We start from the raw sequence: 60,948 nt of genomic DNA, 5'->3' as shown, positions 1-60,948 counted from the left end.
TTGGAGAAGATCTGCAAAGAAGAGTGGGACAAAATCCCTCCTTAGATGTGTGCAAATCTGGTGGCCAACTACAAGAAACGTCTGACCTCTGATTGCCAACAAGGGTTTTGCCACCAAGTACTAAGTCATGTTTTGCAGAGGGGTAAAATACTTATTTCCCTCATTAAAATGCAAATCAATTCATAACATTTTTGACATGCGTTTTTCTGTTTTTTTGTTGTTGTTATTCTGTCTCTCACTTTTCAAATAAACCTACCATTAAAATTATAGACTGATCATTTCTTTGTCAGTGGGCAAACGTACAAAATCAGCAGGGGATCAAATACTTTTTCCCCTCACTGTATTACTGCACTGCCGGAGCTAGAAGCACAAGCAATTTGCTACACCCGCAATAACATCTGCTAAACACGTGTATGTGACAAATAAAATTTTATTTTATTTTAAATCTATTGCTTTATGCTAATGCTAGCTAGGTAGGTTTTTACATTTTGGTAGGGGCGCGTCAGTTCTAGCTAGGTGGCTAGATATTGTGTGTGTGGTGTATTGATTCAAAGAAACCATCAGATGACATTTCAGAATATAATTCATTATAGGGCTAATAGATTGAAGTTAGTATCAATTGCAGATCTCCTCTTATGGGAGCCGGTAGCTAGCTAATTAATTATGTTCTCAGATCTACTTAGCTAGCTAGTTCTTACCGGTGGCTGGGTGTCTGCGTTTCAGAGCAAGTTCAACCATTATTTACCCCCGGGAATGCTGTGCCATGATGTTGTGTCCATAGATAAGCAATGTGTGTGTGTGTAGCTGTCAGTCGGTGTCCTACAGGTTCGATTGTATCACCGTCAGAATAAAATATGATATCAAGGTAAAAGGCTGTAACTGCAGCCAAGGGCAGGTTAAAACCAAGCTAAAAGGCAGTAAGTTCAGTTACTGCCATTTACCTTGATTTAATAATAATAATAATAATTAATAATAATAATAATATAATAATAATATGCCATTTAGCAGACGCTTTTATCCAAAGCAACTTAGTCATGCACAGTAACTTTCTGCAGTTACTGCTAATATGACCCCCATTTTCTCCAAAACACAATACAATAGAGGCAGGATACTTGTCCACATGATTAAGCATGTACTTCATGTAGCAAAAATGACATTAAATAATTTTCGACCAAATGAGCAGTTACTGCCTTTTTGCTTGGAGGGGCAGTGTGGCAGTCCTCATGAGAGCCAGTTTCATCATAGCGCTTGATGGTTTTTGCAACTGCACTTGAAGAAACTTTAGAAGTTGCCAAGAGTGTGCAAAGCTGTCATCAAGGCAAAGGGTGGCTATTTGAAGAATCTCAAATATAAAATATATTTTGATTTGTTTAACCCTTGAATGAGTAGGTGTTCTAAAACTTTTGACCGGTAGTGTATATATATAGTACCAGACAAAAGTTTGGACACACCTACTCATTCAAGGGTTTTTCTTTATTTTTAATATTTTTTACATTGTAGAATAATAGTGAAGACATCAAAACTATGAAATAACACACATGGAATCATGTAGTAAACAAAAGTGTGTTAACCAAATCCAAATATATTTGATATTTGAGATTCTTCAAAGTAGCCACCCTTTGCCTTGATGACAGCTTTGCACACTAATGTCCTCTCTTAATGACTTAGGAAAACAGCAAGATGACAACAATCTGTCTAAACTCATCGAGTTGACCCTTGGGAGATCCTTCACCTGTGATAGACAGACACCACTCTCCTCAATGGTACTCCCACCGGCTTTGGTCTTTGTCATGGTAGCAATGTAGGCTACGCTGTTACTCCCCGCATTTCCAGACGGCAGGTCGCAGGGAAGACGGTAGGGATCTAGACAGCCACAAGCCCGGTAAAATCACAAGTGCTAACCGCGCTAGCTTGATAGACCGCCAACAGTGGCAGCTAGGCCAGCTGCCACGCCAAGCAGCTCATCATCAGACCCTCGGCCGGAAGGGTCCCCGAACAGAGGGCAGCGGTCCCAGCATCTGATGCCAACAGCGCCGCAGGGATCCAAAATCAATAGGTAGCTAGCTAGTAACCAAACTTTTCCAATATAACACTTTTTCAGACACTTTCAGAACTTTCCAAAACAACAAACCGAGCGCTGCCTCATTCCACGTTCAACAGGAAGTGATGTGATTAATGGACTGCATCAAGTTTGTGAATGGTAAATAATGTATTGTCATTTTGGAGTCACTTTTATTGTAAATAAGAATATAATATGTTTCTAAACACTTCTACATGAATGTGGATGCTACCATGATTACAGATAATACTGAATGAATCATGAATGATGTTGAGTGAGAAAGTTAGACACACAAATATCATATCCCCCCCAAAATGCTAACCTCCCCTGTTATTGTAATGGTGAGAGTTTAGCATGTCTTGGGGGTATGATGTTTGTGCATCTAACTTTATCACTCATAATTATTCACAATTCATTCACCTCATGGAGTATAGAGACAAAATAATAAAAAATGCTTCACAGTCCCAATAATTACAGAGGGCACTGTACATGCCCTCATTGTAAATCTATTAAGCACTGAGCAGATAAGTCTTAAATCTATTAAATGAATATTTGAATATGTTTGCATCCTCTTGCATTCTTCAAAAATTAAGTAATGTCAACAACCCTCAGAGACAATGTCCATATAATGTTAAATGTATATATTTTGTCTGTTTTAGCATTTGGAGTCAAAAGCAAAAGAACATCAACAAATTCAGTACACTGCACACTGTCATTCATCTTTATTGATCATCTATTGTATACATTCTGTGTAAAAAAATATGAATGTCCAAGACTCATTGAACCCCTCTGGTTGTTGCTGTTGATCCCAGGACAGGGAAGGGCCCAGTTGCTTATGGGTACAGTGTTTATAAGGCTGTGAGGTCACAGTTCAGTGTGCAGTAGAAGCTTGGCTTTTTTCATGTTCTCGGCCACTATGGAGAGAGGGACAAGAAGCTTGGGTAAGAATCTGTTTACCAGGGAAGGGGTGAATTCCGTTTCATGTCAGGAAGAGAATTGGAATTCCAATTCAAGAACTGACTGAATTTAAATGGCCCAACCCTGCTTTACATTGTTCTGATAGTAGTGTAGATTGACCAAACAATTAATTATTTTACACTTTGAGCAACTACAGTAATAATTTGCTTAATTTTTGACTAATAAAAATTGTTCTTTAACTTTTCAGCTTTTCATTTGAGCAAGTAAAGTAAAACCTTTATGAAGTATTCATCCACCCCCTCAACCGCCCACCTTCTCTCCCGCTAAGAACTAGCCTTAAATATTCTCATTATTTTGCGGTTGCATCTCCCAACTCTCTCCTCTCAACTAGTTAGTGGATGAGGTGAAGGAAGAAGGAGTAGAACCAAGTAAGTGCAATCTGTGTTATTGGAAAACAGGTGTGTGTGTGTGTTAAGCAGGCAACAGAAGGATGTCTGACTCTCATAGGACCTCATTAGGGAAGAAGAGGGACACTCACAGTATGGGACGTCGCTCGGCTTGTAGGTGTACAGGTGGTTACTGTACTTCCCAGCAAGGTCTGCACGCACAGTCATGGATGGATCTGTGGGGAGGAGAGCTATTTTGGAGCACTTTGCCAAAGCTTCAAAACATAATACATCATTATGGGGGCATAACTAGATTGTAATGCTTTATTCATACTATTCCATTTCTAACACTATGGCGACATAAATTACATTGATCCCTTGATCAAGACCCACACATGTAAGTTATTTGGTGGTTCTTAGGCAAATGGCTACTGATTTAAAATAAAGTTATGTGAGGCACTGAATACAGTTGCATCAAAGATCTCACAGCAAGCATTGGACATTGTGAGTGATGTGTTGGGGATTCAGAATAAGTGGTGATTTATTTCCTAAGTGAGATGACATAGTAGAAGAGACCCACCAACAAACATGATTCTTGGAACGTAGTTGCCATCTGGTGCCAGATTCGTGTCTTCAGTCTCATGCTGAAAAATAAATCAAAATATACATTTCTAATCAACATCTATCATCTATTTAACATCTAAATTCTAATATTTACCTCCAAGTAAGGAAATAATGAAATGCATGATACAATGTATGATCTGTGATTGGGATATGGTTATAACCATATAATTTCATTGCTTCCAATGAGTTTATGTTGAAAAGCAATAAAATGTTATCAATTACCATCAAATTGAGCATAACAAAATCCTTTTGGGCCATTTTCTGAATGGTTTTATCAGCAGCAAACGCCGCCTTCAGAGCTGTGGAAGGAAGTGTGACAGAATGACAGTTAGTGAGAAGCTCACCTTTAACTTCAACACACTTTATCCTTATAAAGTGGAATTTGTCATACAAGCCTTTACAAATGATCATGTCTAGAGACATGTTGATACAAGACCAGAATTACTTGAACTGTAAGGCAACAAAGACCTTGGTTGGGGCTGTTTGGTTAGATGACGTATGTGTGAGTATGAAAGCACAGCAGTATTACCTTGACTATGAGGACAATCCTCCATGTGATGAATGACCATCAGAGGCTTCTTACTGTGGGAATATGAGGACACAGACAAAAAAAAGAACACATTCCACTGCAGAATAAGTAGTGGGTGGATATGTTTACAGAGAAGCACAACGTCCCAAGTCCCTGGTGTCGTTATGGAGATAAGAGAACACAGGCTGGGTGTGTCCCAAATGGCAACCTATTTCCTATTCTATTCCTATTTGATAGTGCACTACTTTTGACCAGGGCGCTATCTAGTGAATATGTTGCCCGTGCCATTTGGGATGCAACCATATAATAAATATGATGATTTCCGTTACAGTTTGATTAGTTTCATTGGACAGGTTCAATTAATGGGGCACAGTGATATGTGATTGTCTCACCTAGCTATCTTAAGATGAATGCACTGTAAGTCGCTCTGGATAAAAGTGTCTGATAATTGACTAAAATGTCAATTGTAAATGTGATATAATAATTGTGAGGATATGGCTGTAACGTAAGCAGATGGCTTTAATAAAAAATGTCACTCAGACGTTTGAAAGACTGCTCTAATTGTCAAACATATGCCACTAACCAAACAACACAATTGCAATTTGATGTCTTGTTGTGTATTTTGTCTAATCTTGTCTTACCTTTCTTTCATTGTCTTCAGGGCTTCCTCATAGGTCTGGACCCAGGTAATGTAATTTCCCCATCCTGAGACAAAATTGAGGATGGAAATCAGAATTAATGGATTTGGTGTTAATGTAATGGGGATGGAGAACTGTTTTAGTACACTCAGAAAAAAGGTGCTTTAGAACATGAAAGGGTTCTTCAGCTGTCCCCATAGGAGAACCCTTTTTTGTTCCAGGTAGAATCCTTTTGGTTCCAGGTAGAACCCTTTTGAGTTCTATGTAGAACCCTTTCCACAGAAGGTTCTATGTGGAACCCAAAAGGGTTCTACCTGGAACCAAAAAGGGTTATCCTATGGGGACAGCTGAAGAACCCTTTTTTTCTGGGAGTGTAGTAAACTTAAATAGACGTTAGGGGTGGGGCTAGGATACATTGATACATCAGCCTTACCTCTTGAGAGAGTTTGAGGGCTTTGCCTTGTTTTCTTCTGTAGGGAAACTTCCATACAGGTGACAAAGAGCAATGCGAAGAGAGACCAGCAATACATGGTGGTCATCAGTTCTGAGATAGAGAGAGGAGGAAGCAGTCAAGTCAAACTGTTCAAAAATATTTTTACATGGGACCCTATTCAAAACCCTGGCACCAAATCTCATGTGCACTGGCCAGTTTACATTCATGTTACCAATCTGTCACAATGAGACAACTTTTTCATGCTCGGGTGGTGGACATCATACTCAACTATGTTAATCTGCCTCTGAATTCTCTCACACACCCTTTGCGCTTAGAACTCAAACAACACAATTGCAATGTGATATGTCTTGTGTATTTTGTTCTGCATGCCAATGATCCTGATTTTGGGATCTGACAACTGAGCAATTAATGAAGGCGTTGCATGCTTTGTGTCAGAACAGGATTGGCCAGTTCCATTACAATTATATGTGCCTTAATGGCACAGTGAATTGGCACATAAAAATGTAATACCTGTATGTTTATTAATATGTATTTATCTAACCTTTATTTGACCAGGGAGTCATACTTCGACCAAGGTCTCTTTTACAGATGAGCCCTGAATTACATAAATTACAAAAAGTTAGCCATCCCTGAGACCGGGTGTGGTAACTCGTATGTCTAAAGTTTAGTAATGATGTTCGGTATGGTTGGACTTTTTGTAAAAGGGCTTTATAAATGAAAACATAGCAATGTATCAACCTATAACTTGAGTCTTGACCATATAAAAGTCAAGTGTCATAAAAAAGGAACCCCTTCCAAAAACACTTGCCTTGTGCCATTTAGGGGTAGGCCTATCTCAATACAATTGCCTAAATTAATAGTAGAGATATTTGTATTGGCCTACTGAAACAGGCCAATCCTGTTTGGTTATGTGTGTCCCATTTCCTCAAAGTACTCCTGTTCTCGATTATGACATTTTGTCTATTAGTATTTTAAAATTCTAAAATAAAACCCTGTACCAGTATACTGTTTTTTAGAGTTTGCACAGATCATATTCATGTATGCGTAACTTCAAACAACTGATTTGGTGTCAGTCTGTTTCTTCTTCTGCCAAATTGCCAAAGGCAAAATTAAGGTTTTAACATTATTGAATGTTGACAGAGATAGGCCTATACACCAACCAGGTTATTCAAATGTTGCATCAAGTGAACACAATAATATTACAAGTTTCAACTAAGAAATGTTGTTCAATAATATAGAAATCTTACCTATTGCACAGGCACAGAGGAGTGTCTAGAGGAGTGTCTGTAGCCTACGTCCAAGCTGACAGTAACTTGGTTTTGATTTGCAGGTCTTTTTGTAGACAACAGAACTCACCAAACAGGTATGGGGAGCCAGGCCTACCCCAATTGTTTTATTTATTTTGTACATATTTTTTATATTTTTTATTCTCTCTACTTGTCAGTGTTCCAAACGGGACATATATATTTTTTTTACCTAAACATTTAAACACCATCAGAATTCATAGCAAGCAGTGCACTGGGTTAGTCATATTTTATTAAATATAACAGAATAAATTAACTGGAATGACATTCACTCTCATGGGATGGGTTGCCAAAAAATCATTAACTGAAAGCCACATCCCCAGTAAGCCCTGAATATGACTGCATTGAGGCATATGTCACAGTGCTTCTATGGCTATACAGTGAGGGAAAAAAGTATTTGCTCCCCTGCTGATTTTGTATGTTTGCCCACTGATAAAGACATGATCAGTCTATAATTTTAATGGTAGGTTTATTTGAACAGTGAGAGACAGAATAACAACAACACAATCCAGAAAAACGCATGTCAAAAATGTTATAAATTGATTTGCATTTTAATGAGGGAAATAAGTATTTGACCCCTCTGCAAAACATGCCTTAGTACTTGGTAGCAAAACCCTTGTTGGCAATCACAGAGGTCAGACGTTTCTTGTAGTTGGCCACCAGGTTTGCACACATCTCAGGAGGGATTTTGTCCCACTCCTCTTTGCAGATCTTCTCCAAGTCATTAAGGTTTCGAGGCTGATGTTTGGCAACTCGAACCTTCAGCTCCCTCCACAGATTTTCTATGGGATTAAGGTCTGGAGACTGGCTAGGCCACTCCAGGACCTTAATGTGCTTCTTCTTGAGCCACTCCTTTGTTGCCTTGGCTATGTGTTTTGGGTCATTGTCATGCTGGAATACCCATCCACGACCCATTTTCAATGTCATGGCTGAGGGAAGATTTGACGGTACATGGCCCCGTCCATCGTCCCTTTGATGCGGTGAAGTTGTCCTGTCCCCTTAGCAGAAAAACACCCCAAAGCATAATGTTTCCACCTCCATGTTTGACGGTGGGGATGGTGTTCTTGGGGTCATAGGCAGCATTCCTCCTCCTCCAAACACGGTGAGTTGAGTTGATGCCAAAGAGCTCGATTTTGGTCTCATCTGACCACAACACTTTCACCCAGTTCTCCTCTGAATCATTCAGATGTTCATTGGCAAACTTCAGACGGGCCTGTATATGTGCTTTCTTGAGCAGGGGGACCTTGCGGGCGCTGCAGGATTTCAGTCCTTCATGGCGTAGTGTGTTACCAATTGTTTTCTTGGTGACTATGGTCCCAGCTGCCTTGAGATCATTGACAAGATCGTCCCGTGTAGTTCTGGGCTGATTCCTCACCGTTCTCATGGCCGAGGGAGATTGACAGTTCTTTTGTGTTTCTTCCATTTGCGAATAATCGCACCAACTGTTGTCACCTTCTCACCAAGCTGCTTGGCGATGGTCTTGTAGCCCATTCCAGCCTTGTGTAGGTCTACAATCTTGTCCCTGACATCCTTGGAGAGCTCTTTGGTCTTGGCCATGGTGGAGAGTTTGGAATCTGATTGATTGATTGCTTCTGTGGACTGGTGTCTTTTATACAGGTAACAAACTGAGATTAGGAGCACTCCCTTTAAGAGTGTGCTCCTAATCTCAGCTCGTTAGCTGTATAAAAGACACCTGGGAGCCAGAACTCTTTCTGATTGAGAGGGGGTCAAATACTTGTTTCCCTCAATAAAATGCAAATCAATTCATAACATTTTTGACATTCGTTTTTCTGGATTTTTGTGTTTTTATTCTGTCTTTCACTGTTCAAATAAACCTACCATTAAAATTATAGACTGATCATTTCTTTGTCAGTGGGCAAACATACAAAATCAACAGGGGATCAAATACTTTTTTCCCTCACTGTATACTGTACACCATGCCACTGCCTATTTCATTTGTTCATTTAGCAAACAAGACAGCTGATAATCCAGTGCCTTTGTCACAGTCAACACACCTATTTTTAAGCTTTAATTAGCTTTAAAATTCAACATTGCAAAATGTGTAGAATAGCATGAGATGAGCTATAAAACTGCAACTTTTCCTCTGGCACATGGCAAAATGTGTAGAATTGCAATAAATTAACTTTAAAACAGCAACATTTTCTCTCAGCCTCATGGCAAAATGTGTAGAATAGAATGAGAAGTTATAAAACTGCATATGTTTCTCTTTGCCCAATGGCAAAATGTGTAAAATTGGTGGATGTTAGCTGCTCCCCAGGAAGTTAGCTGCTCTTGAATTTGACTACCACCATCAATTTTTCTATGCTAGCTATGCTATCAGTTTATACTAACAGCAGTTAGCATTTAGCAGTCACTTCTTCTAAACCTGAAAAGGGACTACTTCTAAATGTTATGCAGCGAAAACAGCCAAATATATCCAAATCAGACTTTAGTAACCACATTGTGGGCCTGTTACAATACATGAATCATGACGGATTTGAGGAATATCCACTTTGTTATATCCAAGCCAGCGTCTTCCTACTGTCCCCCACGGTCTGCGTCCCATTAATCGCTTTACTGCATCTATGCTTTCTGCTCTTGTATCTTTGGATTGAGAACATGACAGTTTTAAAATGAAGAGAATGTTATGTTGTTCATGTTCTCAATTTAGAAACTAAATTCTCTCTAATTTGTACAACTTGTGGAACGTTTAAAAAAACAAAAACGTTTTGACTGCATTGATTGTTTTTGTTGCCATGGTCAGCAACAGGGGTGTATTCATTACCAAGGGATTTTAGGACATTATTTTTTATTTTTTATCCAGTCAGATAAACCTGCCGAACAGCCTAGAGACCGCACACATAAAGCACACCGTTGCCTCGTTTTGTATCACATTCCAATGATAAAACTGGGGGGGACAAAAATGCAATTTCAGAAAGTGGTGGGACATTGTCGTCGTTTGATATTTTTATACATGAGGCTTATTTGATCTAATAGAAGCTTCGTAATGGTTAGGTTGTTACGAGTGTACTGATATAAGTTTGATGCACATGACATCCCGGCAACTTTGAGAAAACACACTTTATATCGGAGTTGTCCCGCCCCCCACTGTTAGGACGGAGACACAAGCATCTCGCCATTATATCCAGTATCTCTGATTTAGCACAAGCGCATTTCAGATTAATGCTGCATTGTGGGATTGGATGCAATTGACATAGCGACAGGAGAGTTGATGGGAGAACGGTCTCATTTTTATCAATAACTTTGGGGGAATTTATCATTTGAACAGCTGCCATGGACGGTTCAGTGGCCAAAAAGACCCAAGACACTTTAGGGAAAGTGATAAAGAAACCACCTCTTACTGAAAAACTGCTCAGCAAACCTCCGTTTCGATACCTGCACGACATATTCAGTGAGGTGAGTGATTAGCTAGTTAACTAGGTAATGTTAGCTTGCTAAGCTAGTTCGTTAGTTAGCTAATATTGGCTACTAACTACAGAGAGAGCTGGCTAGTTAGAAGGGATTTTGAAGACTTTTATAGCTACGCTAACTACCATTTATCCCCTGTAAAAACCAGCCAACCAACGTTTCAGCATTGAGACTGAGTCATGATAATTAACTACCTGTCCTAGCTAGCTATCAAATCAGCGTCGTTTTTCGACGTTGCTAGGCACTCCTGTCTGCTTGGTTTAGCAAACAAAACCAAGTCGTGGCTCCGGAAAATGTGACTTCTCACTTTATCTATGTCACAAATATGAAATAATTACTCATGAAACGGTTGAAAACATTATCCTTCAACAAATTGAATGTCTTCCCCTGCACTAGTTAGCTAAAGTGTACTAGCTAGTTAGCAGGTACGGATACTTATTTTTTGTCACCGAAGTGTTGTGAGGGTGTCATCCCTGTTATGAAATGAGTCCTCCTAACCTCCTATTCGAAATTACGGTCAATGAGCTTATCCCTAAATGCAGCTGGATTGCTTGTTTGGAATTGGGCTGTCTTCCCTAACTAACTAGTTAGGATGGCAACATGAAGACATGGCACTGTGGAAGGGTGGTGCTTGCTTGTAATATGCTTACTTGTTATAGCCTAAATAACATAAAAAGCAGACCATTGATCATGATTCTAAATCCACTGTAATTTGTACTTGACATAACAAGTATCATGATGGCAGGGACATGGGACAGGCAGTTACATGCCCTCAAATGGTGCCTTCAGTAAGTATTTACACCCCTAGACTTTTCCCAAATGTTGCTGTGTTACAGCCTGAATTTCAAATGGATTACTTATTGTCACTGGTATACACACGATACCCTATAATCTCCAAGTGGAATTAATGTTTTTTGAAAAATGTCTTGAGTCAATAAGTATTCAACCCCTTTGTTATGGCAAGCCTAAATATGTTCAGGAGTAAAAATTTGCTTAATAAGTTGCATGGACTCACTCTGTGTGCAATAATAGTGTTTAACATGATTTTTGAATGACTACCTCATCCCTGTACCCCACACATACAATTATCTGTAAGGTCCCTCAGTCGAGCAGTGAATTTTTAACACAGATTCAAACACTAAGACTAGAGGTTTTCCAATGCCTCGCAAAGAAAGGGCACCTTTTGGTAGATGGGGAAAAAATAATAATCTGACATTGAATATCCCTTTATTAAATTATTTTACCTTGGTTTCTCCCCTCCTACAAATACAGGCGTCCTTCCTAACTCAGTTCCCGGAGAGGAAGGAAACCACTCAGGGAGATGAATTCACCTTTCAGCAGGACAATAACTTAAAACAGAAGGCCAAATCTACACTTGAGTTTCTTACCAAGAATACATTGAATGTTCTTGAGTGGCCGAGCTTCAGTTTTGACTTAAATCTACTTGAAAATCTTAAGGCAAGACCTGAAAATGGTTGTCCAGCAATGATCAACAACCAATTTGACAGAGCTTGAAGAATTTTGAAAAGAATAATGGGCGAATGTTGCACAATCCAGGTGTGGAAAGCTCTTAGAGACTTACCCAGAGACTCACAGCTTTAATCGCTGCCAAAGGTGCTTCTACAAAGTATAAACCTAGGGGTGTGAATACTTATGTAAATGACACATTTCTGTGTAACATTTTCAAAAAAATAAAAAAAGTCTAAAAACATGTTTTCACTTTGCCATTATGGGGTATTGTGTGTAGATGGATGAGAAAACAAATAATTTGAAATAATTTTGAATTTGGGCTGTAACACATCAACATGTGGAATAAGTCAAGGGGTATGAATAATTCCGGAGGCACTGTACGCACATTGAGTGTGATGCTGTGAAAATGGCTTCCTCGCTAGAGGGTTTGCCAGTGGCTGGGTCTGTGCCACAAGCTATACCAGGCTCAGCAAAGATTATCCAGGCAGAGCAGACTGACAGATCCACTTGCACAAGACTACATCATCTTCTGGACAGAACACACTCTGAGCTAGTCTGTCATATAGGTCATTCAGGTTGCGTTTGGCCAGTGCTGTTCCCACGAGCAGCAGAGCTGAGTACACTCTTAACCCCATTCAATTGGTAGTCTCTCTCTCCTCCTTCAGTTCAGTTTCTCACCTTTCAGTATATGCTCATGCATATTTGATAAGTGTGTTGGCATGGATGACACAATCGACCCTTCACTAAACCCCACCCCAGAATTTAGGGCACCAATCACAGTGCTCCAATGGATAGCAACTGTTGCTGACTCTGACATCACAAGCTCACCATTTAATCGCATTAAATATATTTTATCTATTTGATTTAGAATTTTATAACCCTTTTAGGTCTAATTATTTATTATAATAATGTTTTTTTCTATAGCCCATAGAAACGTGTTGAATAACACATTCATACGGTGCATTCGGAAAGAATTCAGACCCCTTAACCTTTTCCACATTTTGTTACGTTAGAGCCTTATTTTAAAATGGATTTTTAAATAATTGTCATCAATCTACACACAATACCCCATAATGACAAAGCAAAAACACGTTTTTAGAAATTTTAGCAAATTTATTAAAAATATAAAACTCACATTTTACATAACTATTCAGACCCTTTACTCAGTACTTTGTTGAAGCACCTTTGGCAGCGATTACAGCCTCGAGTCTTCTTGGGTATGATACTACAAACTTGTCACAACTGTATTTGGGGAGTTTCTCCCATTCTTCTCTGCAGATCCTCTCAAGCTCTGTCAGGTTGGATGGGGTGCGTCGCTGCACAGCTATTTTCAGGTCTCTCCAGAGATGTTCGATCGGGTTCGAGTCCGAGCGCTGTCTGGGCCACTCAAGGACATTCAGAGACTTGTCCCGAAGCCACTCCTGCGTTGTCTTGGCTGTGTGCTTAGGGTAGTTGTCCTGTTTGGAAGGTGAACCTTCAACCCAATCTGAGGTCCTGAGCGCTCTGGAGCAGGTTTTTATCAAGGATCTCTCTAATTCGCTCTCGTTAATCTTTCCCTTGATCCTGACTAGTCTCCCAGTCTCTGCCACAGAATAACAACCCCACAGTATGAAGCTGCCACCACAATGCTTCACCTTAGGGATAGTGCCAGGTTTCCTCCAGACGCGACGCTTGGCATTCAGGCCAACAAGTTCAATTTTGGTTTCATCAGACCAGAGAATTTTGTTTCTCATGGTCAGAGTCCTTTAGGTGCCTTTTTGGCAAACTCCAAGTGGGCTGTCATGTGCCTGTTACTTAAGAGTGGCTTCCGTCTGGCCATTCTACCATAAAGGCCTGATTGGTGGAGTGCTGCAGAGATGGTTGTCCTTCTGGAAAGTTATCCCATCTCCACAGAGGAACTCTGGAGCTCTGTCAGTGACCATCAGGTTCTTGGTCACCTCCCCTGATTGCTCAGTTTGGCCGGGCGGCCAGCTCTAGGAAGAATCTTGGTGGTTCCAAACTTCTTCCATTTAAGAGTGATGGAGGCCACTGTGTTCTTGGGGACCTTCAATGCTGCATACATTTTTTGGTACCCTTCCCCAGATCTGTACCTCAACACAATCCTGTCTCGGAGCTCTACAGACAATTCCTTTGACCTCATGGCTTTGTTTTTGCTCTGACATGCAATTTCAACTGTGGGACCTTATATAGACAGGTGTGTGCCTTTCCAAATCATGTCCAATGAATGTAATTTACCACAGGTGGACTCCAATCAAGTTGTAGAAACATCTCAAGGATGATGAATGGAAACATGATGCACCTGGAGCTCAATTTCGAGTCTCATAGCAAAGGGTCTGAATACATATGTAAATAAGATATTTGCTAAAATTTCTAAAAACCTGTTTTCCCTTTGTTATTATGGGGTATTGTGTGTAGATTGATGAGGAATTTGATTTATTTAATCCATTTTAAAAGAAGGCTGTAACGTAACAAAATATGGAAAAAGGGAAGGTCTGAATACGTTCTGAATGCACTGTACATGTCAAAAAGTAATAGCAAGGAATAAGGTTTTGAAGTGTCTGTCCTATATCTAGGAGATAGAAGAAAGCTCAGGAAATATTTTTTGTTTTTTGGACACATATTTAACCCCTTATTTTTGATGCTACAAAACTACATCCATACTTCCATTCGTTTGTATGGGTTACCTTCAGACGAGTCCCGTGACACTTGTGGGGGTCGTAGAGCAAATCGGAGAACACCATCATATTAGCTTATAGCTGAAACAGTTCGGATGCTACAGATGTTTTCGTGAAGACCGATTTTTTTGGGATGTCTCATGGTCTGACAAACACAGCTATAACTCGGCCACCTTCCATTGCAGATGCGGAAGGCCGACATAGGCGGCTACAGTGGATTGAGACGCAGCCCATGCAAAAAATAGATATTTCTCGCTTTACTTTGATGGGGATATTTAAAAAAATGTTATTTAGAGTGCGTCAATAGACTTAAGGATTAATGTAACTTGTTTTCTCAATTTATGTTAGCTAAATTAGCAATGTTATGACTACAACTCACATCTGCTGGTTATAGCTTTGACTGCATGCTGACAGTGAATTCAGTCAGCCATTCATAGCCTACAAACAATTTTACCAGGTTCCTGTGAAGCAATGACAAAGGTGCATAAAGATGACGGTCCCCATGTACTTACCACAAATGCTAGGTTTGCTTTATTGTACATTGCTCTCCATTACTCTAGCTCCAGGAAGGCGGCAATTTGAAAAAACGAAAAAGTAGATTGTGCTGATGTACTGGCACATTGAACCATGTTGCGCGCCATAGTTTAAGAACTCTATGGGTAGTGCTAAAAACAATGACATAATATCAGAATTCTTCCATCTTCATGCACCTTCGCCATCATAATGACAGTCCACCACAACATACCCAGGAGTTTCCTAATTAGCAAGGGGTAATCTGTGTTTAATAGAAACAGTTTGAGATCGTTGTGAGGGGATTTCGCCAGTGGTTGAATGGGAAATTGACCTTCCCGGGAAAATGAAGTCTGAGGTTGCAACATTAACCAAGATATTAACCAAGAGTGCCGGGGCTTAGCAAAGGGTCAATTGTAATGATTATCAATGTCTTGTTGACCACTGAATTTAGCGTACGTGTATTGAATATAACTTACTAACTGACTTTATTTGGTTTTCCCTCCCCAACACCATAGGCTCAAAATGAACGGCTTAAAATCAGTCATGCTGTACTGCATTGATAATTACAACCATATAGTGGCTAACCGCTGCCTCATTTGGCAATGTATGCTGTCTTTTCTCCTATAGGTGATCCGGACCACTGGCTTCATGAAGGGACTCTATGCAGAGACGGAGATGAAGTCAGACAATGTAAAGGTAACACATTTTCTCCATTTGATCACTTGGAGGAATTTTGTGAAACACCAGAACAGACTGAAGTCATGTAGTAGGCCCCCTGCCTATGAATATGTTGATTTGGCCTAGTAGTTATACTCTACTGTGACAGATCGAATGAGTAATTGTCTATTTCACAGCCATTATGAAATAAATGATACATAGCCTAGCTCTTAAGGCGTCCGCATGCTTTCCAACCGGAATAGTTCGTTCATATATTATGAAGAAATTGTTCGTTATGGTCTTCGGCAAGGGTTTTTTCAGGTGTTTTTTTTAAGGGAGTATGTGAGCACACTCGTTCGGCTAGCTGAGTTCAGCTACGTGCCAGCCGAACCAAAGCATGCAGAAGCCTTTAGGCCTATCTCATACAGTGATTGCTCTGTGAGCTGGGAATGAATCAGACTCTCACTATCTGCTTAGACGGGGGCTTTTTAACACTAAGTGGATAGATATCATCTCACTGTGTTTCTGCCTACACTTATCTTTGTGTGTTTGTCACTTCCAGCACTCTGCCTGTGTGTGAAAAACATCCAGCCATGACATGGCATGAGTGTAACCCAAGAAGGCTTGTGTAGTTATATAACCTAAAACTCTCAGTACTAGAGTGGTCAGTGGGCTGTGACTCAGGCCGTATCAGAGGTGGCGTAATGCCACACTGTTGTGTTATCAGACCACTGGCTGACCTGGGGTCAGAGTCTTTGCGAGACAACCATCTTCTCACCCAATAGGGCAGGAGACTGTAAACCCATAGGGTGGCCTCATCCGTCCTCCAAACTGACCTAAGATCAGTTTCAGAGAGACCACCTGTAATGGTTTGACCTGGCACATACAATTTAGAAGTGTAAACCCATACTCACCCACATTATTACAGACACGCAACCTGACTCGAGATCAGCTTTCAGGCACTTTTCTCTCCAACTGGCCCTAAGTCAGTATGAGAGACTGGCCTGAGAACAGTAGGTAGATGTGGTAATAGCAGAATGGAAACCCAGAGGGGGAACAAAGTAGGGCTGTCCCTGACAAAAAAATAATATTTGTTGACCGAATGTCATCTGTGGTTACCAATCGATTCGTCTAAATTTTTAAACGTGTATTTTTCCATATAGACACACCCTATGTGTTTTAATAAAATCAACTATAAGCATTGAGCTTATCTGATGCTTTAAGCTTAAGGTTTGATGAAATAAGAAATGCCTCGAGGGCATCAGAGATCTAGATAACCAGAAGCAAATAAACTTAACCTGACACAACTATTCTCCTCCCACTCCTGCTAGCTTTCACAGATTCTGTCATTACTCTCCTGAAGTTGCCGGTAATAGGCTACACGAGGAGTCGGCAACCTTTCTCATGTGGAATGCAATTTGTGACCGACCGGCTCAAATCGGTCTTATGTAGCAAAATTTGAAATTGTGTTTTTACATTGGATAAAAGTAGAGACTCAGAGCCTCAAAATGGTATATCATACACTGCATTTGAGGAACAATGGGAAAGTAATTCTGTTTTGAAAGTTGATAAACTTGTAAACTCACTTTTGAGAAAATGGTCTTTGAATGTTTTGGTACCTACTGGAGAGCTCTCCCTTGTCTACACCCATTCAGCATTGTTCACACCCTCTTAAACCAGCCCCACCCATCTCTTTAAGGATTCACATGTGAGTAAACAGTGAGTAGTGTAGTAAAGATTAAGACTAAACGTAGTAGCCTGCAATAAGGAAAAATTCCAGGTGAACAGAAAGTGTGCAGATAAAAATATTTTATAAATATTAGATGACGCTTACCCAGACACACTTGTCTAAATTGATGGGTCATGTGAAAGAAATGCTATAACCCCCAGCCACATCTTGCTAAGTGGATGGGTCTCTACAGAAGGTGTAAACGGTACAGCCAAATGGTTACTTGCATAGTAGCAATATCAGAAATAGATAGTGTTAATAACAATATCAGTATCAGTGAAGAGGTAGTTATATGCATACAATCAGGGGTAAAGTGGCTGAGCAGCAGGAAAAAATTATAATAAATACACTACCATTCAAAAGTTTGGGGTCACTTAGAAATGTCCTTGTTTTCGAAAGAAAAGCAAGAAACAAATGGCCAGAAACAAATAACTTTCTTCTGAAACTCGTCAGTCTTTCAAAACACCAGTCTCAACGTCAACTGTGAAGAGGCGACTCCGGGATGCTGACCTCCTAGGCAGAGTTGCAAAGAAAAAGCCATATCTCAGACTGGCCAATAAAAAGAAACGATTAAGATGGGCAGTCTGAGATCTGGCTTTTTCTTTGCAAATCTGCCTAGAAGGTCAGCATCCCGGAACTGCCTCTTCACTGTTGACATTGAGACTGGTGTTTTGCGGGTACTATTTAATGAAGCTGCCAGTTGAGGACCTGTGAGGCTCCTGTTTCTCAAACTAGACACTCTAATGTATTTGTCCTCTTGCTCAGTTGTGCACCGGGGCCTCCCACTCCTCTTTCTATTCTGGTTAGAGACAGTTTGCGCTGTTCTATGAAGGGAGTAGTACACAGCGTTGTACGAGATCTTCAGTTTCTTGGCAATTTCTCGCATGGAAGAGCCTTCATTTCTCAGAACAAGAATTGGAACACAGGACTGATGGTTGCCGATAATGGGCCTCTGTATGCCGATGTAGATATTCCATTAAAAATCTGCTGTTTCCATCTACAATAGCCATTTACAACATTAACAATGTCTACACTGTATTTCTGATCAATTTGATGTTATTTGAATGGACAAAAAATTGCTTTTCTTTCGAAAACAAGGACATTTCTAAGTGACCCCATACTTTTGAATGGTAGTGTATATTAGCAGCAACGTATGGCGTGTGTTAGGAGCGAGTCATTTAAATAGAGGCACTGCAAATAGTGCTGTTGACTGCTCCGTCCGAACCACGCATGAACAAGGGAATCTAAATTCGGAGAGCCTGTTTCTGTCCTGCCCTTGACTTTGGTTTAGGGCATGTGATGTCCATAGCCTCTTTGTCGCAAAACTCCCTGATCTTCTCAAAAATATACGTTTGTCTAGCTGTGTCCAGTCCAGGTGGTGCTTGTACAAGCAGACCATCTATGGGAGGAAGGATGTCAGCGTTGCGCAGCAGCTGAAACCTGGTCACGACTGAGTCCGAACTCTTCTTGGCGACAACAACACCAGGCTCCAGAGCATTGAAGCTGTAAAACAGGAAGACATTACGACCTTGCACAACATCATTTCACCTCCCAAGTTTAGATAAGAAGAATAACCTCATACAATGCAATGAAAATGATATTCACCTGATGCGCTGGTACTGCTTGATCTGTGGCAGCGGCCTGAAGTACGGAGTCGGGTGTTGTTGCCAGCCATAGCTTTCCTCCAGCACTGTACCATCCTCTAGTCCAACTAGTTGGATGTTGACCCCTGTCACAATGCTGTCCTTCACAACACCAGCAATCTCAAACAAAGTGTTCACTCTGGTCTTTCTGAAGCGCTGCTTGATGAAGCCGAAGCACCAGTCAGGGGCAAACTTGGTGTGGCCTGTGATCAGGAAGTGAAGGTCCAGACTGTGGTGTCATCGATTCCTTGTAGAGAAGCCACACTGCTGCTTTTGTCACATGGGATGGCAGCAGCTTTCCACCAAAGTGTTTGTGTCCTGGGTGGCGTCCTGGTAATGCTATTGCATTATCCTCTGCATAGTTGTTGATGAAGCTAACCACTCGCTGCAAGTCCTTATGCTTCATGTGTAACCTGTGCTTGCTTGAGCCAGCTCTCTTTTTGATGGGAGGCATTAGACCATTCTCCTTGTATGACTAGTGGAGGAGAGTCAGGCGTGTTCTACTGATGCTGAAAGACAAATTCCAGATACAAATATTTTAGCATTATTATAAATAGATAGCCGTAATCGCAGTCAGACACACCTGGCTAACTTGATGGGTCGTCAGCTAGCTACCTAACAGTATGCTTTAACTTGGGGTCTTTTGTTTAGACATGTAGCTAACTCATAAATGGAATTAAATAAACCAAAACTGTTTCTCAATTGTAGCATAGGTTGTGCACTCTGCAAACAATGTGTCCACTCCGACAATGATAACAGAAAGACTGGAATAATAATGTTGAATGCATTAACAGAAATGACCGTAACCAAAGTAACAAACATTGTAGATTAGAAATTAAAGGAATTAACAGTAAATGTACTACTGGTGAAATATGTAATGGGGAATTGATATACACTAACAATCAAACGCAAACAAGTCACACAATGAAGTTATGAAACAATGAATGTGCACAAATTGGCCGGAGAGAGCGCATTCTGGAGAGAGAAGTGCATCTGGGCGCATGGTCAATTGGACGTCTGCATTGGCCATGCAGCATTTACGGTGATATTATTGCCTCAGCAGAAGTCAGGGCATTCATACTTCTTGCGCTTTGCGGAGCAGTGCAGAGCTGTTGTCAAGGAATTTAGTTTGTATTTCTACAGGACAATGACCCAAAACACACCCCCAGGCTGTCTAAGGGCTATTTGACCAAGAAGGAGAGTGATGCAGTGTCACCAGCAAAGCACCATCACACCACCTCCTCCATGCTTCACGTTGGGAACCACACATGCAGAGATCATCCGTTCACCTACTCTGCGTCTCACAAAGACACGGCGGTTGGAACCAAAAATCTAAAATGTGGACTCATCAGACCAAAGGACAGATTTCCACCGGTCTAATGTCCATTGCTCGTGTTTCTTGACCCAAGCAAGTCTCCTCTTCTTATTGGTGTCCTTTAGTAGTGGTTTCTTTGCAGTAATTCGACCATGAAGGCCTGATTCACGGTCTCCTCTGAACAGTTGATGTTGAGATGTGTCTGTTACTTGAACTCTGTGAAGCATTTATTGGGGTTCAATTTCTGAGGCTGGGAGCTCTAATGAACTTACCCTCTGCAGAATAGGTAACTCTGGGTCTTCCTTTCCTGTGTCGGTCCTCATGAGAGCCAGTTTCATCATAGTGCTTGATGGTTTTTGCAACTGCACTTGAAGAACTTTCAAAGTTCTTGAAATTATCCAGATACTGACCTTCATGTCTTAAATAAATGTTTTTTCTCTTTGCTTATTTGAGCTGTTCTTGTCATAATATGGGACTTGGTCTTTTACAAAATAGGGCTATCTTCTGTATACCACCCCTACCTTGTCACAACACAACTGATTGGCTCCAACGCATTAATAAGGAAAGAAATTCCACAAATTAACTTTTAACAAGGCACAGCTGTTAATTGAAATGCATTCCAGGTGACTATCTCGTGAAGCTGGTTGAGAGAATGCCAAGAGTGTGCAAAGCTGTCATTAAGGCAAAGGGTGGCTACTTTGAAGAATCTCAAATATAAAATATATTTTGATTTGTTTAACACTTTTTTTGGTTGCTACACGAATCCATATGTGTTATTTCATAGTTTTGATGTCTTCACTATTTTACTACTATGTAGAAAATAGTTTTAAAAAATAAATAAGTTGAATGAGAAGGTGTCCAAACTTTTGACTGGTACTGTACATGCATGCATACATATTTCTTACTGCTGGACTAAAACAATCTGTCGAACAACAGCCTAACGACCAAACAATCGACCAGTCGACTAATTGAGGACAGCCCTAGAACAAAGCGAGGGCAAGTGCCAACCAGAGTGTTTACACGCCTGATCTCCCTCTAAAGCGATAGGGATGGACAGTGAGCGGCACTAGGGCTGTGACGGTCCTGGAATTTTATATGACAATAATTGGCCTGCAAAAATAATAAAACTGCATGTGCTATGTGTGCTGCTGCTGAATTGTGGGGGGTGTTGCCTAGGCATCCGAAACAATGAATGTGACGACCCATCAAGTTAGCCAGGTGTGTCTGACTGCGATTACGGCTATCTATTTATATTCTCTGTATCAGATAATTCTACAGGAGAATGTCAGACCATCCGTCTGTGACCTGAAGCGGAGCTGGGTCATGCAGCAAGACAATGATCCAAAACACACAATCAAGTCTACATGAGAATTGCTAAAATGCAACAAATTGGAAGTTTTGGAATGGCCTAGTCAAAGTCCAGACCTAATCCCAATTGAGATGTTGTGGCAGGACTTGAAATGAGCAGTTCATGCTTGAAAACCCACACGTCACTGAGTTAAAGCAGTTCTGCATGGAAGAGTGGGCCAAAATTCCTCCACAGTGACGTGAGAGACTGATCAACAACTACAGGAAGCATTTGGTTGGAGTCATTGCAGCTAAAGGTGGCACAACCAGTTATTGAGTGTAAGGGGGCAATTACTTTTTCACACAGGGGAATTGGGTGTTGCATAACTTTGTTTATGAAATAAATATGTAATTGTTGTGTTATTTATTCACTTATGTTCCTTTATCTAATATTAGGTTTTGGTTGAAGATCTGATAACATTCAGTATCACAAATATGCAAAAGTAGAGAAAATTAGAAAGGGGGCAAATACTTTTTCCTAGCACTGTATGTTCAATCCTAGGTGATGGAGATCAGATCCACCCTCTTCACCTGAGACACAAACACTCTGGTCCCCCGTTGTAACCATTTTTCCCAAGCATCTCCGTGCAGTCATACCTTTGATTATTTTGTGCCACTTGGGCCACAATAGTAAGCCCCCTCTCTGATTGTCCGAGTGTGACCCCCTCCCCATGGGTTACTGCAGCCAGTGTTGCCAGCACTGCCACTACCTGGGTGGGGGTACCCCACCGGAATCCCCACCGGCTAGGTACAAGGTCGTCAAGGTTCTCATTAGCAGCTTTGAGAATTTCCTTGTATATTATGCTCCCCCATCAGGGGCTCTGGCTTTGTAGGACCAACCCTGCCAGGCAGGCTCAGAATCTTGAGGGGGCGGTGCTGCTCAAGTAGGTCTCTGACCGCATTTATTTATCTGTTTTGGCTGCATATAGGCAACTCACAGCAGGTCCATAAAACAGATGGGAACTTTTCTTTGGTGTATGGGTCGCTCAGGTGGGTGTCCAGGATATAGGGTTGGGGATCGTTCCATCATGATAGGACAATAAAAAAATAGATTAGATGTATACTATATTTAAAAATCTATATCCCTCATCTACACAAAATTGAAAGCTCCCTCTCACAACCCCTGCTCATAGACACCCGTTGGTTCTGGGATATGCAACCATTTCCCCTCTCACTCACTTAACGCCAGAATTTTCCAAACACAAAAACGCACTCCACATGGCTGATTGCGGAGGATAGGGGCCGAGCGCGCGCCTGCATCCCATGCCTGCCGCAAGGGGGAAAGGACACCAGGGAGAACACAGGACCAACCACAACAACCGTCCGCCAAAACCACAATTGCCTGCCAAAAATGCAATGTTCTAATTAGTTGTATTTGAAGATGTGTTATTCTGCTTGTTATCTTTTCTTGTTATATCGTCTTATCCTTTTATAAAATACTATACATGTTCTTTACAATCCCTATCATGGCTAGTATTGGGTGTTCCATTATTCGACTCCTCTATTAGAACTTTCAGAATAGCCATGGAGTAATCTTTGTGTCTCGGAACATTTGGTTGTCAATATACAGTTTATCGACAACGAGTGCAACACATTTCCCTTTTAAACTATTTTCCTTGAAGATTGGATACAGTACTTTGCGCATTTGTGCAATCTCCCTCGGAAACTGATCATTCATGCCGATTTTCGTGCCAGCAAGTCTTTTACCTAGGCTTTTAACCATTGCTTTACACTCGTATTTCTGTCCTCCTTTGTCCGAAACGGTGTACACGTTCGAGTTGGATTTTATCGACAGCCTCGAGTGGAATCTGCAGCGCTGTAAGAAAGAAGTCCTTCACATTATTCTCAGTTACTTCTCCCTCTTTTTCCTGAATACCCGTAAGTACTAGATTTTCTCTCATTTATCTAGTTTGGATGTCTAGTAAGGCTTCTCTCAGAAGGTTGTTCTCCTTTTTATGTTCCCTAACGTCCGTTTCCATCTTAGTGACTGTCACGTTTAATTTTTTGGTTTCTTTCTCCATTATCGCAGCTTTTTCGTCACTCATTTCAAGACTAGCTTTCAACTCCTTTACATCCTTACTGACCAACTCTAGTATGCCCAGTTTGTCATTTATCGACTTCAACAGGTCTCTTTCCACACTTACCAGACCCAGTGGTGAAAAGCATAAATAATCTGTATCAGTCGACGAGTCGCGTTTTCTCTTGGGGATTGGTTCTCCTCGTTTATCTTCCGACATGTTTGGGTGTTGTTGTAATATTTGTCTATATTTCTCTAGCCTTATGATATGTTTTGTGTTATTATCCAGATTTAATTTTATTAACTGCGAATATATGAAATGCTAATATTTAGTCTAACTTACTGATTTTTGAATATTATGTTTTTATCTTGAGGTGATTTGTACCGCTGTCTATTCAATACGCCATCTTGAAGGTTTGAGTGTTTGCTTTAAAAAATACAGCCACTGCCCTTCTACCACCTTCCTTCCACCTGTTCTAGCTAATGTATACTGAGTCTTCTAGCACAAAATGGCTACCTCACTACACTCTTTGCTCTGGCCCATCCACTGCGCTTTCTTTAAAGCCTGAATATTAGCTGTGTTGTGAAATACAGGGCGTGGAGAGCTCAGGGGCTGAACGGCGATAACGTAGAGCTTGATATATGTTATCACTAAGCCAAGGTTACTTTAGTGGCGAGCTTAATGTTACTGTTGGCACAGAGCTTAGGTTGTAGTCTCAACTGTGCTTGTCTGGAAACTGATCCCAGATGAGGACACAGTTTTGGGATGGTCTGTGCAGTGATATCAATGGAGGATGCACTCAAGAAAACTGATGCAAAGAAACAGGTCCAAGCAGTTTTGTTATGCTAACCTCAGAGGAAAGAAAAACATTCCCATTTAGATGGTCTTCCTAAATCAGTTGTTCTCGTCCTCTCCCTCTCTCCTGCAGGATAAGGATGCTAAGATAGCGTTCCTGCAGAAGGCCCTAGATGTGGTGATGCTGGTGAACGGCGAGCCCCTGTCGGCCAAGCCGGCGCGCATTGTAGCCGGCCATGAGCCTGAGAGGACCAACGAGCTGCTACAGGCCATCGCCAAGTGCTGCCTCAACAAGGTATGTCTGCTTGGAAAGTCCCATGTACCGTATTTTCCGCACTATAAGGCGCACCGGAGTATAAGCCGCAGCAGCTAAATTGAATGATGTGTACATATATAAGCCGCACTGGACTATAAGCCGCAGGTGTTTTAATGTTTAATTACCATATGTAAGGGTTCGTGCACAGAGGGGATTGTCGGGAAAGAGATGGCTGCTTGAGGAAGCTCCCATTTATTAACATTTCAACAAACAAGTTGCATATTTGCATAACGTATTCCAGCAAAATTAGTTAATAGCGTCACAATCATTTCACCACTTAACTTTGGTTATTTTTGAAAAACCTTGAAAAAGTGTGCACATCTTTGAATATTTATCTACATTATAGCCTACAGTAGTACCATAACAAAAAACAAAGCTTACAGCGCTTGATGAGGCAATATCAATGGCTAAATTAAATGTGTTTTTTTTAAAGTGCAAAATAAAGTGCCTGTAACACGACAGTAAGCGCGTAAACCTAAAGTTGCAGCAACACGGCTGCTTAAAATATACGGTAATCAGCCTACCAGAAAAGTCATTAATCCTCGTCTTCATCTTTTAGGCTAAGGTGCAGTACACGGCTGTAACCAGAAAAGTCAAGTCATTAATCCTCATCTCCGTCTTCTTCCTGCGTACTAAAACCACCAAAGTCCTCATCTTCAGTGTCGGAAACGAACAGGCTCAGGGTGGCTTCGTCAGCCACTCTCCTCTCTCCTTCGTTGACGCTCTCAAAACCAACGAACTCCTCTTCGTCACTGTCGGAATCGAACAGCCTCTGAAGGGCCTCAGCTGTGGTGGCGTCCTCCTCTTCATCACGCAGCAGTCCAGCCTTTCGGAACCCGTTAATGATCGTGGATGTTTTGACACTCCTCCACGCTATCAGGATCCACTCGCAAACTTGAGCGAAAGTTGCTTTTCGCATGCGACCAGTTTTGGTGAATGATTTATCGCTGCTAGTCATCCACGCCCCCCACTGAACACGTAGTGCCACTTTGAACGAACGATTGACACTGATGTCGAGTGGCTGCAGATGCTTCGTTGTGCCCCCAGGAATCACAGCTGGAATGGAGTTTGTGCTCTTGATGGCTGCTTTCACATAATCTGTTGTATGGGCCCTCATGCTGTCCAAAACGAGCAAAGCTTTTTTTTGCAGAAAGAATCCTCCAGGGCGCTTGACGTAGCACTCATTCAGCCACTCATTCATTACGCTTTCCATCATCCACCCTTTCTTGTTGACTTTAAAGGAGATGCCGTTCAATATTTTCTATTTTCATTTCGGTGGCGACTGTTTCAGCTTTCAGTCGGATCTGCACGGTGGAAACACCTCGACCGTCTGCTCTCTATGTGTTCACCCAATCTTCAAGAAAGTCTTCAAGTTCGGGCCATCTGCTTTTATTACCTCAAAGCTTATTTTGACTTTTTGCATTGAGACAGTTCTTCCCGCTGGCGTCTCCAACGTCTCACCATTGACTCATTGATGCCAAGGCTACGTGCAGCAGCTCTATTTCCTTCTTTTACAGCCAGATTGACTGCCTTTAACTTAAAAGCTGCATCATATGCATTTCTACGTTTGTTTTCCATAATGAGGGTTTGTGCATGAAAACTTCCTTTGCACAAACTGTCTCGCTCTCGTACCACTCTCGGTTCCACTTTTACTTTTGCGCGCTACCTGTCTCACTCTTTTCCGGCCTCCAGCTTTTCCTGCTGGAGCCCGCCGCTTAAAGGTGGGGGGCGCGGACCGGTCATAGAGCCCATAGAGTTAAAGTTGGTGGACTGTAACCTGTAAAATCCATAGATTTAGGAGGTCTTCTAGTGGCCGTTAGCTGTAAAAATCCATAGATTAGCCGCACCGTTATATAAGCCGCAGGGGTCGAAAAATGGGGAAAAAGGCGCGGCTTATAGTCCGAAAATTACGGTACTTGTGTAACGGAGTTAAGAATGTGCCTGTAAGCTCACTCCACAGCTAGCTTGAAATGTCGCCGATGGAGCTATCCAATTGGTACCTTTTTGTATAGCTAAATCAGTTTGCACATTGTCAAGGAGGGCGGTCACGTGTGTTGCGAAGCAGAGGATCACTGGTTCGAGCACAGTATGGGGACAGGGACAGTTGAGGAAGCTAGACATTGGCATCTGTTTCACATGCACACGCCTGTAACTACACGACATACACCCTCACAGACAGACAGACAGACAGGCATGTGCACGCACACACACACACACACTCTGTCCAGATTGTCATACACATGCAACCAAATTTACAGACACGTTTGTGTGCATTTGTAGCGGAATCTTTGGTCCACAACATCCAGAGTTGCCCCGAAATATATTTTACACAGCCGCAAAGAAAAGTTAAAAGGTAGCTCTTGCTGCAAATATTGTGAGCATAAGTTTGTTCATTTCAGTGGTGGTTACCCATCAACACACAAACAGAATGCTCCAGATAAGGTCATTCATGTTTACACACACTGATGCTTTTGGGTGAAATCTGAAGAGGATCAATTACACTCTAGCACATTTTAATTGGACCCTGAAGACAGCCAGTTTGAATAAAGGGCTTCGAGCTCAGGGGAACTCTGCCATGCCTCCCTAAGGGTCTCATCATGACAACTGTTCACATACATATAAGCTAGCTAGCATACACAACATTGATTATAACAAGGACCACAATGGAAATAAATAGTTAGTCTTTGTGTTTTTAATCCTCAATAATTGATGTATTGTTGTACTCGAATGGCTAAGGCAACTATGTTAGATATTTCTAATAAAATGAATTCAATTCATTATAGACAGACAGATGGGCAGGTAATTATAGACAAATATTGATGTGTGCTAGCAATGTGCTCTCCTCCTACAATGCATTGCTTTGAAAAATAACATCCCAATAAACAAAGTCAAAGAAAATATAGAGATATGGTAGAAAGGACTATCTGCATTGACCCTATCTTGCGCTGACTCTATGCACACTCCAAAGACTATACACACTATATACACGGAGTGTACAAAATATTAGGAACACCTCATTCCATGACAGTCTGACCAGGTGAAAGCTATAATCCCTTATTAATGTCACTTGTTAAATCCACTTCAATCAGTGTAGATGAAGGGGAGGAGACCGGTTAAAGAATGATTTTTAAGCCTTGAGACATGGATTGTGTATGTGTGCCATTAAAAGGGTGAATGAGCAAGATACAATATTTAAGTGCCTTTTGAATGGGGTATGGTAGTAGGTGCCAGGCGCACTGGTTTGAGTGTGTCAAGAACTGCAATGATGCATTGGAGTCAACATGGGCCAACATCCCTGTGGAACGCTTTCGACACCTTGTAGAGTCCATGCCCCAACGAATTGAGGCTGTTCTGAGGGCAGAAGTGGGTGCCTTTATGTACATACTGTATCTACCTCAAATACTGCATACCCCTGCACATTGGTCTGGTACTGGTACTCCCTGTATATAGCTGAATTTTTTGTGTATTTTATTCCTCTTGTGTTAAAATAAAATAGTATCATAATCTTTTTACTCTGCATCATTGGGAAAGTCTCGTAAGCAAGCATTTCACGGTATAGTCTACACCTGTTGTATTTGGCGCATGTGATAAATACATTTTTATTTGATTTGAAAGTGAGTTGACAATCACGTCTGTGCCCTGTGCCCTCATGTCGTCCCCAGCTGTCCAGTGAGGAGGCGGTGAAGCGGGTGCTGGCCGGGGACAAGCTGGACCCCAAGGGGAAGGCCAGCACCTCCCGGTCCCAGGACAAGGAGAACAGGGAGGGACGAGAGCGCCAACGAGACCAAGTGGTGAGACCAGGGGCCCTATCCACAAAGCCTCTCAAAGTGAAATGCTGATCTAGGATCAGGTCCCAACCTGTCCGTATAATCTTATTCATTATGATTACAAAGGCTAAACTGATCCTAGATCAGCACTCCTACTCTCAGATGGTTTATGAATACGGCCCAGACACACAGAATTCAGACTAGACAGCATATATTCCCATCAGACCATGGGCATACCATTGAGCTACACTCCCCTCTGTATTTATTTAGACAGTGAAGCAAAAATGTTACATTAGTTATATACTCCAGCATTTTGGATTTGAGTATTTCCATAGTTATCGGTGTTACCGTTTAGAAATGAAAGCACTTAATATATCGAGTCCCCTCATTTGAAGAAGTCATAGGTATTTGGACAAATTCACTTACAGTGGGGAAAAAAGTATTTAGTCAGCCACCAATTGTGCAAGTTCTCCCATTTAAAAAGATGAGAGAGGCCTGTAATTTTCATCATAGGTACACGTCAACTATGACAGACAAAATGAGAAAAAACAAATCAAGAAAATCACATTGTAGGAATTTTTAATGAATTTATTTGCAAATTATGGTGGAAAATAAGTATTTGGTCAATAACAAAAGTTTCTCAATACTTTGTTATATACCCTTTGTTGGCAATGACCCTTTGTTTTCTATGGGGTTGAGATCTGGAGACTGGCTAGGCCACTCCAGGACCTTGAAATGCTTCTTACGAAGCCACTCCTTCGTTGCCCGGGCGGTGTGTTTGGGATCATTGTCATGCTGAAAGACCCAGCCACGTTTCATCTTCAATGCCCTTGCTGATGGAAGGAGGTTTTCACTCAAAATCTCACGATACATGGCCCCATTCATTCTTTCCTTTACATGGATCAGTCGTCCTGGTCCCTTTGCAGAAAAACAGCCCCAAAGCATGATGTTTCCACCCCCATGCTTCACAGTAGGTATGGTGTTCTTTGGATGCAACTCAGCATTCTTTGTCCTCCAAACACGACGAGTTGAGTTCTTACCAAAAAAGTTCTATTTTGGTTTCATCTGACCATATGACATTCTCCCAATCCTCTTCTGGATCATCCAAATGCACTCTAGCAAACTTCAGACGGGCCTGGACATGTACTGGCTTAAGTAGGGGGACACGTCTTGCACTGCAGGATTTGAGTCCCTGGCGGCGTAGTGTGTTACTGATGGTAGGCTTTGTTACTTTGGTCCCAGCTCTCTGCAGGTCATTCACTAGGTCCCCCCGTGCGGTTCTGGGATTTTTGCTCACCGTTCTTGTGATCATTTTCACCCCACGGGGGTGAGATCTTGCGTGGAGCCCCAGATCGCGGGAGATTATCAGTGGTCTTGTATGTCTTCCATTTCCTAATAATTGCTCCCACAGTTGATTTCTTCAAACCAAGCTGCTTACATATTGCAGATTCAGTCTTCCCAGCCTGGTGCAGGTCTACAATTTTGTTTCTGGTGTCCTTTGACAGCTCTTTGGTCTTGGCCATAGTGGAGTTTGGAGTGTGACTGTTTGAGGTTGTGGACAGGTGTCTTTTATACTGATAACAAGTTCAAACAGGTGCCATTAATACAGGTAACGAGTGGAGGACAAAGGAGCCTCTTAAAGAAGAAGTTACAGGTCTGTGAGAGTCAGAAATCTTGCTTGTTTGTAGGTGACCAAATACTTATTTTCCACCATAATTAGCAAATAAATTCATTAAAAATCCTGCAATGTGATTTTCTGGGGAAAAAATTCTCAATTTGTCTGTCATAGTTGACGTGTACCTATGATGAAAATTACAGGCCTCTCTCATCTTTTTAAGTGGGAGAACTTGCACAATTGGTGGCTGACTAAATACTTTTTTTCCCCACTGTATAGTGTATTAAAGTAGTCAAAAGTGTAGTATTTGGTCCCATATTCCTAGCATGCAATGACTATATCAAGCTTGTGACTACAAACTTGTTGGATGCATTTGCAGTTTGTTTTGGTTGTGTTTTGAATAATGATGATCATACCCCCAAAATCATGAATAAAGATCATACCCACAAAAAATGCTTACCTCCCATTTTAATTGGTAATGATGAGAGTTTAGCATGTTTTGTTGTAGCTTCTGAATAGCATTTCACTCATCATTATTCATGATTTATTCATGGTTTTTCTTAATCATGGCATTATCAGGATTCATTTAGTGTTCAGAAACCTCTTATCTACTCACTAAGAAAGAAAATCACTCCAGTCATCATTCACCATTCAGTTACTATTGGGCAAAACATAACCCATACCCCAAAACACAACCAAAACTAGGAATATGGGATCAAATACACTTTAAGTGAATTTGTCCAAATAATTTATGACTTCTTCACATGGGGGCACTAGATAAAGTGCTTTCATGAAAATACCCTCAAATAAAAGGTGGCATTCTGTACTGTTGCCTCATATGAAACATTTGATCTCAAATCCAAAATGCTGGAGTATAGAGAGGGCCACATGTAACATTTTAGCTTCACTGTCCAAATACATACGTAAGGAAGTGTTCATGAGCTTTGTGAAATCATAGAAATCAGTCACCATCGTTTTCAAAAATGTAAATTAAAAAACCTCTAATTTAAAGATTTGTCATACAGGGCTAATGTTTGCCTGGTACCACAGTGTTTTGAGGGTGTCCCTATGGTCACACAATGCATTTGTGTGTATTCGCCTCCGTGTGTGTATATGCGTTGCTATATACAGTGGCTTGCGAAAGTATTCACCCCCCCTTGGCATTTTTCCTATTTTGTTGCCTTACAACCTGGAATTATTAACCCTAGTCCTCCTGAGTGGCGCAGTGGTCTAAGGCACTGCATCGCAGTGCTAACTGTGCCACTAGAGATCCTGGTTCGAATCCAGGCTCTGTCGCAGCCGGCCGCGACCGGGAGACTCATGGGCGGCGCACAATTGGCCCAGCGTCGTCCAGGGTAGGGGAGGGAATGGCCGGCAGGGATGTAGCTCAGTTGATAGAGCATGGCGTTTGCAACGCCAGGGTTGTGGGTTCAATTCCCACGGGGGCCAGTATAAAAAAAAAAAATATGTATTAACTAACTGTAAGTCGCTCTGGATAAGAGCGTCTGCTAAATGACTAAAAAAAAAAAAAAAAAAAAGAATTAAAATGGATTTTTGAGGGGTTTGTATCATTTGATTTACACAACATGCCTACCACTTTGAAGATGCAAAATATATTTTTTCTTGTGAAACAAACAAGAAATAAGTAAAAAAGCTTACATAACTATTCACCCCCCCAAAGTCAATACTTTGTAGAGCCACCTTTTGCAGCAATTACAGCTGCAAGTCTCTTGGGGTATGTCTCTATAAGCTTGGCACATTTAGCCACTGGGATTTTTGACCATTCTTCAAGGAAAAACTGCTCCAGCTCCTTCAAGTTGGATGGGTTCCGCTGGTGTACAGCAATCTTTAAGTCATACCACAGATTCTCAATTGGATTGAGGTCTAGGCCATTCCAAGACATTTAAATGTTTCCCCTTAAACCACTTGAGTGTTGCTTTAGCAGTATGCTTAGGGTCATTGTCCTGCTGGAAGGTGAACCTCCGTCCCAGTCTCATATCTCTGGAAGACTGAAACAGGTTTCCCTCAAGAATTTCCCTGTATTTAGCGGCATCCATCATTCCTTCAATTCTGACCAGTTTCCCAGTCCCTGCCGATGGAAAAACATCCCCACAGCATGATGCTGCCACCACCATGCTTCACTGTGGGGATGGTGTTCTCGGGGTGATGAGAGGTGTTGGGTTTGCGTCAGACATAGCGTTTTCCTTGATGGCCAAAAAGCTCAATTTTAGTCTCATCTGACCAAAGTACCTTCTTCCATATATTTGGGGAGTCTCCCACATGCCTTTTGGCGAACACCAAATGTGTTTGCTTATTTTTTTCTTTAAGCAATGGCTTTTTTCTGGCCACACTTCTGTGAAGCCCAGCTCTGTGGAGTGTACGGCTTGAAGTGGTCCTATGGACAGATACGCCAATCTCCGCTGTGGAGCTTTGCAGCTCCTTCAGGGTTATCTTTGGTCTCTCTGTTGCCTCTCTGATTAATGCCTCCTTGCCTGTTCTGTGAGTTTTGGTGGGTGGCCCTCTCTTGGCAGGTTTGTTGTGGTGCCATATTCTTTCAATTTTTTTATAATGGATTTAATGGTGCTCCATGGGATGTTCATATTTTTTTATAACCCTGATCTGTACTTCACCACAACTTTGTCCCTGACCTGTTTGGAGAGCTCCTTGGTCTTCATGTTGCCGCTTGCTTGGTGGTGTCCTTTGCTTAGTGGTGTTGCAGACTCTGGGGCTTTTCAGAACAGGCGTATGAATACTGAGATCATGTGACACTTAGATTGCACACAGGTGGACTTTATTTATCTAATTATGTGACTTCTGAAGGTAATTGGTTGAAACAGATCTTATTTAGGGGCTTCATAGCAAAGGGGGTGAATACATATGCACGCATCACTTTTACATTATTTATTATTTTGAATTTTTTGAAACAAGTCATTTTTTTAATTTCACTTCACCAATTTGGACTATTTTGTGTATGTCCATTACATGAAATCCAAATAAAAATCAATTTAAATGACAGGTTGTAATGCAACAAAATAGGAAAAATGCCAAGGGGGGATGAATACTTTTGTAAGGCACTGTATATGTGTGGTCTTACATGTGTTTGTTTCTCCAGGAGAGGAAGGAGATCCAAGAGCACAGCGGTGGCGGGGGTCGGGAGCAGAAGGACCCGGACCTGCCCAAAGAGCATGAGGGCAGGCGGGGCGACAAGGACAAGGAGCGCCACCGCGTGAGAGAGAGGTCGAAGAAGGGCCGCGATCGAGACCGGACCAAAGACCGTGACAAGGACAAGAGCCGGGACCGAGAAACGGACAAAGACAATGAAAGAGAGAAAGACAGAGAACGAGACAAGGAGAGAGAGCGGGACCGAGTACGAGACGAGAGAGAAAGGGACAGGGACGGGGAAAAGAGCAAAGACAAGGAGTCGCACAGAGAGAGAGACAGAGAGAGGGATAAGGAGAAAGATTTTGACCGGGAGAAACGGCCAGACAAAGAGCGAGTCAAGGGGGAGAAGGAGAGAGAGCCCAGACACAAACAGGGGGAGGAGAAAGGTAACAAAAAGGTAGAGTATGTCTGTCATTCCATGACTTTGTGCCATATAGTCCTTAATGTAACAGTGGCCGCAACAAGTGCTTCTATGAGATCCTGAGGAGTGTGTGTGTTTAGGCCAGAGCGTCAGAGGAGACAAAACACAGACCACATCCAGAGGAGCCCAGTAAAACGGCCAAACCTGAACCAGCGGTAAGCTTTACCCTCTCTCTCCTATGAGCAGTATATACTATTGTCAGTCATTTTCATGTTTAACCAATGCCTACATTTCTCATTCCATTCCAGTCCTTTCCCACTCCAGTACTTTCTCATTCCTCTCCAGTCCTTTTCCACTCCAGCACTTTCTTATTCCTCTCCAGTCCTTTCTCACTCCAGTACTTTCTCATTCCACTCCAGTCAGTTCCCACTCCAGATTTTTCATTCTATTAATGGATGATATTAAGGCTAAAGACTTGCAGTATGTAGAAGAGTGTTTATCAGGGATTGACGTTAAGGGTTCACCTATTGCCTGGGGCAAGTGAACTGAGCATTCCCGCAAGTTGAGCATGCTCTGAGGTTGCCCCATTGGGCAGGTGATAAAAAATAAATAAAAGTGAAAACAACCAAACTGCAAAGAATTCTTGTAGCCTAAAACTGATATTTCTGGTTCCTCCCCATTTGTTTAAGTAAAATACACAATTTATGGCATTAATGGCAGTCGGCAAGTTAAGCCTGTTCTGAGAACTTTTTTTACTGATGACAACCAAAATAAAAGGAATTCCTGTACTGATCTTTCTGATACCTCCCCTATGTGTAGGTGAAAGGCAGGAAATAGATGGCACTTCTGTGTGTAAATGGATAATTTACATTTTCAGTCAAATGAACATAATCTTCGGGCCCCTTTAAAAAATATATATATATATATATATAATGGGAAATACAAATCTGTTAAAACTGTGACATATTTGGGACCAACTCCATATTAATGCCCATGATTTTGGAATGAGATGTTCGACGAGCAGGTGTCCACATACTTTTGGTCATGTAGTGTAAGTCTATTTCAAGAAACCTTAGTCCCAAAGTCCATGTTATTTCAAAATAGTTCTGATTGATTTTGAGATTAAAGAACGTCCCAGCATTTGGGCACCATTGGGCGGGGGAGGGTTCTCTTGCAATGAGAAAGTACGGAAGACATTGCTGGAGCACATGTTCTGGACAGATTGTGAGCTTTATCAAAAATATTTATCAAAATATTGCACTTTTCTGCCATTGCCATAAAAGGGGTCAATTCCTTAGGCCTTTGGTGTGACGCCTTTTGAATGTATAATTGAAAATAAGAATGATAAGGATAAATATCAATAAAAAAATGTGTGGTGAAATCAAATGGAAAGCTTACTGTTAACAATAAAGTAAATACAGCCTGAGATTTCCACTGGCGTGACAACTTTTTTCCCTTGGTGTGACATGAAGATGGTGACACACCAGAGGAAATTGCTGTCACTCCGGGGGACATAACCCATTAATAAACTACTATAATTACCTTTTTAGATATATTTCTCATCAAATAACACCCATTTGTGTTAGACCTATCCTGTTTAAATGTTGATAATTTTAAGTGGTTCTGAGTGCAATATTTACATTTTCATTCTCCCACATCTGGTTTCTCACACCCTGCAGGTGACATTTACATTTAAGTCATTTAGCAGACGCCCTTATCCAGACCGACTTACAAATTGGTGCATTAAACTTAGGATAGCCAGTGGGACAACCACTCCTTTTTTTTATTTTTATGGGGGGCGGGGGGGTAGAAGGATTACTGTTATACTATTCCAGGTATTCCTTGCTCAGGCGACCTCTGGGTCTCTCTGCCGCCTAGGGAGGGTCTGGTTATTTGACTTGGCCCTAGTGATGGTGCAGGCAGATATTGGGGACTGGCTGTGGTGCCTCCAATTCCTTGTTTTTCACTCCCTGCATTAGACCATCCATCCCCCTTGATCCCTCTCTGTCTAACCAGTTTCACTCCCCCTGACTGATTGGCATACCTGGTCCCCCTGGGAGGGGCCCCATTGGCAGGGCCTCTTGAAGACTATTCACCCTGCCTCCAATACGCCCCGGTCGGCCTCACTCTGAGTGAGACCCAGTTGACCCTTCTTTTATTTTACATTTGAGTCATTTATCAGACCATCTTATCCAGAGTGACTTACAGGAGCAATTAGGGTTAAGTGCCTTGCTCAAGGGCACATCGACACAGCTTGTTCACCTAGTCGGCTCAGGGATTTGAACTAGCTACCTTTCGGTTACTGGCCCAACGCTCTTAACCGCCAGCCTACCTTTCGCTTTTGAGGCCCTTCAATTGGAATGAGTACACTTAAGTCCTTTAGTGAGTGTCCATTACTGATGTTTAGAAGTTGAATTTTAATTAGTTTGTTTTAACCGTAAAATGTGACTGCCTGTTGTGTATTGTCCATCGGTGTGACATAATGTACTATGGAGTGATGCCAATAAAGGGGAAAAAAAGGTGTTTTGAACAAAATGTAAAAATGAGGCAGGTAACATCATAGGAAACTAATAGCTTTTTATCTAGGTTTTTGTCAAATTACTGTGAGTCTTACTCAAATTTAATGGGGAGACAATTGGTTGTTGTCTTTATACAAGGAACGTTTTTCAATTGAAATTCCAGAATATGTTTACGGATTTAAAAACAAAAGTAACTAATAATGAGTACAAATATTTTTGAGAATCATTACACATTTTTATATTAGCATTACATATGTCACACCAGAGGACAAATTCAATGCATTAAATGGTTAATTAAATTGGATTTAAAAATTCAATCAAAGGTGGCCACAACATTTTGAATTGTTTAGACATATTTTATTGCTACTCTATGTTTTTACTTTAATCTTTAGAATAAATAATGTTCTTTTGTTTTGGCCTACCCTAATGTAAATTCCTTGTTTATGCTCCCATTTATGATCTTGCCCCATCACTGTGTGTGTGTCATGGCCTTAATGCATGTGTACTCTCACCTTCAACCCCAAGGCTGAAAATGATAAACAGGAGGAGGTAGCTACATGCCTAATAATACTGCAGTTGCTCTGAATGTGTTTGTGTTAGTATAGATGCTAATTCACTCGCTTGCTTCATTTCACTTCAAGGGCTTTTAATCCTGGCTTGTTGCTAGGATAGAACGCATTAGGTTTTTTCTGCAACTTTGACCAAGACAGCTGTCATCTGCAGCACTCTGCATTCATTGAGAGATTAGTTATATTTAGCACACTCTTGGTTTGTGAGGGTTTCCAGTCTATTGCTTTATCTTCTGTTTTCAACTCCAGTATTGTGCCAGTATTTCAGTAGAATTTCATCATTATTTGTCTAGGCTAGCCTATATTTGATCAAATAAAGAACTTATACTTGGGAAGACTAACCGTGGCACATATTTGAGCTGGTCATAAGCCTGCTGTTGTTTTTAGCATAGAATAACTTCAGGAGCTTAGCAATAATGACGGAGCTACCCTGCTCAACTCTTAAGGGTGCATCACACATATTTGTATCTTTCTTTCCAGTACCACCAGAGATGGAAAATAAATCGATACATTTTCTGAGAAAGATATAGACTACTGCTACATCCATGAACTGATGTTGAATATGCTTTAGTTGTGTGGCACAAATTTGACTTAGCTAAGGTAGAACACTTGTAGTAGCACATAGTCATAGATTAGGACTAAAGTGTCATCCATAGAAATAGAAAAACGGGCCAATAACATTTTAGAGACGGGGCTAATATAATCTATTTCTATGCTGCTATTAGTGTGATAATGTTTGATTCTGTGCTTCTGTGCTACCAATGGAATTATCCACAAAAGCCTATTGATGATACATCTGAAGAGGTATCCCTTCTTTGCCTGTCTAGCCTAATGCCCCATAGTCTATCGCTAGAGCTATTTAGCAGATTCAGAACTGCGTTTAACTCGGTATTACAGTATGGCTGCCTGATAGGTTTACCTACTTTAACATAGCGCTGTGAGCATTTTCAGTAGTTTGTTTGGCTGTCTTAGCATAGCTTGTCAATCCATGCTGTAAAAAATTAAATAAATAATCATAGCAGCTTGGTTTCCTACTGCTTTACCTGCATTGTAGCTCCCTTTGGTGGAATGTTCGGACATAGGTCTGGATTCAGTTGGGCTAAGCAGATATTTACCCAACGCTGTCTTTCTCTGTTTATAGACAGCAGAAGTCACATACAAGCAGGTAACCTCTTATTTCTAAAGAGGGGCTGCCTGTGTCCTCCTTTTCCTACGAATGACCCTGCATGTGTGCATCATGTTTATAAGTGTGTACACATGCTCTCCATCCTGAATTGGACACACTTACCCAGTCATTTTCCCCTCCCATCTCCTTTCCCTCTCCTCTCCTCAGTCTGACAGTCCAGCCAGAATACCTCGGCCTTCATCTGCCAAGGGGCAGAGGCGCAGGCCCAAAGCAGGAGGCCAACAAGGTAACCCCCCTCCAACCCCTCCGCTTCTCTGGCCTTTCGCTAAAGTCATACTTCTGTTTACACCATAATATGAATAGATAAATAAAATAGATACAAATAATTGTTCTGTTGCCTCTTTTCCAGAAGAGTCTGACAGTGAAGGTGAGTATTTTTCTCACCGCACCATTACCGACTCTCAGTAGATGGTGCTGGTGTTTTTTCCATTTAGTGGTCCAGGGTGGACATTTCTATGCTTCTCTGTTCTAAAAGCCCTAGCCATCAGTAGTCCTAGTTCTTGCTATCAAGTTCATCGGATGTTCCAATTAAAGGTGTTAGAAGGTGTGTTCTCATGTCGGCATCTTGTTGTAGATGGAGACACTCCGTTGGCAGAGAGGCCGGTCCCCCTGGAGAACGGAGATGCCACAGATGCAGTGCCAGCCCACATGGCGCACAGGTCTGTGTGTTGACAGCTGATTAAGCAAATTAGCAGGGTTTGAGGGCACTGCTCGATTTGCACAGTCAGCAACAATAGAAACAGTCTCTCCCATAACCTCTCAGCTTTTGGCCAATTTCCTCTGTGTGACCGAATAAGTTGTGTAACATGCCTAGCGACGTGTGTTTGCATGCTACAGAACTCCATTCACTGATGCAAATCCTCCACTTTTTCCTTTGATCAACTGCAACACTCAGCTGGAGCACTCTCTCTTTACACCACAACGAATTGCTCTGCAAGTCCCCACTCTTAATGATCGTTTTCTCAGTGTAACATAAAACGCATGACTGTCCCATTGTGAAGTAACTGACTGACTGAATGAGTGTTGCCATAGAGCAGCAGGGTTTCTCAACTCTAGTCCTGGGGACCTCTGTATGTTCAGGTTCTCACTACAACCAAATACTGCCTTTTAGACTCAATAAACTGGTCAGTATTTTATTATTCCAACTAAATACAGTAACTTTTTACCCTGTCCTGTTCCTGTCTACATGTCTTTGAAGATGTGTGATTCTGTGTCTTGGTTAAATGGTTGTCTTTAAACAACCAAACAGTTGACTAATTACTGGTGTAATTGATGCTCAATTGGTGAAGAATTCAGCGTACACAGCGGGTCCCCAGGATCAGTTTAGGGAAGCACTACTATTTATTTGTAATCGAGGATATTAGTGAGTTGCCGTACTGGCTGGCTGATCTTTCATTATTGTGGCCCATCTTATCTCCCCAACAGGAGGATACCTCGGCCCAGCAGCGCCCGGCCCGCCCCTCCTCGGGTCAAGAGGCAGGAGAGCTACACTGACGTGACCCCAGCTGAAAGGTGACTTCCCCTCATACATTTTACTTCCTGTGCCACTATGAATTATACAGTAGTCAGCATAGCAGCGCTGTATTTAGCAGGGCACAGCATTTTGGAACTTTTCGAAATATTTGACGTAGAACAAACATGCCTCTCTGACATGTAGATTTAGGAGTCACATAAGCTCTATTTTTGACATTTTCTATCTGCAGCATTCCACAATGTTTACCTACTGAACTAGGCTGAGAAAATGTTTTGTACTTTGCACCATGGCCTCCTTCCTCTAAACCCCTGTGTGTGTGTGTGTAAGGCTGACCAGTGCCAAGCCCCTTGCGGCCGTCATCACGGAGGGGAAGAAGCTTTCTGAGGATGAAGATGAGCAGTTTGTGGTGGTGGAGGCCACCCCTCCTCCCCCCGACATGCCCGAGATGGTGAGGGAGCACATACATACATGCATTCGGAAAGTATTTGGACCCCTTCACTTTTTCCACATTTTGTTACGTTACAGCCTTTTTGTAAAACTGATTAAATTGTTTTTTCCCTCATCAATCTACGCACAATACCCCATAATGACAAAGCAAAAACAGGTTTTTAGAAATGTTTGCAAATGTATACTTTAAAAGAAACGGGAATATCACATTTACAAACGTATTCAGACCCTTTACTCAGTACTTTGTTGAAGCACCTTTTGGCAGCTGTTACAGCCTCGTGTCTTCTTGGGTATGACGCTACAAGCTTGGCACACCTATATTTGGGGAGTTTCTCCTATTCTTCTCTGCAGATCCTCTCAAGCTCTGTCACGTTGGATGGGGAGTGTTGCTGCACAGCACTATTCCGGTCTCTCCAGAGATGTTTGATCGGGTTCAAGTCCGGCCTCTGGCTGGGCCACTCAAGGACATTCAGAGACTTCTCCCGAAGCCACTCCTGTGTTGTCTTGGCTGTGTGCTTAGGGTCGTTGTCCTGTTGGAAGGTGACCCTTCGCCCCAGTCTGAGGTCCTGAGCGCTCTGGAGCAGGTTTTCATCAAGGATCTCTCTGTACTTTGCTCCGTTCATCTTTCCCTCGATCCTGATTAGTCTCCCAGTCCCTGCCGCTGAAAAACATCCCCACAGCATGATGCTGCCACCACCATGCTTCACTGTAGGGATGGTGCCAGGTTTCCTCCAGATGTGATGCTTGACATTCAGGCCAAATAGTTCCATCTTGGTTTAATCAGACCAGAGAATCTTGTTTCTCATGGCAAACTCCAAGCGGGCTGTCATGTGCCTTTTACCGAGGCCCTTCTCCCCCGATTGCTCAGTTTGACCGGGCGGCCAGGTCTAGGAGGAGTCTTGGTGGTTCCATACTTATTTCATTTAAGAATGATGGAGGCCACTGTCTTCTTGGGGACCTTCAATGCTGCAGAACTTTTTTTGTACCCTTCCCCAGATCTATGCCTCGACACAATCCTGTGTCGGAGCTCTACGGACAATTCCTTTAACGTCATGGCGTGGTTTTTGCTCTGACATGCACTGTCTATTGTGGGACCTTTATATAGACAGGTGTGTGCCTTTCAAAATCATGTCCAATCAATTGAATTTACCACAGGTGGACGATAATCAAGTTGTAGAAACTAGCAAAGAGTCTTTATACTTATGTAAATACGTATTTTTCTTTTTTTATATATATAAATTTGCACACAAAAAAAACTGGTTTCGCTTTGTCATTATGGGGTATTGTGTGTAGATTAAGGAACATTTTTTATTTTAATCTATTTTAGAATAAGGCTGTAACGTAACAAAATGTGGAAAAAGTTAAGGGGTCTGAATACTTTCCGAATGCACTATATCTGTTCAAGAGAAGAAGGAAGCAGCATTGGTCATTCTGAATCTTTCTTATGGTTTCTTCACTATTTGGTCCTTCCAAAGGAGCCAACAGTGGAACTCCAAGGCGATGAGAAACATGGTGAGGAATCCTACAAGCCCAACAATCACTTAATTTGACATTGTAGGTGCTTATCATTTTAGTAGATATTGCTAGATCTTTGCCAGGGTTTGTATCTTAAAGGAGCAGTCTGCAGTTGTTCTATCCCTTTTCAGACTTTTATATTAATGATATACCCATTGATTCTTGAAGAATATACCTTATAAATACCTCATGAGCTTAGTTCAACTGTCTTACCCCATCAAAACCCAAAATATACGCTTGTTTTACTCCAATGTGTGTAAACTGCAAGTTTGATCTCATGAATGTTCAGTCCTTGCATCCATACCTCTGTCAATGAATTTGAGTGGTTACATTTCTCCAGCCCCATTCCTCAGCTATTTACCAAAACAGTGGTGGGTTACCCGCTTTGTAATTATTTGAACCTCAGGTTGCCACTTTTAAGGATGGTTAAAAATTGCCAACATTTTGAAAAACGAATGAACCTTTTTTCATCCACAGGTGGGCTGGTGAAAAAAATCCTTGAAACCAAGAAAGACTTTGAAACGTCACCATCATCTCCAAAGTCCAAAGAACAGGTAAAATGTCAGTGGTGTCCTACAGATGTAGTGATCTTGATCTCCACTAGAGGGCAATGCAATGACAGCAAAACGACTGTGTTCCAAGTCATTGGCTCTCATTCCTCTCCCGTGACTCAATTCTAGACATTTTACTACCTCTCAATGAGCGTACAAACTGTTATTTCTTGAAATTCAGTATCTTAGGATGTGGGGTTGCAAAACCCATAGCATACAGTCTATTAGCTAAATAAAGAATCTTACAAATGGAGTGAAGAAGTGTAATTGCAAAAAACATTGAACATTTTTATCTCCTCAGTTGAGCTAGAGAAACAACAACATAAAGTGGGTTGATTACATCAGCGAGAATAAAGATTAAATCAGCGAAATGTCTCAACCCTTTGTTGTAATTGAATGTGGTTTTCTCATTTAATGTTTTGTAAGTGTTTTTGGCTGAGAAAGCATTGCGAAAATGCATCCAAATTAGGCTTATCTAGCTCCGTCTCAACAACCAGTTTGAGAGAAAGTATGTTTTATTTTCATTTCCCCCTCATCTGTCTAGTTCACATGCCTAATGTATGAATTTGATAATTATAATGGAAAATTGATTTGAATCAGCTGCACTGATTTCATGCCAGCTGCATCATTTTTAAGAGACAAAAGCAATAATGTGGATTTGACTAAATCTACTAAACTTAACTACATTTCCTTTCTGGTGTGATTAAAAGTCTTCCTGCATCCCACTTTTCTACCTTGGCCTCCTGCGTTACCTCTCCCTGTGATTGAAACATAAACTCCACATTTCATAGTTGATAGATTTTACATTACTCTGAACATGACTTCCAGTCTGACGTAACACCATTATTGCCGCCCCTCTGTTCCCCCAAGCGTGTTTATTGGCCAGAGAGGGCTCCCACAGTCAATATTTGGATAGTGAATCGGAATGAAGGCCTCTTGGCCATGCTCCATCGGTGTGGGTTGTACGACGATGCCTGTTTTGGGTGGTCCTTTCAGACCAAGTGTGCTGCTCCCTCCACACTCTGCCCAGCTGAACCACCCGACTCTGATGGATACTGTGGTTTTGCCTGTTGCTCATGCAAAAAGGCTCTGTCTACCCACCCACTTCCTGAACCCATCCCTCATCCATCCCTGTTCTCCAACGATGTCGTCTGTCCCAGGCCAGCTGCTAATGAGCGGGGAGCGGGAAAAACGAGCGCTCTTATCTACATGACGTGTGCCAGGCTCCGTCCAGTGTTACGGCTCCAACATGCATTTAGCTCATAGCGACGCAAATGGAGCCCCCAATTTCCAGCTTGCTTTCGGATGGACGGCTCCCCCGCCCACCACCCGCCCCAACACGTCAGATTTCACTGCGCCCCCCTTTCCTTGCAGTCTTCATTACAAAATAATCCGACTGGATTTCCCTTTGGTTTCCAAATAATCAAATGAGCTTCCCCCCCCCCCCTGAATCAGATGTGCCGGGGCTTTCCAGTGCAACCTGAGCACAGTCCACAGGGTTATCCTAATTGACTTAATGCATCCTAGTCAGTTTTTGGGATTCCAGGCCCCTTATTAAAGGGCATCTAATGAGAGGGGGGGCTGTGGGTTGCTGGGGCACTCTGCAGTCCGAATGGAAGGTAGGTGTACTCGTACGAGCCACGCTATGCGCAACCCCCACCTCGACGTTACTGGCCTTGCCTCGCTCGCTGTATAAAAGACTATAATGGCTTCCTTCCTGACATGAAAGGGTTGACGGTCAGTGTAATAGAGACGTTGCTCTCTTGTAATCACAGCGGAACATGGAGGGTTAACAAATGTAAATATTGAGCTTCCCCCATCCCCCGGTTTGACAGGTCTGAAATTACAGCGGGCTGTGATTCATTCTTAAATGCTGACATTTATCAAACATTTTGCCATATCCCGCAACACAAAATGCACCATAGAAGAATTTGCTGTATATTTATGAGGATGACCTTGCCGAACACTTGTATATTATTCTAAGTTACATCTCGGCACACATGGATGGCAGATTGAGAATCACGGAGGAGAAGTGCCAGAAAACTCTCGGTAGAATCAGCAGGACAATAAATAGTCCAATCCCCACCAGGCCCGTGTCTTCCTAAACATTCACCTTTTTTTTGTGGAAACGTAATGAAATGACCCTGCAGCATTCCATTAGCCATATTGTCTTTGCACGATTCCAGTGGAATGAGAAAAGGTTTCTGAAAAATACCTTTCTGAGCCTCGAAGATTGGACTCCAATGCAGACCATGGCGTTGTAGGTCCTATTTTTCTCAAGTCGCTTTGATCACGTCAATCGATTCCAACCCCAAAACCTTACAAGCTAGAGGTCTTAGCAGCTTCAAGCTTTGTGATGTAGCCTACTTGGTCACACAATTTAATCAAGCCCTTTTCCCTGTCCCCAGTCTTTTTCAGGGGGAGTTGAGGTTCCCACTTGTACCCCTGGGTTCAGGGCAGGGGGCTCAGCTGTGACCCCTCGGGGCTACACACTGACCCGAACATCCTGTAACTCCTCTCGCCCTTAGCCTAACTCTTCACCTCACTCCTAGCTATTGTTTTTATGTCATTTTTTATGACATTTGGACTATGTCTTTCTCCTGGAAAAAAAATAGCAAACCTCTGAACAACACTGGACTAATCATCATGCTGTAATACCTAGCAGCTCCTTGGCTCACCTCTGAGTACCTCTCTGGGGATGCAATTCAGGGCCCTTGGGTAGCCTGCATTGTCTCCAATTTAGAGCCAGGAGGTGGATGGGTCTCAAAAGTCTAAAGTGAAGTCATCAACTCCTCGTCTCCTTTCCTTTGCCTGCGCTGATCTGAACACAACTATTTTTAAAGCAATATCGCAAAAGCCCAAGAGAGCCAGGAGAATTGTTAATTTTTTTAATAAACGTGGGGATGAAGGAAATGAGACGAGGAAATCCAGTTGAGACTACTGGGACCATAGATCGACACTGGAAATTGAAATTGTCATATACCCTAAGTATGTCATGCTATTCACCACAGAAACGTTGTTACACTGTTGCTGTGTGCGGTTTATACGTTTGTCGCCTGACGTTTCAGTAGACCCATAATTGAGGTTGATAAAGTGGCTTTATTACATCAGTCTGGAAGCCAATACTCAGCTCTGAAATGGTCCAGTGGTGGGTAAATTAATGTTTCTTTAATTAATGACGCCCAAGAGGTTGGTAGGGTCTCTAACAGGTTTCACGCAGGCAACCCATTCTTCTTTTCAAAGCCTTACTTTGAAGACTGTTATTCTCCCACCCCCTCTTACCAGCTCCTTATAACAACTCCATAAATCATGTGCTTTGCATGCATTCCCTCATTAAGCAAGTTAGGCATCAGAGGGTTCGGCTGAATTCCACGTTGCAGCGCAGCAGCCTGCCCTGCAGCCAGGCCAGGAGGTCTGTGAGGAGTTTAGATCCAGCTCTTAGTCCCCGGCATGAGATTAGAGGCCCATCAAACCCAGTTTCCACAAGACATAATAAAACATTCTGGTACTTGTATGTTTGGAGTATACTCAGCAACACATTGTTTACAATGCGAAACCAGAGGGAACTGAGTAGATATTTTTCCTTGCATATTCTTCTGCAAGGAAAAGCATGATTGCAAATTATGACGTATCCCTGACAACCTCTTATCTGTATGGATTGACTAGGGGCTCCTAGGAAAAACCATGAAAGGTCGATAGAAAAGGAATTGATGCGCAACACTCAGGTCTCTGGGTACCACCTGCTCCCAAGAAGGATATGCGGCTTGGGTATCCACCAGTGGCGGTCGATGCCATTTAAGATTAGACTATTTCTTTTTTTTATGAGCATTGCCTTATTTCTATTACAGCATATTGGATGACTGTCATTCATATTTCATTCACCCAGCTCAATGTAACATCGATATGTTTAGGCTACTACATTATACTCGAATTTGCCCTATACCCATCTTGAGGTTGCTACAACCTAGCCTACAAATGAAAGTTTATAACGTAGGTGCACAGGTCAAGAGACAAATTGGAGTAATCGAGGTGACAGACAGTGACACATACCGCCTTGCACACTCTTGCCTGCATCTGGATGATCTAGGGTGTAATCATTAGTCCAAACAGTTGGAAAACGCTAAGTCTTGCAACTAAAACTAGGTTTTATTGGACAAATTCAGGTAGGTCCATCCCCATTTTGTGCTGTTTGCTTCGTTTAAGAAAGGTTTTGCAACAGAATTGGCGGAATGAATACACCCCTTATCACCCGCACACACAGTTCACTTTCATAGCAGCCATACAAACAGCATCACATCTACACACTCTCCTCCTCTCACATTTTCCCTTCGCTTGTGGACTTCAGTGCACAACACAACAGCTGTCTGTGACCAGGTGAAAGAATCTCTCCAAGCCAAACCTTCATACCATAACCGCTACACACAGCCTACATCGTTGTTACGATATTAGCTAACGTCATAGTCAACATAGCTACTAGAACTAATGCGCTAGTAAACCCACAATCCAAACCATGTGTACAATCACACAGTAGTGTACAGCAAGCATTTTAGCAGTTACATCGGCGGGCCCCAGTGACGATACATTTATAAAATCGAAAGCTTATCTTGAATTGGAAGTGTTGGATAGCCTTAGCCAGCTAGCTAACATACATATAATTCCTCTCTGTTTGAGTCAGGTTGTTGAGTAGGCAAAATTAGCTAGCTTAAGTGAAACTGAAACTGAAAAAGACATACAACGAAATATCGCTCTCCTGCTTCTCCTTAATTTTTAAAGAAATGAATTTGTTCAACTATTGTCTTTCTCTCTACTCTTCACATTATGCACTGCAGTGCTAGCTAGCTGTAGCTTATGCTTTCAGTACTTTATTAATTATCTGATCAGAGGGACAACATTGGAAGGTTGGAAGACGTCCTTCGGAAGTCGTCATAAGTACTTTGTAAGTCTATGGAAGGGGTGAGAACCTAGGAGGCTCATTGTTTCGTATTGAAGTCAATGTACCCAGAGGAGGCCGGAAAATATCTGTCCTCCAGCTACCCCATTGTGCTACCCTACAGAGTGCTGTTGAGGCTACTGTACACATTCATTGCAAAACAGTGTTTTAATCAGTTATTTGGTGACATTAATACATTTAGAATAGTTTTATCTATAAAGGACAACACATTTTTTTCCCACTATTTTTATTTTTATGAAATTCACTGAGTAGGATGGTCCTCCTCTGAGGAGCCTCCACGGCCAACAGAGCTTCCGTTACTGACTTTATGAGCTAATGGGAAAACCTGCCTCCTCACCCTTCCTCCAGCCACCGGACTCAAAACAAATCGTGTTCTTGGGTCAGGGTGAAGAATAGCAAAAATAGGAGCGCGTTGGGCTTGTAGAGCCCGACTAGAGGCCCTATAAAGGGCTGATTTTATGCTCGCCGGACAGAGTGCACCATGCAGACCAGGGACGGGTTTTCTTTTTAATGTTTTCCTGGTTTTCTGAGGGGTTGAGGCTGTGCAAGTGGACAGCAAACAGAGCAGAGCCCGTGGGGGCTTCCGCAGTGCTCCACCATGGCCGGCGGGCTGACTGAGCCGCGGCGTGTTTGTGTAGCCGCAGTGTTCACTGGGCCGAGGGGAACGCCACCCACATTGCAGACGACGATTAGACATTTCAATCCTCACACACTTTGCAAACCACAGAGGGAAGGGAGGGGGAAAAAATGAGGCAGCTTGTCAGACATTTTTGCTGGCTTCCTGAAGGAAAGGTAGATAGAGTTGACATTTGAAGTGTTATTATTATTATTATTTTTATTTGATTTAAAAAAATTTTACAGTTTAGTTCTATGTAGTTTAGTGTGTTTCTAAGCTGAAATTATTGAGTTGGCTTCTTTTTATAAGCTGAATGATAAGAAGCTAGCCTGTAATGAAAGACAGTTGGTCTGTTTTGAAGGGGAAGTTGTTGGATAGTTTACACTGTCATGTAGCGGGAGTGTGATATCTCCGGCCCCGTAAAAGCAGGTGTTTCGATCTGGAGGCCAGAATGACACATTGGTTCAAGAGTTTAACTTGAAAAGGGCCATAAGTGTAGTAGTTGTTACCGAATACTGTAGTAAAATAACTTCACTGCCACAGCCTGTTACTAAAATAAACAACGGGTTTAAGTCCACAGGAGTGTGGGTGGGTCCCATTTAGTGTGTGTGTGTGTGTGCCTGTAGTGCCACACACACACCAGCCTGCAGACCCAGCTGAGTAAACATCCCTGGCCCTCACTGTGCCAAGGGGAAGCCCTCCACCCCCCTCCCCTCCCTCCCATCCTGGGGCTGAGGGGTGACTGTGGCATAGCAGAGCAGGACTCCCCAGCCACATACCATACAGAGGAGGCCTTCACCAGCCAGTCCCCCCACATTAGCCAGCATAATTCAGCCACGCGTTTGATATTTATATACACAGCCTAGGTTTGTATAATTCCTGCCTAACATTTTTAGCCTTGAAATCCTAAACCACTAAATGCAGCCCTGCGACTGGCTCTGTACATTTGATACTTTTTATGTGATTCGGTTGAAGTAGCCTCTGGTAGAGTTGAGAGGAGTGTGTGCATGCACATTTGCAAGTGTGTGGCAGTGGTAAAGAATTTGAGCATTATTACAGACATCCAAAAAGTATGAAGAGTTGCTTTCCAGCACATAATTTCATCACTTCGTGGGACAATAAAACTAGAAGAGCCGAGTGAGTCATTTTGACTCTATGAATTTTTAATTCAAATATCTCTGCCATTTTTAAAGTCATGCCCCCCTCCGTCCTTGACTTAAATAACTATATTTTGATATCACAAACAGAATGTGTCTAAGCAGTTTTAAGATGATTTGTTTTGTCCTACAGAGTGACAAGATGTTTTGATTTCTATATAATATCAGATAGAGCAGATTTCTGAGGTTTCTATTGGCAAATACCAAAAAACAAATATTTGATGTCTGCTGTTACCCAAGACCTTCATAAACACAACCAAAGGATAAAAAAAATTATATAGCATATATGACATTTATTTATTAGACTGTTAGGATGTTTCAGGCAAAATGACTGCTCATTTGCTCAAAGAGGTGTCCCTTGAGTCCCTGCTTTATTTTAGTGATAAAGGCTTGCTTAACTTGGCCTCAGAAACGCTGAGAAACATCAAGCAGTAGAAGGGAATTGGTTTTCTCCCATTCCACGGCCACCCTATAGACTTTAAAATTCAAGATCATCAATCTCTTTTTGGTTCTCTCCTCCACCTCTCCATTCATCTTTTTTCTCCTCTCATGGATGTGATTTTTCTGGAATTAATCAAGATTTCCTGCATTTCGAAATGTATCCTCCATTCACATATAATTGAAACTGATTGAGCCAAAATCCAGTTTTTTTTATGTTGTAGTAACAATCTTTCTTGGCTTCTCTCTCCTCCATCCATCTATCCACCCCTTCTCTCTATCCCTCCATCCATCCTTCCCTCCCTCCTTCTCTCCAGACCCAGAGCCTGGTGTCGGAGGCATCCAGGAAGAAGGAGCGGGACCTGGTGTCCAGGGAGATTGAGCGGCTGCGCTCGTCCATCCAGACGGTGTGCCGCAGCGCCCTGCCCCTGGGCAAGATCATGGACTACATCCAGGAAGACATGGACGCCATGCAGAACGAGCTGCACAACTGGAGGAGGGAGAACAAGGAGCATGCGCAGGCCCTGCTGCAGGAACAGAGGTTAGAAGGCTACACACACATCATACATAAACACACACACATCATACATGAACACACACACACTAAAGCAGGGTTCTCCAACCCTGTTCCTGGAGAGCTACCGTCCTGTAGGTTTTTGCTCAAATCCTGCGCACCTGACTAATAATTAGTTGGTTGATAAGCTGAATCAGGTTAGTTACAACTGGGGTTGGCGCGAAAACCTACAGGAGAGTAGCTCTCCAGGAACAGGGTTAGAGAGCCCTGCACTAAAGCCTGGAGGAAGGAAAACAAGGAGCACACACAGGCCTTGCTGCAGCAACAGATCTGAAAGACCACCAACACACATTCTCACACACACACGACATGGCGTACATTATATATTGGCGTGCATATCTTTTCCAGAGTGACGGACAGCGCGGTGGAGCCTCTGAAGGCCGAGCTAGCCGAGCTTGAGCAGCTGATCAAGGAGCAGCAGGACAAGATCTGCGCCGTCAAGTCCAACGTCCTGAAGAATGAGGACAAGATCCAGAAGATGGTGACCAGCATCAACTTCTCCTCGCGAATATGAGGGGGAGCCAAGGTCCAAATCAAGAATTACCCCCTTTAAAAAAAGCACAGAGCGTTCAGGGTTAGCCTGGTTCTTACTTAATCTGGTAACATCCGAAATGATCAAGGCCTCAACTGCACTTTTACACACCCACACTAACTGACTGGTTAGGAGAGAGAGTGTTCGAATTCAACCCCCTAGGGAGGGAGAGAGCGAGAGACGCATGTTATTTTGCTAGTGTTCCATCCACTTTAAGGTGATTGACACACCTTTACTACACTGAACAAAAATATAAACGCAACATGTAAAGTGTTGGTCCCATGTTTCATGAGCTAATAAAAATAACATTTTCCATACGCACGGAAAGCTTATTTCTCTCAAATGTTGTGCACACATTTTAGATCCCTGTTAGTGTGCATTTCTCCTTTGCCAAGATAATCCATCCACCTGACAGGTGTGGCATATCAAGAAGCAGCATGATCATTACACAGGTGCACCTTGTGCTGGGGACAAAAGGCCACTCTAAAATGTTTCGTTTTGTCACATAACACAATGCCACAGATGTCTCAAGTTTTGAGCGAGTGTGCAATTGGCATGCTGACTGCAGGAATATCCTCCAGAGCTGTTGCCAGAAAATGTAATGTACATTTCTCTACCATTTCTTTCAATTGACTGATTTCCTTATATGAACTAACTTAGTAAAATCTGTGAAATTGTTGCATGTTGCGTTTATATTTTTGTTCAGTATAGTTTCTTGTTTTTCAACATTACCTACTGCATGCGTTGTGGGAATAAGGCTTGACCTTGCTTGAAGCTGTGAAAGAGCTCCAAAGAGCACATGGACCAAGTCAATACCCTCCACATCTACGTGATATATAGTTGATACACACATCTGTAATATTTAAACATGTCTGTCAATTAACAATTCTGTTTACCTGAAGCTTCTTCAAAGCCTGTACAAAGCAATAGATCTGAGGTTTGCTGAGGGGCTAGTGACACCACGAGCAGAAGACATGGCAGTCCTTTGACTCTTCCTCCTGTCAACCACTATGCTAGTCCCAGATCTGTTTGTGCTGTCTGGCCAACGTCAGCAAGACCTCAAAAACAGACCTGGGATCAGGCTAGTCAAGCACCAATGCACTTTGAGAAATTGGGTTGGTATAGAACTGTGTCCACTCATTGAAAGAGTAGTGTTGGAGTCAAAAGTAACATGACACTCTCATAGATTTAAAAATAAAAAAAATTTTTAAAAAAACAACTAAATCTAGCAAAACTAAATTAGTTGTCACTCATGTTTTTACGATGACAATTTGAAATACAGTAGACACTGCCCAAATTGCATGTGGAAACATATTGTGCACTTTGATTTGGGAGTTCAAAACATGATCGCTCTTTCATCTGAATTGGTTTTCAGAAAAACGTTTAACACATCTATCCCCACCTAGTGAATATGACATGTTTTATGGAGTTTCATTTACATATGCGTATTAATCTTAATTAAAAAATCTGATTTAACAATGATTTACTAAACTGGTGAAATTGCACTAGAATATACACCACATGGTTAATAAATGAAAATATGAAGATGGAAAAAAGTGGATCACAGTCTAAGTCCCTAACAACCCAACATTTTACACTACCATGTTTATTTGTCCATGCTGAAAATAACAATGTTTTTGGGCAGAACTTGTTTCACTTACGAAGAAAAAAGCGGTCGCTTCAATTGGATACAGAACCAAACTGCACATTTATTACATTTAAATAGTTATTTACCTTCTTACACAAGTGTAAACAAGTAATACTGTATACAGATTTTAATCATAATTTCATATATCAGTATTATTAGCTAGTACATCAAATGTACATGTTAACATTGGACTGCAAAGGAAGTAACACTTTAAAATAATGTGCTCTTAAACCTGTGTAGTAACGCTGTCATTTCTTTAGTAAGAGCATTAGCTAGGGTATTAGGGTACATATAGTGATGGAGCAATTTAATCTTAAGTCTTACCAAAAGGAATATACTGTACAAGGAATGTTTTAAACTGAATTTCCTGCAAAGCAAGGCCCATTTCGGAACTCTTGGTTCTTTAAATTAGTTATTTCCATATATTTTTAAGAAAGGACCATCTACACTATAAACTATTTGTACCATACTCAGTTGCTCTTTTAACTGTATATTATGTATATTTTAAGTCTTATCAGTTCACAAATGAGTGTAATTTTTGTAGTGGGGTGCAATGGTTACGTTTAAATAAAATAAATGAATGTCCTTTTGATAATTTGATTAAAGTACAAACTTACTACACAACAATAAGCAAGGAGGGTCTGTGATTGAGTATGGTTTGGGGGATACTGTAGATTGCTAACGTGAGGTAAACATTAGAATGAAAGAGAACGACCGATAATCGGCCAATATCGGGCAGATATTGGCCTTTTCTAGTCTATTGGCCCTTCTCTATCGGTATAGGCTATATGGACACGCCTGGTGTCCAAATTGATGACGTATGTCACACAGCTGAGTCGAGTGTGGAGACTAATGGATTTGGTTCAGGCAGTCGTCCTGATGATCCCTTCCCAGGGCCAGCTAGTTTATGCTGGCTAGCTGGCAACAACAGCAGCATGGTGCTAGTTGAAACGTATAAAATAAAGTGATGTTTATTTTGAATAACTTGTAGTATTGGTCACCATCTGGATTTGGTCACTATCTCCAATTTGTTCCATCCCACTTTATTTTATTTTGAGTAGGATAGCAGCCTACACAAGAAATAAATTGTAATATTGATAGTAACCATTTGGATGTCACTCTGATACAGTCTACACTGCTCAATGGGGAAAGTTTGCGCTGCATGCCAGCAACAACACTGGGCAGTGTCTTTCGCTCCCGCTTGCCGCAGTATGGAGAGGCAAGTGGCTAGGTAGTGTAGGCAATATCAGGCCAGGGTGACAATTTTTAAGATTTATTGTAGTGATTTTCTCCGAAAATGTACACAAAGTTGCGGCATTAACGTATACAATTTTTGTACAAAAACAACAATCACTCCCATAAAAACGGAATGATTCAGTACACTCCCAAGTCCCAATTTCGGCAGACAAGTTTCAAATTCTCACTGAGGTTTCTAGCCACAAGCATAAACTAGCTAGCTGGGAAGGCCTCATCAGGATGACTGACTGAACCGTCATCAATTTGGGCGCCAGGCGTGTTCGTCTTGCCTCTACATTCTCTATCGGCTTTGCTGATAGTCCCTCTACATAGCAAATTCAAGTGCATGTAATAGGGAAGGGGTGTTTTTTAAAAGGGGAAAAAATAAAGGTTGGCAACAATAGGTTTAACTTTACCGTTATCTCCCTGTATGTTTATAGACCAAGAAAGCTGCAGATCAGAAGCAGCTGATTCGTTCACACTTCTCAAACTACGGGCAGGTTTGAGTCATTCAGAGCGTGGATCATCCTTTCATCATTTGTCCTACCCTCGCTCCCCTTTGTTAGATATTATCCATGTTCATGGCTTGCTAGCAAATGTCATTGCCATTGAGCTATTTATCATAGCTAGATAGTAGCAGTAAACAGCAGCAAGTGATCTGTGCAGGGTTGCCAGGTCTAGCTAAAATGTCTAGCCCAATGGCCATTTAAAACCTGCCCAAAAGGCCTGAAAACTACCCCCCCAAAAAATGTGCCATATTTATACAATAAACCCTTTTTCCATAACGTTATCTAGCCAATTTAGAAGGAATATCGTAGTAACTTGTAATGACATTAGAAGCTAAATGTGGTTTTCCTCAAAATAATAATTATTGTGAGCTATGAGATGTAGCTAATAAAGGAATTTGAATATGTGGCAACAGAAAATATCATTTGCCCTTACTAAACTCTGCAGATCATTTTCCATCAATGGATGTCGATTTAACTCATTTGAAAAAATGCGCTGCGCGCGTCAACCTCTTTTAATCTCACTTTTAATGGATGATGCGATGGAAGCTGTCAAATCATTCTGAATTGATTTCGACATTCCAGAGAAGACAGTAGAAACGTCCATATTCTCAGAAAGTAAAGCATCATAACATGCAATTACCTCTGCAAGCTCCTAATAGTTGCCCTTGTTAGTGGAACATTCCCTCTCATCGTGCCCCCTAAAAGCCAACTCTTCAATGACCAAAAATGTAGTATTGTTTGAATACGCAGACCTTCATCCATTACATGATCGACGCTGCTTTTTCCCTGAAGCTTGATTCTGATGGCCAATGAAAGGGGTTCTTCAACAAAAAATCGACTACATTGTCGTTAGCGTTAGCTAGCCATTCTGGCTGAGAAAACTGTACTCTAGTAGCGAGCTAGCTGTACTCTGGTAGCGAGCTAGCTGCACTCTGGTAGCGAGCTAGCTGCACTCTGGTAGCGAGCTAGCTGCACTCTGGTAGCGAGCTAGCTGCACTCTGGTAGCGAGCTAACTACTAAAGTTAGCAAGGCAAATTGAAATAAATTGCATTAACTCAACACACAAATAAAGTTCTGAAAACAAGACAATCTACCTCCCCCATCTCCTGTAGTTTGAAGAAACTAATCTGAATTTAATAATATCCCAAAAAATGCTCATCTCTCAATCTATCCAACAATGTCACCAACTCTCTAAATCACACATGCCTAGTACTAGGTTCATTCTCTGATCCTTTGATTGGATGGACATGTTAGTTCATACTTCAAAAGCTTTGATTGGTTGTAGGACGTCTTCCGGAAGTCGTCATGATTGCCATGTAGGTATATGGAAGGGGGGAAGGAGCACGAGCCTCCTATGTTTTGTATTGAAGTCAGAGGAGGGTGGAAAATAGCTGTCCTTCGGCTACACTATGGTGCTAAACATAGGCTCCAGAGCAATGGCGCAAACGGAGCAGCTGCATCCCGAATTTCAAAATAGGTGTCCCCACTTTCTTACCAGAAAAGTATCATGATCCATTGGGTAATTTGTCATTTTCAATGATTAGTAATGTTTTGTGCTAGTCTGTATGAAAACAGATATGTCCATTTTTTTATATATTACAAAATAATTAAAAGATTGCATTTTGCACCCCCTCCCCCGTCGCCTCAAGATTAATGGTTTTGCCCACCGGAAAGTTTTGCTTCCCTCCCCCGCGCCACTGTTTTGGTTCAGTGCAGTTAGAAAGCACTAGTTGCACCAATGGTGGTAAAAATGATAAGGCACCTGCAAAATATTTGTTATAATGTCTATTTTGTTGTGCTGTTACATTTGAGTATTGTTGTTTCATGTCCGATGCAATCACAGTGTTACATATTATTTGAGCTGCGTGCACCACAAGCAAGTTTTGTCAGTTCACTTTGCCTGTAAGAACCATGATGAGCACGAGCGTGTGACAGTAGGCCTAATATTACATAATTACATCTGTGAAATATTTTTTCTCCCCAAGCTGTTTACAGGCATTTAACACCATTCTGCATTTTTGCCATCTATTTTCCCAACATCAATCTGTTAACATCAATCTGTTAACATTTGTGTTTAGTGAGTCCGCCAGATCAGAGGCAGTAGGGATGACCAGGGATGTTCTTTTGATAAGTGTGTGAATTGGACCATTTTCCTGTCAAAATGTACTTTTGGGATTATTGTGTGTAGATTGATGAGGGGGGAAATGAATGTAATCCATTGTAGAATAAGGCTGTAACGTAGCAAAATGTGGAAAAGGGGAAGGGGTCTGAACACTTTCCGAATGTACTGTTTGTGCACATTGCCCGGGAGAGGTTGTCGGGAGAGGTTGTGTTTTTCTCTAAGCTGGAGGTAAGCAGGAGGTAAGCTTCTCATATGGTGTTGAGTAAAGCTTAACCATGTATTAGATCGTAGGTAGGTAGTTAGCTGTAGTTAGGTATTGTATTTATTATAGGTTAGTATTGTTGTTATTGTAGGTTTCCGTAGGTAATTGTAGGTTAGTATCGAAGCACGAGGCTAGCTAGCTAGCGGGTAGCTACTGGTAACGATTAGCAACGCTAGAGAGCTGTTTCCAATGTTAATGTGCTGCTAGCCAACGTTTAATTTTTTGTCATCTATGCGTATATAAGTGAACTAGACACACGACTTGAATTATCTGTTTAGTGTGCTAACACACTCTTGGCAGTTTGTTGTAACCAAGTATTGGTGCTAAATTGTGTGTTAATGGATGCTAGCTTGCTGGTTAGCTACGGCGTCATAGCTAGGCATCGTGGGTTGTCGTGGGGTAGTTACTGTGTCTTGGCAGTGTTCGTCATGCCCGGCTGTAGCACAGCGAGCTACCCTAGCCGTTTTTCGAACAGAGTCAGAGTCAACACAATAGCCATTGTGTGCCGGGTGTAGCACGAAGCTAGCTAGCTAGCCGTTCTTCTCAAAACAAAGTCAACACAGTGGCCATTGCTAGCTACCTTACACGACCAGCTAACTGTACGGTAGTAGCTAAATACAATATACTTGTCCTAGCTAGCCAACGCTCTAATCATTGCTGCGTCATAGAAAGGAACTTGACACAGACACGAATGATCTGTTTGAGTGTGTTATCACACTATTGGTGGTTTGTTGCGACCAAGTGTTGGTGCTAAACGGTGTGTTATTGTTATTGGATGCTAGCTTGCTAGTTAGCTATGGTGTCATAGTTGGCTAGCTGAATCAAGTGGGTTGAGTCTATTCCTTTAAACATTGAACCGCTGTGGTTCATGCAACAATTCTGATTTCTAAAGGTGGAAGTTGGGAGAGTTTTTGCTCTGGGTGGTTCAGTGAAACAATTTTAGTTTCTGAGGTAGAAGTTTTTGGTGAGGGAGGCCCTGCTCTCTCTTCTCCCAGATGCTTAGCTCATTTCATTCCGATCTCCTCTGCATTTTTGTAGCCATTTGCTACAGCCTGTCAACTATGCCTCTGCCTCATCCTGTTCTCTCCTCTGCACAGGCTACACAAACGCACCACACCGCGTGGCTGCTGCCTCTCTCTAACCTGGTGGTCCCTGCACGCACCACCCACGTGGAGTTCCAGGTCGCAGGCAGCCTCTGGAACTGCCGTTTGCTGCCAACAAAGCTGACTTCATCCCAGCCTATGCCAACCTCCAGTCCCTCGACTTCCTGGCGCTGACGGAACATGGATCACCACTGAAAACACTGCTACTCCTACTGCTCTCTCCTCGTCTCGACCATGTGTTCTCGCATACCCGAGAGCATCTGGTCAGAGGGGTGGTGGTACAGGAATCTCATCTCTCCCAAGTGGACATTCTCAATTTTTCCCCTAACCCATCTGTCTATCTCCTCATTTGAATTCCATGCTGTCACAGTCACTAGCCCATTTAAGCTTAATATCCTTGTCATCTATCGCCCTCCAGGTTCCTTGGAGAGTTCATCAATGAGCTTGACGCCTTGATAAGTTCCTTCCCTGAGGATGGCTCACCCTCACAGTTTTGGGGGATTTCAACCTCCCTATGTCCACATTTGACTCATTTCTCTCTGCCTCCTTCTTTCCACTCCTCTCCTCTTTTGACCTCACCCTCTCACCGTCCCCCTACTCACAAGGCAGGCAATACGCTTGACCTCATCTTCACTAGATGCTGCTCCTCTACTAATCTCACTGCAACTCCCTCCATGTCTCCGACCACTACTTTGTTTCCTTTCTCTCTCGCTCTCCTCCCACACTACTCACTCTGCCCCTACACAGATGGTAATGTGCCGCCGCAACCTTCGCTCTCTCTCTCCCACTACTCTCTCTCCTCTTCCATCCTATCATCTCTTCCCTCTGCTCAATCCCTCTCCTCCAATCTCCTGATTCTGCCTCTCAACCCTCCTCTCCTCCCTTTCTGCATCCTTTGACTCTCTGTGTCCCCCTATCCTCCCGGCCGGCTCGGTCCTCCTCCAGCTCCGTGGCTTGATGACTCATTGCGAGCTCACAGAACAGAGCTCCGGGCAGCGGAGCGGAAATGGAAGAAAACTAAACTCCCTGCCGACCTGGCATCTTTTCACTCCCTCCTCTCTACATTTTCTTCATCTGTTTCTGCTGCTAAGGCCACCTTCTACCACTCTAAATTCCAAGCATCTGCCCTCTAACCCTAGGAAGCTCTTTGCCACATTTTCCACCCTCCTGAATCCTCCCCCCACCCCCTCCCCTCTCTCTCTGTGGATGACTTCGTCAACCACTTTGAAAAGAAGGTTGACGACATCCGATCCTCGTTTGTTAAGTCTAATGACATTGCTGGTCCTGCTCACACTGCCCTACCCTATGCTTTGACTTCTTTTCTCCTCTCTCTCCAGATAAAATCCTGCGACTTGTGACTGCAGGCCGCTGCAACAACCTGCCCGCGACCCCATCCCCTCCTCCCTTCTCCAGACCATCTCCGGTGACCTTCTCCCCTACCTCACCTCGCTGATCAACTCATCCTTGACCGCTGGCCATGTCCCTTCCGTCTTCAAGAGAGCGCAGAGTTGCTCCCCTTCCTCAAAAAACCAACACTCGAACCCCACTGATGTCAACAACTACAGACCAGTATCCCTTCTTTCTTTTCTTTCCAAAACTATTGAGCGTGCCGCCTTTAGCCAACTCTCTTGCTATCTCTCTCAGAATGACCTTCTTGATCCAAACCAATCAGGTTTCAGGACTGGTCATTCAACTGAGACTGCTCTTCTCTGTGTCACGGAGACTCTCCGCACTGCTAAAGCTAACTCTCTCTCCTCTGCTCTTGTCCTTCTAGACCTGTCTGCTGCTTTTGATACTGTGAACCATCAGATCCTCCTCTCCACCCTCTCCGAGCTGGGCATCTCCGGCGCGTCTACTCCTGGATTGCGTTCCTACCTGACCGGTCGCTCCTACCAAGTGGCGTGGCGAGAAGCTGTCTCCGCACCACGTGCTCTCACCACTGGTGTCCCCCAGGGCTCAGTTCTAGGCCCCTCTCCTTTTCTCCCCTATACACCAAGTCACTTGGCTCTGTCATATCTTCACATGGCCTTTCCTATCATTGCTACGCTGACGATACACAACTAATCTTCTCCTTTCCCCTTCTGATAACCAGGTGGCGAATCGCATCTCTGCATGTCTGGCAGACATATCAGTATGGATGACGGATCACCACCTCAAGCTGAACCCTGGCAAGACGGAGCTGCTCTTCCTCCCGGGAAGGACTGCCCGTTCCATGATCTCGCCATCACGGTTGACAACTCCGCTGGTTCCTCCTCCCAGAGTGCGCGAAGAGCCTAGGCGTGACCCTGGACAACACTCTGCTGTTCTCCTCCAACATCAAGGCGGTGACCCGCTTCCTGCAGGTTCATGCTCTACAACATTCGGAGAGTACGACCCTGCCTTACACAGGAAGCGGCACAGGTCCTAATCCAGGCACTTGTCATCTCCCGTCTGGACTACTGCAACTCGCTGTTGGCTGGCCTCCCTGCCTGTGCCATTAAACCCCTACAACTCATCCAGAATGCCGCAGCCCGTCTGGTGTTCAACCTTCAAGTTCTCTCACGTCACCCCCCTCCTCCGCACACTCCACTGGCTTCCAGTTGAGGCTTCGTGATCCGCTACAAGACCATGGGCTTGCCCATGGAGCAGTGAGGGGAACGGCACCTCTGTACCTTCAGGCTCTGATCAGTCCCTACACCCAAACGAGAGCATTAGTGCGTCATCCACCTCTGGCCCTGCTGGCTCCCTTCCTCTCGCGGAAGCGCATAGTTCCCGCTCAGCCCAGTCAAAACTGTTCGCTGCTCTGGCACCCCAATGGTGGAACAAGCTCCCCTCACGACGCCAGGACAGCGGAGTCACTCACCACCTTCCGGAGACATTTGAAACCCCACCTCTTTAAGGAATACCTGGGATAGGATAAAGCAATCCTTCTAACCCCCCAAATTGTAGAATTGTAAAGTGGTTATCCCACTGGCTATAGGGTGAACGCACCAATTTGTGAGTCGCTCTGGCTAAGAGCGTCTGCTAAATGACGTTAATGTGCCCTTGAGCAAGGCACTTAACCCTAATTGCTCCTGTAAGTCGCTCTGGATAAGAGCGTCTGCTAAATGACTAAAATGTAAAATGTAAAAAATGTTAAATCACATTGTTAACATAGTAAATGCAAATCCAGGGAAACTCTAATTAGGATGATATCGAATCATATTTAATTTGTCACATGCGCCGAATACAACAGGTAGACCTTACAGTGAAATGCTTACTTACAAGCCCTTAACCAAAAATGCAGTTAAGAAAAATGTGTTAAGTAAAAAATAGTTAAGTTAAATAACAAATAAATAAAGAGCAGCAGTAAAATAACAGTAGCGAGGCTATTTACAGGGAGTACCGGTACAGAGTCAATGTTCGGGGGCACAGGTTAGTCGAGGTAATATGTACATGTAGGTAGAGTTAAAGTGACTATGCATAGATAATAAACAGAGCGTAGCAGCAGCGTAAAAGAGTGGGTGGGGGGGGAACAATGCAAGTTGTCCGGGTAGCCATTTGATTAGCAGTTCAGGAGTCTTATTGGTTGGGGGTAGAAGCTGTTAAGAAGCCTTTTAGACCTAGACTTGGCGCTCCGGTACAGCTTGCCGTGCGGTAGCAGAGAGAACAGTCTATGACTAGGGCGGCTGGAGTCTTTGGCAATTTTTCGGGCCTTCCTCTGACACCGCCTGGTATAGAGGTCCTGGATGGCAGGAAGCTTGGCCAGTGATGTACTGGGCCGTACGCACTACCCTCTGTAGTGCCTTGCGGTCGGAGGCCGAGCAGTTGCCATACCAGGCAGTGACGCAACCAGT

General features: G+C 42.5%; 2 protein-coding genes across 4 annotated transcripts; one reads left to right on the top strand and one right to left on the bottom strand.

Moving 5' to 3' along the window:
- Positions 1 to 2,766: 2,766 nt before the first annotated feature.
- Positions 2,767 to 6,936, bottom strand: LOC121536222 (anterior gradient protein 3). The gene is made up of 8 exons (XM_041843490.1): positions 6,856 to 6,936; positions 5,588 to 5,698; positions 5,158 to 5,221; positions 4,517 to 4,569; positions 4,210 to 4,286; positions 3,944 to 4,007; positions 3,516 to 3,599; positions 2,767 to 2,973 (listed from the first exon to the last, which is right to left on the bottom strand). The coding sequence occupies exons 2-8, from the start codon at positions 5,691 to 5,693 to the stop codon at positions 2,924 to 2,926; spliced, it is 498 nt and encodes a 165-aa protein (XP_041699424.1). The 5' UTR covers positions 5,694 to 5,698; positions 6,856 to 6,936; the 3' UTR covers positions 2,767 to 2,923.
- A 3,169-nt stretch (positions 6,937 to 10,105) lies between these two features.
- On the top strand, positions 10,106 to 50,562 carry LOC121536649 (TRAF3-interacting protein 1-like). Of its 3 annotated transcripts, none has more exons than XM_045206546.1 (16): positions 10,106 to 10,329; positions 15,627 to 15,695; positions 24,637 to 24,798; positions 28,482 to 28,610; positions 33,314 to 33,760; positions 33,865 to 33,939; positions 37,954 to 37,977; positions 38,146 to 38,224; positions 38,351 to 38,365; positions 38,573 to 38,657; positions 39,424 to 39,510; positions 39,800 to 39,920; positions 41,395 to 41,431; positions 41,912 to 41,988; positions 49,465 to 49,688; positions 50,070 to 50,562. In XM_045206546.1, exons 1-16 carry the CDS (start codon positions 10,207 to 10,209, stop codon positions 50,233 to 50,235), a joined length of 1,920 nt encoding a protein of 639 aa, XP_045062481.1. In that variant the 5' UTR covers positions 10,106 to 10,206; the 3' UTR covers positions 50,236 to 50,562. The 3 variants fall into 3 exon arrangements, with proteins under 3 accessions (XP_045062481.1, XP_045062480.1, XP_045062482.1); XM_045206545.1 differs by having other exon boundaries at positions 38,348 to 38,365; XM_045206547.1 differs by lacking the exon at positions 37,954 to 37,977 and having other exon boundaries at positions 38,348 to 38,365.
- Positions 50,563 to 60,948: the final 10,386 nt, after the last annotated feature.

The sequence above is a fragment of the Coregonus clupeaformis genome, chromosome 23, assembly GCF_020615455.1.
Source record: "Coregonus clupeaformis isolate EN_2021a chromosome 23, ASM2061545v1, whole genome shotgun sequence".
In the NCBI taxonomy this organism is placed as follows: Eukaryota; Metazoa; Chordata; class Actinopteri; order Salmoniformes; family Salmonidae; genus Coregonus; species Coregonus clupeaformis.
Note: the sequence above shows the minus strand (reverse complement) of the source record. Positions and strands in the feature narration are given on the sequence as shown.

What these genes read in the sequence shown, in the direction of transcription:
- LOC121536222 (XM_041843490.1), bottom strand. Translation starts at nt 5,693, where the DNA reads ATGACCACCATGTATTGCTGGTCTCTCTTCGCATTGCTCTTTGTCACC. An exon ending in CCCTCAAACTCTCTCAAGAG is followed by an intron (nt 5,222 to 5,587) that starts GTAAGGCTGATG and finishes ATTTTGTCTCAG; the next exon opens with GATGGGGAAATTACATTACC. An exon ending in CTGAAGACAATGAAAGAAAG is followed by an intron (nt 4,570 to 5,157) that starts GTAAGACAAGAT and finishes ATATTCCCACAG; the next exon opens with TAAGAAGCCTCTGATGGTCA.
- LOC121536649 (XM_045206545.1), top strand. Translation starts at nt 10,207, where the DNA reads ATGGACGGTTCAGTGGCCAAAAAGACCCAAGACACTTTAGGGAAAGTG. An exon ending in AGGAGAAAGGTAACAAAAAG is followed by an intron (nt 33,761 to 33,864) that starts GTAGAGTATGTC and finishes GTGTGTGTTTAG; the next exon opens with GCCAGAGCGTCAGAGGAGAC. An exon ending in GACGTGACCCCAGCTGAAAG is followed by an intron (nt 39,511 to 39,799) that starts GTGACTTCCCCT and finishes TGTGTGTGTAAG; the next exon opens with GCTGACCAGTGCCAAGCCCC.